This window comes from Gracilinanus agilis, chromosome 3, assembly GCF_016433145.1.
Source record: "Gracilinanus agilis isolate LMUSP501 chromosome 3, AgileGrace, whole genome shotgun sequence".
In the NCBI taxonomy this organism is placed as follows: domain Eukaryota; kingdom Metazoa; phylum Chordata; class Mammalia; order Didelphimorphia; family Didelphidae; genus Gracilinanus; species Gracilinanus agilis.
The window spans coordinates 327,152,510-327,224,598 of NC_058132.1; the positions used below are offsets into that span (position 1 = coordinate 327,152,510).

General features: G+C 36.7%; 1 protein-coding gene across 1 annotated transcript; it reads left to right on the plus strand.

Annotated features, from left to right (window-relative positions):
* The first annotated feature begins 18,814 nt into the window (after nt 1-18,814).
* On the plus strand, nt 18,815-46,179 carry RBP2 (retinol binding protein 2). The gene is made up of 4 exons (XM_044666673.1): nt 18,815-18,887; nt 36,256-36,434; nt 43,978-44,079; nt 46,129-46,179. Exons 1-4 carry the CDS (start codon nt 18,815-18,817, stop codon nt 46,177-46,179), a joined length of 405 nt encoding a protein of 134 aa, XP_044522608.1.
* The last annotated feature ends 25,910 nt before the right edge of the window (nt 46,180-72,089 follow it).

Consider the following 72,089-nt stretch of genomic DNA (forward strand, 5'->3'; position numbering starts at 1 on the left):
GGGGGGTGCTCTCCCCTTGTGGGAGCTGCTAAAACTGGTAGTATTAATTGCTTCAAGACCCTTGGATTTGTAAACCCTTTCAACTGTGTTGAATGCTGGAGTGTCATCATTATTAAAATATTTTCATAGGTGCCCATGACATGTACCTGAGTCTTTCCCGTGGCCACATAGCACTTGAGACCTTGTCCTTTGCATGTGACACTGTAGCTATAGGACCTAAAGAGATTATACAGTACCAGAAGACTCCATCCACTATAGATTAAAAATCAATATCCAACACTCAAAGTAATATATTTTATAAAATTTATTAAACATCACTTGAAAAGTAGAGGAAAAAAAAAACCTTCAGTAAAGAGAGGCTTTTCCAGACCACGCGAGAGGGAGAAGAAAGTTACAGGGAGGGAGTCACAGAACTATATAAACAATAATGTAAAGACACATGTAAATGAAAAGGGAAAAGGAATTTTGGGACGAGGAAAGAATTCTGGGAGATGGAGTCCAAGAGTTCCAGATTTTTTCTAATTACACACCACACAGTTATCAGAATAAAATTTTTTGTATATCTCTTGCCCTATCTATCCCTGTGGAAAAATAATAGCTCCAATACAGGTACTAGTCAGAGATATAGGTATTGTAGCCTTAGTTACCTGAGTGAGAGGAGTCAGGAGTGTGAGACAGTTATTGAATTCGATATATTTTAAGCTATTTGTTCCTTGCCTATTTACTTGTCAGCATAATGCTTTCTATTTTAAGTATATTTGTGGAGGTGTTCTTGTTCTTATATGAGGTCATCTGAAATATCTAGACCAATTTAAAAACAGGAGGGGGAGGGAGGAATTCAGTAAGAAGGGGCTCATCATTGTGAATAGCTTGAACCCACAGCTGGGAAAATGCTTGGTGAAGCAGTTGGATATTCTTTTTTGTGAAAAATATGTTTTAAACATTAAAGCACCATAAAATGTCAGCTATATTATGGTTGTTATCACCATTTTACACAAGAAGAAACAAAGAGATTAAATGACTTAACTATGATCATACAACCAGGGTCAAGATGGGCTCAAACCAAGGTCTTCTGATTCTAATTCCAGTTTTCTTTTTGTAAAACACAAAGAAAAGTGAATCTAAGGACACTTTTCATGACTTTCTAATGGTTAGTTTTTAACAGTCAACATAAATATTGCCAGATGGGCAGTTATCTATAAAGGAAATATTTAGTCTGTAGGATCACTGCACCTGCCACAAGGTTAGAATGATACATTCTTTAATTTTGCACTGCATCCAAGAGTGAGAAAGCAAAGCTTTGGAAAAGGTTCACAAATACAAGGGCCTTGAAGTAATTACTACTGCCAGTTTCAGCAACTCCCACAGTGGGAGGACACCCTTATAGGAGGATAAGGGAGGATGCCACCACAATGGAGGCTAGGAGTTTGATGTTTTCATTGTGGTTGTTTGAGTTACTAACGTGGAAATTAGTTTTCCCTGTAGATTTTAATATAGTTGATCCTAGGGACCAAAGAGGGGGCTGACAATGGCAGAAGCCCTGTCTGAATCCTGTTTTATGTGCATACATCATTTCATTCTGACCAACTTTAGTAAATCTCTGCCTTATCGTATACACCAAAGACAACCCTAACACTTGGGGCAAGTAGACTGGATTTTTAAAATGGGGGATATTTACTGGGAGAGAGGGGATTTAAAATACTAAAACTTTAGGGGAAAAGAACTCTTTGGTCTGGAGTTTCAGAACACTGGTTAGTTTTCTTCATCCCAGCCCTTAAGAGAATGGTAATTTGGAGCTAGTGAATGCAGGTTACTCAATGTAGTAGAGACATTACTGTATTTATGATCAGAAGATCTGGATTCAAATCCTCACTCAACCACCTACGATTATAGATTTAGTGGTAGAAGGGACTTTAGAGACTCCCTAATTTAACCCCCCATTTTGAGGAAGCAGATCCAGGCACCAAGGAAGTGATGAGACAGGATTCAAATGAAGGTATTCTTGACTTGAAGTTCAGTTCTCCTCTCATTAGTACTAGACTTTCTGGAGAAAGTTAAGCAACTTCCCCCAGGGAGTTTCCCTTCCTTCCTCTTTAAAATAAGACTTGAAAGATTCAAAAGAACATATAATCTTCCAATTATTTGTAACTGACTTAGTCCAGGGTATTTTTGTTCTTATATTTTAATTTTATAGAAATTGAGTTCTAACAAAATAATTAAGCCACACTGCAGAAGGGACTCTGGGACTTAAACCCAGGTCTTGTCACTTTAAATTCCATATTTTATCAGCCTTGTCCAAAAGTAAGCAGACATTAGGGAAACCTATCCTTTAATAACAGAGTATATTTGTGAGACTGTCAGATACGAAACAACAATGAGAAAGAAATCCAAAGAACTGGATTTTAATCTTACTACTGATTTGCCAGGTGACCTTGAACAAGTTACTTAAATCCTGTCTCATATTTTTCCCTCTGACACTGTTGGTAATCCTTGCCATTTCTACCTCACAAATTTGTTTTGATTTTGTTGTTGTTCCGTTGTTCAGTAGTGTCTAATTCTTCATCACTCCATGGACCATACCTATCCATGGGGTTTTCTTGGCAGAGATATTGGAGTGGTTTACTCTTTCTTTCTCCAGCAGATCCAGCCGATCCTTTTGTAAGGCAGAGGTAAAGTGACTTGCCCAGAAGAGTCTGATGTTGAATTGGAACTCAGCTGCTTCTTGTCTTTTATTAGAATTTCAAGCGAGGATAAGAAAAATCTTGACTGACTCCTCTACACAGAAATTCTCATGAAGGCTGAATAAAAGGGAAGAAGAAAAAGGTTAAGGATTTTGGATATCCTGGGCTCTAATCAAGAGTTTTGTTAGCCTAACCTGAAATTCTATGGACATCGAGGATGAACAATATTATTATTGTTAATAATAATGGCAATCTCTTATGCTCATATGATGCACTTTCACTCTTCTAAATGCTTTTGCAACTCATTTGACTTTATTTAAAACAGGAGGCTGCTAAGTTCAAATCCCAACATCAGTCACTTCATAGCCGTGATCAATGTGGCAAATGTTTGGGGTGGGGGATGAGGTGATTCTTAGGATTTCCTTGCAACCCAGGACTTTTACCTTATAGCATCATAAAGCCTTAGAATTTTGGAGCAGAAAAAGGAGCTCAGTAATCATCTAATCAGAAACAGAGATTCAGAGAATTAATTGCACAAAGTAAATTGCACAAAGCCTCATAGTTCCATAGAGGGGGGTCAAGTTTCTGGGATTTTAGAACATTTAATCACTCATGTAACCCTTAAGATGAATGATTGTCAAACTTTTGTTAACTAAATGAATTGAGAGACTAAAGAGGGGTGAAAAGGTAAAAAAAAAAGAATGCCTCTCCACAATCAAACCTAACTACTCTTACTCTTTCCCCTTTTTTCTACCTCGTCCAGGTGCTTTATTCTTCAAGGCCCCGTTCAAATATACCTTCATTCCCCTCCCCAAGACCTAGTGCTTCAACTATGTAAAATATGGTTCCTCTCAAGAACCACACAACATAGCATTTAATTATAGGGTTTGGAAATGTTTTTGAATTTTTTCCTAGAATAAACTTTCTCTTCCCTACTAGACTGTTGGGCAGACAGACAAGAGTAAACTGCTTTTTTTCTCTTGCATAGTGTAAGCATAAAACTAGGTGGAAGTAATTCTTTTCAGGGTCAGGGGATTGAAGATGATGACCAGAATACAGACTTAGAGGCATTCACCGGCCAAAGAGAGTGAATTTTCTGTTTGAGCACTTGATCTTTCACATCTGATTCTCTGTCCTTCTACCTGTCTTTTCCATAGTAATTTTTTGAAAGCGTTGGTTGGTTTAAACTTAATATTGGTGCATTAGAAATGGAGATTATCCCATTCCTTAAGTTCAAATTACTGGTATGTCTGCCGTCTTGAAACCAAATGATATCTGATAAATGCTTTTTTAAAACTTTATTTTTCCAGATTACATGCCAATTAATCACATTAACATTTTTAATATTCATTTTCTGGACACATCTATTCTATGTTTTCTAATGTATTTCAATAAAATTTGAGAGTCTAAACATTTAGTCATCTGAATATTAGTTTTTTTAAATTTTGAATTCCAAGTTCTCCCTCCCTCCCTTCTTTCTCCCATCCATGTGCAATTATGTAAAATATTTTCCCATATTACTCATTTTGCTGCATATATTTTTTTAAATTCATGCCTTCTGTCTTAGTATCAAGTCTAAGAAAGAATAGCGGCAAGAGTTAGACAATTGGGGCTAAATGATTTGCCCAGAGTCACGGTGTCTATGTGTCACAAGTGAGAGTTGAATGCAGATCTTCTTGACTCAGAGACTGAGTCTGTTATCCACTATGTTACTCTGTCTAGATAGGGTTTCTTTTTTATTCTTTTAGCTATTATTGCTATTACATTTTATGTGGTTTAGAAATAGTGTTTTGTTTTGTTTTTTAGTAAATAAAAAGATGAAAATTTAGTTTCCAGAAATAGTATTCTTAAATCAGTTTGGAAAAACTCTTCTTCAAAATGATTTTGTGGAATATAAGTGAAAAAATTTGTGAAAATATTAGAACCAAGAGTTGTTCTGTTTATGAAAAGGACATTTTGTGCAAAATTTAATGCTTATAGTATTTTTAAGGCGAGCTGTCATAGTGAAAAGGTTACTCATTTTAGAATCAGATGACTTGGATCCAAATATTTGCTCTATTTTGGATTAGTGGTGTGTCCCTGCACAGTTGTTGACACAGTGGATAGAGCTCTAGACTTAGAATCTGGAAAACTCATCTTCATTAATTCAAATCCTGCCTTAGATACTTACTAGCTGTGTGATTCTAGAGAGGTCACTTCACTCTGTTCAGTTCAGTTTCCTCATCTGTAAAATGAAACTGGAGAAGGAAATGGCAAACTTACTCCAGCCAAGAAAACCCCAAATGGGTCACAAAGAGTCAGACATGACTGAAGTAACTGAACTAAAGTGTGGCACGAGGCAAGTTATTTTGTTTCTTACAACCACAATTTCCATTATCCACAAAATGAAGGGAGTAGATGATCTCTATGGTCTCTCTTCCAATTCTAAATCCTATAACTTAGTCATAAATAAAAACAGTCCTTGCTTCACATAATTGGCCCACTCTGTAGACCTCAATGAAAAGCAATTTTTATGGCATGCAGATTTTTCCCTACCCACTCTTTTCATTTAGCCTATATTACAAAAGTATACACAAGACAATAACTTTACACAAGTCATAAATGTAGACCTATTAAATACCAAACTATGATAATAAACAGAATTATGAAATGAAAGATAAAGTTAATGATAAAGTATGCCTAATTCTGCGCAGTATACTGCCCTTTCCCCACCCCCTGCACCTAGCTTTATCACCAGCCATTGGCTGTACAACTTTCTTATGAAACTCGAGAGAGATTTAATTTGGGCAATGATTTTCTTTTTTCCCCCTCGTATATTTGATGGTACCAAACGATATAATTCTCAACTAGTCTTTCAGAATTCTTTCCATAAAGCCAAATCTATGTAATGCAAATTTACGTAAAGCAAGAACTGTCTCTAGTCTTAAAATATAATCTAAAACTAGTCTTAAAATAATGCACCGATAATTTTTTTCTTCTAAGTACATAAATTTTAGACTTTTCTATTTAAATGCGTTTGATTTCTAAACCACAGGGATCTCTTCATTTTTGAAGTTTCCATGATTATGCTCAATAGTTCAGAACATGACTAGTAGCTATTAGGGCTGTTTTCTCAGATTCTCAGTCCACAAGAGGGATCCACTCTTCTGAGCTCACAAAAGGAGAGCCTACAGTTATGGGTCTGAGTGCTCTTATCTTGTCTGGGAAATGTCAGGCTTTCAAAGTCTCTAGAAGAAGGCTCAGAAGAAGAAGGAATAGCAGTTCCCACTACTCCAGATTACAAATGGCAGTACTGGAACTGCTTGGAGCTGAGCCTCAAGGCTGCCAGACAGGTAAAACAAAGGCATTCTAACTGTTAGCTCCTGGGGAAACCAGGATTTAGAGCGAACTGATTCAGCATCTCAGTGACCCCAAGCTAGATAAATATAGCCTCTTGTTTCCTAAGCCTTGATACCAGCAAGCAAGTTTGTGAACATTTCAAGATGTCTCTTATTTTTCGATTCCCCCACACTGTATTTGGACTGTGCTTGCCATTGGCCTCTTGGGCTGGATTTTCCACCATTAGGAAGGTAAAGTTTAAGAGAAGAGATGGCTCTGAGAATATCATTTCCATTCTCCCACAAAAAAATCTCTGCTTGACCTTACATACAGGTACAGTATAACAACATTGGGGTAAGGTCTAGAGCCCTGAAAAAAATCTCTCTTGCCCCCAAATACCTCCCTTGTCTACCAACTGACATCTGCCAAGTCCATCTCCCAAGAGACAACGTGTTTTTTTTTTCCACAGGTAGAGAGAAGGCTATAAATGGAGCAGAGCCTCAAGACTTTCAGACAGACCAAAAAAAATTCCCCTCCACCTTCTACTAGAAGATATAGTGGCATACTGAAAATGATGTATTAGTGACTTATGGAAGATCCTGTCCTGAGGTCAGGTTTTAGTTAAACATAAAAATGCTAGACATTGGAAGAAGAGGGAAAAAGTCTTCCAAAGAAGAAATAACATGGCCATAAAGGGGAAGATAGAGAGAAGAAAAAAAAAAAACATGGATATATATATATACACCTACTAAGTTCCCGGCAAGATCTTACACAAATATTATCTCATTTAATACTCACAACAAGGTAAAGTCAGTACTTGTGAAGTCAGTACTGTTATTACCACCATTTTTCAAATGAGAAAACTGAGGCAGAGAGAAGTGAAGTGACTTATTTGGGATCACAAAGTTAGTAAGTATCTGAGTCAGACTTTGAAGGCAAATGTCCCTGCTCACAGACCCAGGCTTTCTCCCCTGTGCCCTAGAGCTGCCTAGGAGCAGAAAGACAAACTACCTTGACATTTCATCTGGTTAGCTAGAAAAAGAGTTTTAGAACTGGATCTTAGCATAGCTCCTGATTCTATAGGTTTGACCATGAATGGATAATTAATGTTGTTTCCTTGAGTTTATAGGATTTGTTTCCCTTTAAAATGAATAAAAGAGGGGGTGAGAATCAGATTGACCTACCCTTTTTTATTCCATCATTTGGCATCAAATCATTTTTCCAAATGAGTGATCCTCTAGTGAATCACTATCTTTAGGTTGGGTAAAAGAAAGAGCCCACCCATAAAATCGTACTTGTTACAAATGAAATTCATGAAACGGTCTTCATTATGGTCCACAGAGACCTCAAGAGAGCTTAAGAAGGGGAGACACTGCAAATCTCCAATGCAAAAGTTATATGTAATTGTGGGTGAATAGCAGTTCCCAATAGAACTTCTTAGATATCCTCCCTCCCTTCCTCTGTCTATCTGTCTGTCTGTCTGTCTGTCTCTCTCTCTCTCTCAATATCTCTCTCTGTTTCTCTCTCTCTCTCTCTCTCTCTCTCTCTCTCTCTCTCTCTCTCTCTCTCTCTGTGTGTGTCTTATGAAGGAAGTCTTATCTTTACATGTACTGGTTCTTTAATTACTTCTTGAAATCTTTAAGCTTTTTAATTCATTGAGGGGACTAAGTGGGGAGAAAAGAAAAGAGGGAGCTGACATTCTCATGGCTTACTTTTAATTTAGTTTTCAGAGAGAGAGGGATCTTGGTACTCATGATCTTGATAAAATTCTAGAAACATTTCAAGCCCATGTGTGTTGATGGGGCCCACTAAAAATTGATGTTATTTCATCTTAAATGAGCTCTCACTACAAGAAAGGCAATCCTTCTACTCTTCTCTGGTTGAGTTTCTATCATACTCATCATAACAACTGTTCTACATTTCTTCTGTCCTTAAGCCTCTCGTAGCAACTGTCTCTGCTGAGAATATTGCCTTATATGTTGCTTTAAAAATCAAAACTATTCTCTGAGAGCTCCCTCTTCTCCCTTTCTGCTCATATCTTATTCCTCTGACATAATCTCAACTATCTCCTATTTTACTCTAGTTTCTATTGAAGAAAGAGGTAGCCTTTTACTTGCCAAACAATTCTCTTTCTAGTACACTTTATCTCTTCAGTTCCTATTTTCACTAGAAGATTGTCCCCACTATCATCCTTACCGCTAGTCTCCAATCTCTATCTACTGGTTTCTTTTTTGCTGCCTAAAAAAAAAGCCCATTTCTTTCCAAACCTTAAGAAATTCTCACTAGATACTCTTAGCTATTGTCTTATATATTGTCCCTGCTAGTTGTGGTCCAATATCACTCCTCTCTTTCAGTTAAATATTCTTCATTTTTTTAACTAACAAGCATTCATTTTCTCTCCATATTACAAATCTCCCTCACCCTCCCTCCCTCCTTCCAAAAAGAGAAAAGAAAAATAAAACCCTGTCACAAATATGCATAGGCAAGCAAAACAAATTCCCATATGGTCTTACCTTTCTGTTAGGAAGTAGGTACCATTTTTTCATCAGTGATCCTCTGGAATCATGGTCAATTACTGAATTAATTAGAGTTCTGAAGTCTTTCAAAGTTTTTCATTTTCACAATGTTGTTCTTGTATAAATTGTTTTTCTGGGTTCTGGTCACCCCACTTGCATTAGTTTATACAAGTCTTTCTAGTTTTCTCTGAAACTATTTCATCACTTCTTACAGCACATTGGTATTATATTACATTTATGTATGATAATTTGGGTGATCATTGCCTAATTGATTGACACCTCCTTAGTTTCCAGGTTTCTTGTCATCACAAAAAGCTACTATAAACATTTTTTAACACATGGGTTGTTTCCCTCTTTTTTTTCTCTCTCTCTCTTTTGCACTATCTTTGAGTCAAAACAGTTTAATAATTCTGAAGCATAGCTACAAATTGCTTTCCAAAATGACTGTGTTAATTTACAATTCCACCAACACCATGCTTATTTTTCCAAATCCCCTCCATCACTTGTCATTCTTTTTTATTTGGATTTGAGGATATGAGATTTAGAATCTCATAGTTGTTTTAACTTACATTTTCCTAGTTTTTACAAGAATAAGAGGATTTTTTTTATATGGTTGTTGAAAGCTTGGATTTCTTCCTCTGAAAATGATTTATATCCTTTGTCCATTTAACAATTGAGAAAAGGTTCTTTTAAAATTTGAATCAATTCCTTATGTGTCTTGGAAATGAGATCTTCATCACAGATACTTAATGCAAAGATTTTTTCCCCCTGTTAAGTGTTTCCCTTCTAATTTTTAATATATTTGTTTGTGCACAGACTTCTCAATTTTGTGTAATTATAATTATCCATTTTTTCTTCTATGATTTTCTCTATCCCCTTTTTAGTCATAAATCCTTCACCCAACCATAGTTCTTTCTTTCCTCTAATTTGATTATAATGTGACTTTTCATATCTCATTTGTTTATTCATTTCAGACAAATCTTAAAATAGGTGTAGAGTGTTCAGAATCAACTTTCTGCCAAATTGCATTTCAGTTTTAAAAGAATTTTTTGTCTAGTATTGAGTCTTTGCCCCAATTCCGGAGATCTTTGGGTATGCTGATCATTAGGTTACTGGCTTAATTTGTTTCTTTTATGTTGTGGAGCAAATACATTTAGCTAATTGGCCTCTATTAATCAGTGACAAATCATTTTGTTGATTGCAGCTTTGTAGCTTTAGATGGTTCTACTAGGCTTCCTTTCTCCTCATCTTTTTAATAATCCCGCTTGAGATTCTTGACCATTTGTTCTTCCACATGCTTTCTCAGCTAAATTTCTTGAGAAAAATCATTGACATATGGTGCCTCCACTTCTCAAACCCTCTGCAACATGATTCCATAACCTCTCTGTTCGATTGAAACAGCTTTCTCCAAATTGCCAGTGATCTCTAAATTGCCAAATCTAATGGCCTCTTTTCCACTATTTTTCCTTCTTGATCTTTCTGTAACATTTAATGCTATTCACCACCTTTTCTTGGCGGATACCCTCTCCTTTCTAGATTTCATGAGAATGTGCTCTCTTATTGCTCTTCCTATCTTTCTGACTGCTCTTTCCCAGTCACTTTTTCCAGTTTTTCATCCATATCATGCACATTACCTGTGACTCTTCCCCAGGGCTCTACCTTGGGCCCTCTTTTCTCATTCTCTCTCTTGTTGAGTTCAACAACTCCCATGGATTTAACAACCATCTCTATGCAGATATATGATTTATAGACCTATAAGTGTATCCTAGAGATCCTGTCCCATGACACCAATTAACAGCTTATGAAACATTTCAAACTAGATGTGTCACAATCATCTCAAATTTAACATGTCTAAGATCAGAACTTATCTTTTCCTGTAAGCTCATCTTTCTTCCAGACTTTCCTTTTACTCTTAAGGGTTTCATTATTCTTCTAATGGTCCAATTTCACAATCTTGATCAGTCTCAACTTCTCACTTTTACTCATCCCCCAAATATCCAATGAGTTGCCAAATCTTATTCTTTCTACCTCCAAAATATATTTTGAATCCATTTCCTTTTCTCTACTCACACAACTATCCTAGTTATCACCTTATTACCTCCCATCTAGCCAATCCAAAAGCTTCCTTGCTTCAAATTCTCTCCCCTTTCGATTCCATCCTGCAAACAACTACAAAAGCAATTTCCCCAAAGTACATGGCTGACCATATCACCTCCCTTTTTCATTAAGCTTCAGTAGGTCCCTGTTGCCTCTAGAATAAAATATAAACTTTTCTTTTTGCATGTAGAATGCTTTACAGCCTTGTTCCTTCCTATCTTTCCAGACTTTTTAAAATATTAATTCTCTCTATGGATTCTTTGGTCCCAGTACAAAGTCCTACCTGTTGTAATCTATACTTGATGCTCCATCTTCAATCTTCAGGCATGGGAGAGAGTACAGAATATGCTCCATGCCTGAAATTCTCTCCTCATGTCCACCTTTTATATTCCGTGATCCTTCAATATACTTAGCTTAAGCTCTACTTTCTGCAGGAGACCTTTTCTTGTCCATTTCATCCTCCAGCTACTAATATTTTCTTCTCTAATGTTATTGGTTATTTATTTTAGGTGTATTTCATACATACCTATAAATGAATCTGTTATCTCCTTCCATTAGAATGTAAACTTCCTGCGAGCAGTTAGATGGCTCATTGGATTGAGAACTAGGACTAGGAGATGGGAGATCCCAGATCCAAATCTGGCCTCAGATACTTTGCCATCTCAGAGGTGTAAGACATCTTAATATATCAATTAATCAATAAATTAATCACTATTACTTAATTACCTACTATCTGCCAGGCATGGAGCTAAGCTCTGGATATACAAAAAAAGAAGCAAAACATAGTGCTTGTCTTCAAGGAGTTTTATAATCTAATGGGAGAAATCTGGCCTCAGATATTTCCTAGCTATGTGACCCTGGGCAAGTCACTTAATCCCAATTGCCTAGTCCTTATTGCTCTCCAGCCTTGCAACTAATGCACAGTATTGATTCCCATATTGAAAGTAATGTTGTTATTGTTGTTGTTTTTTAAGAAAATAAGCTCCTTCAGAGGAGGGACTATTTTCACTTTTTATTTGTATCCCCAGTGCTAACCCCAGGTGCAAATGATAATTGCTTAATAATTAATTTAATTGATTCTTGGAAGAGGTGATCATTAGATCATAATGGACTTCATGGCAAGACAAAGGACAATGGTACCATAATTTATTAAACAGTGTGAATTTCTGATATAATTCAACTCTCCAAAGCCTGTTACTAGATTCTAAAGGATATTGTAGGCATAATAAAAGGGCTACCATTTATTTAGGACCTTTTACCTGCTAATGGGTCTTCCTGCATCATGTTTTTTTCTGTTTCAATCAATCCATCTTCCATTCAGCCACTAAAGTAATTTTCCTAAAGTGTAGGTCTGCTCATGTCATTTCTCCTTTTATTCTCTAAATACCAGTTGCTCCCTATTGCCTCCCGAATCAAATATAAAATGCTCTGTTTGACATTCCAAGCCCTTGATAATTTAGCCTTGTCCTATCTTTGTAGTACCCTAATCCCCCACACATACTCTATCCCAGTGACGCTGGTTTCTTGGCTATTCCATGAACAAGACTCTCCATTTCTTTACTTCCTCCATTTTTTTTGGCTCTCTCCACAGTCTGGAATGCTTTCTCTCTTCTACTCTGATTGCTGACCTCCCTGGCTTCATTTACATCCCAATTAAAATTCCATCTTCTTCAGGAAACCTTCTCTAACCCCTCTTAATTTCAATGCCTTCTTTCTTAATTATCTACTATTTATTCTGTAGACTGTAGACAGCTTGCTTGGTACATATTTGCTTGCATGTTGTTTCTCCCGTTAGTTTGTTTTTGTTTTGTAAAGCCTTACCTTCTGTCTTAGAATCAATACTAAATATCAGTTCCAAGGCAGAAGAGTGATGAGGTGCTAAGCAACTGGTGTTAAGTGACTTGCCCAGAGTTACATAGCCAGAAAGTATCTGAGGACAGATTCTTCCCATTAGACTGTAATGCTCCTTGGGGCAGTGACTGTCTTTTGCCTCTTTTTGTATACTTGGGGCTTAGCAGGATGCCTGGCAGATAGTAGATGCTTAATAAATATTGATTGATTGATTACTTCATATACTGAGATATGCCTGTATACATATATGTACACACATTTTTGGGATGGATGGACGGGCTGTGTACTGTCCTTTGCTGATTCTATTCTGTACAAATTTTCTTGAAAGTCAGTAAAATGTTTTCCCCTCTCAGTTTTGTGGCCTTTTTCTTATTTTCTTTGATTTTTCAAAAAACATTCATAGATCTTAGGAAGATAAGTATTTCATGTAAACCTGACTACTTGAATTAATTAAGGGCAATTTGGGTGCTTCTACTTAACCTCCAACTGGCTTTTCATTTAGACTTCTTGGGACTCAGCTTATCTACAAAATACAAGAGGTAGAATTAGATGGACTTTAAAGTCCCAGGCAGTTCTTCTATTAGTCTATAACACAAGAATGACTTTTTTGGGGGGGACGTAAGGAACAAGATATTTGGACAGTGAGTAAATCTGGTTGAAGAATAAGGTTCATATTTGAAAACAACAGGTAATATTGAATAAATAGGCTAGGAACAGATGGGGAATGACTTTGAAATCTTCCTTTCTCTCTTTTCCCTTCCTATATCTTGGCTATCTAAACCAAATGAAGTTGAATTAGACTTCAGCAATAATTACACAGGGTTTGAAGGATGATATCATTAATTACTGTCCTTATTTGTTTCCCAAAAGTAATATTCAGTGGATATATATAGATATATCTTGGCTCCCTGAAAGTGAGATTTAAATATCATTATAGAGGGATTTAAATGAACCCCCCCCAGCCCCACTGTCGGTGTAGACTTAAGACCCTCTCTGCTGAGATCTAAAATAGAATGGGAATGTGCCTGGGCATCTTGATTTCAGAGAGTGTAATATCTTTCATCCCATGATATGCAGGTGACTCTTGCTTTAAGGAAAACCCATAAAGAATTGTCAATATTTTGAAAGTAAAATAGCATTTGTTTATTCATTTTATAGAAGTACTCATTATTTTACAAGATAATTTTTTGCAAGGTTCCTTTTCATAGTAAGTTTTAGACATATACAACAATTTTCAATGTATAAAGCTTCAATTTATACATAACTTTTCAGCAACATATCCATTGCATTAAATAGAATGCAAGAGCATCATTCTATAAGACTAGTATTAATAGGCTATTGGTGTTATGCTAATTTCATGTATAATTATTCTATTTCTAGGGATATGATTTGGCTTATGTATATATACACACATAACATATATGATTTATTATACGCATCATACGATTTGACAAAATATATGATATATAATTATTTATATCATGTACAATAAATATATCATTATAATACATTACATATAACATACAATATCATTGCTATATAGGCATATATCCATACGTCAAATCATATCCTTGAAAATAAAATCAATATAGAATACAGGTGTATATATGTATATGTATATATTTAATTATATACTACTCTCATAATTCCCATTCCTGCCCACATATATGTATTGCACCCATGTTATTTGACATGACCTATGTAAATACACATGCATATATCTATATACATGCATATTATATTATATTATATTATATGCATGTGTGTGGTTTTTTGGTTGGCTTCAGGGCATCTGTGCTCCCTTCTAGATTAAAGTCTCAGATCTTATACCTAAATGGAAAGTGGGTTCCCCTTAACAAGAGGTCTTCAAGTGAACTTTGGATGAATACTTGTTATGAATGTTTTTGAAGGGATTCATGTAAAGGAATTGGTTGCTCATGGTGATCCATTCCAACTCTAAGATTCTCTGATTGTGTAAACTTGCCCAGGGTTGCATAGCCATAAAGCAAAGGAGACCCAGGCTGAATTCAGGTTATCTGACTCCCTTTTTCACTCCAAAGAATGGTGATTTAGGCTCTTCTCCCTTACAACATGCCATTCTGTCTACCTAGAATTTCTTCTCTCCTCTTCTCACCTTTTGCCTATGTTAACTATCTTTCAAAGCATATCTCTAATCCTATTTTTTCCCCGTGAAGGTGTGGAGAAAGGTAAAAAAGCATTTATTGAGTACCTACTATGTGATAGGATCTTCTCTTGATTTCTTCTTTTTTAAACTAATTTTGCACTGCTTAGGCACGTTATTCAATGAACAGGATTGTAGAGTATAAGATATAGAAAGAAATAAAGAATACTGCGTTACATACTAATCTATTATCTAGTTTCCTGTCCTGAATCATTAAGCCATTCATTATATCAGTATATAATGTGATATATATTTCAGTTTTATTTGTTTCATGGATGTTAGTTTTCTTTTCTGAACGAAATTTTAAGGTCCTATGAGAAGGACAGGGTCTTGGACTTTTCCTGTATGTCCCATAGGAAGTAATACTATGTTAGGCACATTGCAGGTACCCAATTAATATTGTTAGATGGTTAATTAATTAATTGAAGGAAATAAGTGAAATAATTACCACCTTGACATTCTAAAATCAAGGTAGTTCTTCAGCTGGATAAAAAAAAAATTAGGCGGGACCCTAATTGGAGGTAGGGGGATGAACCAAAGGAACTTCCAAAATGTTTCCTCCACAGGATCCTAGAATTTAAAGTTTTAGTGAAGGATGAGTCAGCTTAAGCCTCAGGATTGACTGACAAGTGAACCAGTTTTGCCTGTTCATTAAATCTTAGAGAAATTACCGACATTAGGGTTGTGGTATTTACCATCTTCATAAGTCTTACGGCATGTCCTCCAGAGAATTGCCCTCTGTAAAAAAGGGAGGGAGAGGGGCAGGGGTAGGGTGACAATGTGGGTGTGTACACTTGGGAAAGAGAATGCCACATTGAAGACAACAGCAGAATGCGGTGAATCTGGCACCTGGAAAGCTACTCTCCTTGAGACTGAAGGTAAAATGGTTGAGTATTTTTCTTAGACTTTTTATTTCATCAGTGCCAAATAGCTAATAGATCTTCTTGCCATTCTGGACATTATCTGTCGGGTATGTTCTATTAAGTGAGTCCAAATTTCAATCAACAGATAAGAAATATCCCAAGGAAAGTCTGTTGGTAACTTAAATACATTAGAACTTGTGGGCTGTCCCAGAAATGCTATCCACCTTAGAAACTGACGTAAATTAATGGATGACTAAGCTAAATAAACTACCAAGGGGACTAAAGCATTTGGATCTATTCCCAAACTTTGAAGCTAAAATTAAGGAGGAAAATGTTAGAGCTCAAAAATGTCTATTGACTGTTGTTAATCTAACTCTTCCAGATATTATCTTCTGTACATTATGGCTCTCATCAGAGACAGAATCCTAGACTATAAGGTATGCAAGGTTAATCCTTTTGTGGAGTGTCTGATGTAAATAGATTATTATAGGGAAGATGGAATATTACTAGATCTAGTTTATTCATTATTAGTGGTGGCTTTAAGATACCACAATTTCACAGGATCTGTTTTTCTTGCGGACCCCATGAGGTTGATGTGCTGACCTTTTAATAATTTTGTGTATTACATTGCAGTGATAACCAAATTAGCCTCTTAATGAGGAATCTCTAACATTCTTAGATCTAGGTAACTCCTCATCCTGGTTCATCTTAACAACATAGGAAAATTTTGATCTTTACTGAGCCTAAATTCAGTCAATCAATAAACAAGGATTCATTGAAGGTATGAATTATCCTAGTCCATATGGGATACATTGAAAAATGAAAACAGATAAAAATTAGGATCCACAATGACACATGTAAAACCTAGTGGAATTACTCATTGACTTTGGGAAGGGGTGGGAGGAGGGGAGGGAAAGAATATTAATTGTGGAACCTTGGAAAAATATTCTAAATTAATTAATCAAATAAATAAACTTAATTAAAAAAGAAGGAAAAAATTAGGATCCATCTGGAAAAACATGACCAAAGAATGAAAGAATAAATGAACAATGTAAGATAGAAATACAACAAATGCTAAGTAAAATGTTACATGAATTCAGAGAAGAAGGAGATCACTGAGAACTCAAGTAATGAGGATTTTTCATGAGAGAAGTCATATTTGAGCTAAGCCTTGAAGAGTACAGATTAGGGAGAGGTAGAGGTTAGAAGAGACCATTATTCACTTTTTCTCCTTAATCTATATTTTCCCTTCTTTTTCATTAGTAAGCCAATTTATGGTTTTGGAGATTTGCTTTCACTGAACCATGAAGGAAATCCTAGAACTTGATTATGTTGATTCTTATTTTTGTTTACCTCCTAATTCCATTTTTTCCTTCTCAGAAACTCTTAGGTGTACCTTGTCACCTCTTGATGACTGGGAGGGAAAAATGGAATCAAAAGGTAAATAAAAATAAGAATAGGAGACTAGGGTATCTGTATCACCCTAGAGGATTAAACTGGTGATATCCAGAGATGACACTACCAAAGGTTGTCTATCCCTACTTGCCTCTATGAAGGGGTATAGATATATGTTTAGACCTTTCTTTACAGGCATTTCCTTCCTGGGACCCAATAACTTTTGTTCACATGCATCTGGGATGCCTTAAAAATCTATCTTAGAAATCCACTGACTATTTCTGATACTGGTAACAACCAGTCTTGAGTCTTTTTATTATATATTTTATATACAATTTAATACATCATATTATATATCACATATAACAAAATGTATTAAGTATAATTTCATATAACATTTTATTATATCTTCATTGTTATATATAATTTTGTATAATTTATTATATAATTTTTATTATATATCTATCAATATCTCTTGTTTTTCCACAATCATTTTTTGTTCTCTTTCCCCTCCTACTTGTCCACCATTTACATTTTTTCTACCAAAAAAAACATTATTATGAATAGTTTGATATATATGCAACCTCTTTTTTTCCCTATAATTTAGTGACTTTTCTTGAACAATTCTAAGTTTTATTCCAGAATGTTTGGACCAATAGTACATTTTTTAAAATGTTTCTATTTTTTGGTATTATATCATCTTTATTTCTAAAAATGTCTTGACTTTCCCTCACCCATCAAGCCATACCTCATAAGAAACAATTTTTAAAAGAAGGAGGAAAATCAGATCAGTGAAGCTAACCAATAACTCAACCAAGTCCTACAATGTAGTATTATACACCCATAGTTCCCTATTTATGTAGAAAAGGGAAGCATGTATATTCTCAGATCTCTTCTTCTACTTGCAATGTGAATAGCTGAAATTCTATCTCCTATGTAAAGCTTTTCTTGATTACCTAGCCTGTAGTATCTTCTCTTTTCTCTGGCTCTTAAAGAATGTATAGAGGCAGCTAGGTGGCTTAGTGGATAGAGAGTCAAGCCTGGAAATAGGAGATCATGGATTCAAATCCAATCTCAGATTCTTCCTAGCTGTGTGACCTGGGCAAGTCACTTAATCCCAATTGCCAGGCCCTTACTGCTCTTCTGCCTTGGAACTGATTCTTAATATCAATTCTAAATCAGAAGGGAAAGGTTCTTTTTTATTATTATTTTAAAGCATTTATTGACTGATTTATTTGACACTCTTACTATGAATTATTGGGGGAGAGGGTAGGGGAAAGTCTGTGTTCTTGTATATGTCTTATTTCCTTAGATTAAATTCTACTTGAGGGAGTAGACTATGTCTTAAACTCCATGTCCCCAATACACACAGTATATGCCCTATAAATGTTCATCCAATTGGATGTTGATTCACTAAGGTGCTTCAGCATTTGATGTATGACTTTATTTCCCTAGGGGTCATCTTTGCCACTTAGTCAAAGACAAGTAAGAGGCAAAGGCAAACATTTGCCCACATGACCACATGGTCTCTAAACATTTTTTTCCCCTCAAGTGCCAGACAAAATGTTCCAAATTGTGCCTTGAAAGAGGCCCCTGTGAGAATACAGCCACAAAATGATAGTCAAAGGAGTTGTGGCAACAAGGGTCATTGTATGAGCCAAGTCCTTTTCCCTGGTGACTCTGTCTCCCAAACTTTGTTCTTCATTCACCTGCAGTCCCACTGAACTTTGCTAACGAAAGTAAAGTTCTTTGGAGATTGTCCTTCTGACCCTCGAACTCTCTTATCTATCTCCAAAGCCATAAACCATATTCTAGTGGGATATAAAATAGCACATTCTAACTCATTCTCCCTACAACTTTTGTTTCTACAGCTTGACATCGGTTCCTCTCCAAGTCTCTGACCCAGCCACGATGCCTAGTGACCAGAATGGAACCTGGGAGATGGAGAGCAATGACAACTTTGAAGGCTACATGAAGGCATTAGGTAAATGTGAATACCCCAAAGAGTAAGGGGCAGTCAGAAAGGGAAATGTCTTATCTGAATTTCAAAGGAAAATAGAGGCATTGGGATAATGGAAAGCTCACTGGACTAGGGGATTAGGAGACTTGAATTCCAGCATTCAATGTGTCTTTTATTTGCTGTGTGACCTTCAACAAGTCACTTTCCTTCTCTTGGACACAGTTTCCTCATCTGAAAAATGAGGCTTTCAGAATAGGTTTTCACAGTCTATTCCAACTCTAACATTCTACAAATATGTGCTAAGATAATAATTCCTCTGGTAAGAAGATCCTTTTCGTTACATTTAAGTTACTGTAAAATCCCTCTTCTGAGTCTAGAACAATTGATTAATTCAGTTAACCTTATAAAGGATATTATAATAAGCCTGATATATGTTGCAGCAATTGTTCAATTTATAGAGGGGAAAGGTCAGTCAAAATGTATTCTTTCAGTAGGCTAATGATGGGCAAACTATTCCCCGCTGGCCAGATCCAGGTCATAGTTTGCCCATCACTGCCTTCAGCAATTCCCTAATCACTGCCTCTGGATGTGGGGGCGTAGTGATTAGGGAATTGCTTAAGACAGTGATGGGCAAACTATGGCCTGGATCTGGCCAGCGGAGAATAGTTTGCCCATCACTGAATGGAGTTGTTGCTTGTCAGGATGTCAAGCTTGCCTAGAGTGCTAAAAGTCAGATTACTCTCTGGAGCCAAGTTAGAGCAGTCAACAAATAGAGATAACTTCCTAAGCTGCTGGATGGTTTTGTGTAAAGCCAAGCCATCATCTCTTTAAACATTAACACCTTTAAATGCAAAGATATTATAATAGATTGGGGTTAGGGGGAGGAGGCTGTGTCTAGATCTGTGACTTCATTGTCATCAGGATCTCCAACTGAAGAAACTCCCTCTACCAATATAAACTCATAATAGGGGATCCTAAAAAGTAGCATAAGGGAATAGGTAGGAGCCAGGCAGACCTGCTCAAATCTGACCTCAGATCCTTCCTTTCTGTGTGTGACCCTAGACAGATTACTTAACCCTATTTGCATACCCATTACCCTTCTCTCAAAATAACTGATTCTAAGACAGATAGTAAGGGTTAAAAAAAAATAGTCTAAGGCAGTGATGGGCAAACTACGGTCGTGGACCAGATGTGGCCCCCTGAAATGTTCTATCCAGCCTGGTGATATTATTCCTAATATGATGAATACAATGAGTAGGATACAATACAATGAAACTTCCGAAGAGTTACCAGACTGACAGATGAGTATTTCCTTTCCTTTGGCCCCCTCTTTAAAAAGTTTGTCCATCACTGGCTAAGGCACCAAAAGATTCAGTGATTTGCCAAGAGTCTCACATGTCTGAATGTCAGGGACAGGACTTGAATTCAGCTTTTCTTGAGTCCAAGGTCTACTATTTGTCAGCGATACTATATTGCCCTTAGCATAAGGGCTTTGGAACTCTTAACATTCTATGAATATGTGCTCTTATAACAATTCCTCTGATAACTAATCTTTTTGTTATATTCGAGGTACTTTAAATCCTTCTTCTGAGCCTAGAACGACAGATTAACTCAGTTAACCTTATTACTACCTTGTAAAGTTTTGAATGATTAAAAAAATGAAACTCTAAGGATGTCTGAATTGAAATAAAAGAATTCCACCTCTGATATTTATTATCTATAGGACCATGAGCAATTTACTTTATTTCCAAGGGCCTCAATTTCTTCACTGTAAAATGATATTGGACTTGTAGGATTTTGAGGGTCCTTCCAAATCTAGATTTGGCCAGTAACATAGCTAGCAGAACAGGGATCCAAGTTCTTTAAATTAAAAATCCAAGAGTTTTTCTTCTATACTTTTCTGCCTCCCCTATTCTAGAGGGGATTCCTGTTCAGATAGGGATTAGATTAGAAAGATAACTGATGCCCCTTCTAACTTTTAGATTCTGTACCTACCCTCAGAGACTGTTAAACGAGAAAGCCGTTGGCAATTCTCTGTATTGCAAAACAATGACAAGTCAACTTATTCTATACCACCAGTGGCCATCATTTTTGGCTGAGTAATACTAAAATAAGTTACATTTTACAATGTACAGAAGCTGAATATTTATTGAAATTGTAACTTGTCAAAGGCAAAGTAATGCATAGTGCTAAAGTTTTCATATTGCATTTAGAGTAAGGGAGAACTTATGGCATAAAATTGAGAATTAGGAGTCCTATATAACAGATCTATTTTCCCTTTGATTATTCTCTTTCTGCTAGTCCATTGACTCAGAGCAAGAATTAAATTATGGGGCAGTGGAGTAAAAATTAGACTGAAAACTTGGGTTCAGGGTTCTTTCAGCAAATCACCATAATCTTGGGCATTTAACATCTCTCAGACTCCATTTCCTTATATTTCAAATAGGAATAATAATTGCCCTGTCTAAATCATCAGCAACTAGGGGCCGCTAAGTGGTGTGGAGGATAGAGTGGCAGGCCTGGAGTTAAGTTTAAATCCAGTCTTAGACACTTACTAGTGATGTGACTCTGGGCATGTCACTTAACCCTGATTGCCTCAGTTTCCTCATCTGCAAAATGAACTGGAGAAGGAAAAAGACAAACCACTCCAATATCTTTCTCAAGAAAATTCCAAATGGGGGTGATGAAGAGTTGAATGCAATTAAAACAACAATAACAAAATGTCAAGAATAGTAAGTCAGTAAGCACAGAGGTAATATCAGGGAAAATGTATATATACTTTAATACCAAATCTTATAAAATGGAAATTACTTTTATTGTGGATTTTCCATTTTTCTATAATTAACAAATATCTAACTTTCATGCACCTAAGCCTCTACAAAATAAATTGGTAACTTGTCCATTGCCTGGAGAATTTGGCTACTGTAGTTAGTTTCTGTGGGTAATTTATGAATGCAAATTCATTTTGATGTCTTGCTTTGCTCCACTCCATTATCTGTACTGTTTAGGAAATTTTTTCTCTTCTCCTTTCCTTATAGAGTGGAGACTTAGCCTCCATCAAAGTTGCTTTTATCTTGAAATAAGGGCCTTAGCATGATAAAAATGACATATTCATTAAATGAATATATATTATGAAAATGAATTCATCAATATCTGTGGGGGGTGAGGATTAGATCCTTTAAGGCCTTCTAAGTCCAACCCCTTCATTTGACAGATGAAGAAACCAAGGCCCAGTAAATTTAAGTGACTTGCTCAAGGTTACAACAGGAAAGAAGTAGCAGAGTTAGCATTTAAACTCAGGATCTATGATGTCAAGTTTTGCTATCTTTCTCTTCCACCTTCATCTGGTTACCCTTCAGGTCTGACATGGTTCTGGTCCTGCAATTCAGAAGATCTATATTCAAGTCCTACCTCAGACATTTTTTGGAAGCATGGGTCAGGACAAGTCCCTATATCTCTCTGGGTTTTAGTTTCCGCATCTGTAAAATAGGGATAATACTTTATTACTTACCATAGGCATATATTTTCTTATTTCATGAACAAGGAATTAGGAAAGAAAGAAACACAAACCTGTTCTTTACTTTCTGAATACAATTTCCCCACTGTAAATAAAAATAATTTGGACTGTAGAACTCCACAAGGTTGTTGTAATAATCAGATAAGAGAATGTATGTAAAGCAGTGATTCCCAAAGTGGGCACCACCGCCCCCTGGTGGGTGCTTCAGTGATCCAGGGAGGTGGTGATGGCCACAGGTGCATTTATCTTTCCTATTAATTGCTATTAAAAATTTTTTTTTAATTTTAAACTCTTAACTTCTGTGTATTGACTTATAGGTGGAAGATTGGCAAGGGTAGGCAATGGGGGTCAAGTGACTTGCCCAGGGTCACACAGCTGGGAAGTGTCTGAGGCCGGATTCGAACCTAGGACCTCCTATCTCTAGGCCTGGCTCTCAATCCACTGAGCTACCCAGCTGCCCCTAATTGCTATTAAAATTTTAAAAAAATTAATTTCCAGGGGCACTAAGTAATATTTTTTCTGGAAAGGGCCAAAAAAGTTTGGGAACCACTGATGTAAAGCTTTTCACAGATTTTTACACATGCTAAGTATTTGTTATTTTCTAGCCCTTTTTCTTCTTTTCATGCAACTGACCTAAAAACCCTAAATAAATCCCAAATACACAAGGTCACACTAATCTAAGCCCTTAGGCTGTCCTGGCTGTCCAAAGAAGAGAGAAGTCTATAAAGTTTGTTTTTGTTGCACAGTCTCCTCCTTTGGGCCCCTTTCTTTCTCTCTTAGGTCTCCCTCAGGACACCAGGACCTTCATACTAAACTCAGACACAAGGGTGGGTAGATCTGAACCTCTTGTCCCTATGAGACATTTGGAGCTTGACCAGAACCCCTTGGAATTTACATTTTAAAGAGGAATTTCATTCCTTGTAGTAGTCTGGTGAGGAACAGATTATTAGATGTTTGTGCATGTTGGGAGGTGTAGGATTGTGAAGGTAAGGCAGGATTCCAAATTACCCTGTGTGAGCCCAGGCTTTCTTATAGGAAGATAATTATCTTTAAAATGTGAATCATCAGGTGCATCCCAAGAAGTAATAATACACACATAGGCTGGATGTTGCATGTATGTCCTAGAGCAACTCATAAACAACAGGAGTGTGAGCTAAATTTAGATGCTTTTTTGGTGCAGTGTTTAGCCCACAAATGTTAATGCTTCTGTAAAGCCAAATCCTTTCCCTAATTCAAAAAAGAGTAAAACTGACAGTATACTGTAGCCTAGGAAAATCTTATCTCCTTTTTACTATTACAAAGCATATAGTTAAACAGACTGGTTAGAGTAATCCAATGAATCCAATAAATATTTATTAAGTACCTACTATGTGCCAGGCATTTGCTAAACTATGGGGAAACAATAATAAAAAGAGAAAAGTCTCTGCCTTTAAGGAATTTATAATCTAATGGGGAGGGGACACAATGCACAAAAGAAGGCAGGAAGGGTGGGCAGACCAGAGAATACCATGCACAGAGGCCATCTTGTTCCATGGAGTTGAAACCAGAGGGCACAGCTGATGCAAAGTGGAACCCAGCTGAGACCAATTTCTGCCCTCTACAAGGGAAAGAAATGGGAAGAGTTTGAGATTCCATCCTCCAGCCCTCCAATCAGAGGGGAGAAGAGAGGGAGGTGACTTCAGTTCAAGACTTGAGTTAGTAACATAGTAATGAGATTATAGGTAATGAGTTTAACTTGGGAGGGGCATCTTGAAACTAGAGAGACACGGAGACAAATCGTACAGAGTATACTGTATACTCTGTATAAGCAGAGAGATACTGTACCTCAGTTGGGGGATCACAGCTAGTTCAGTGATTTGAGAGCCACAACTAAAAACAAGGGGTCTTGGGTTCAAGTGTGGTCTTAGAAACTTCCAAGCCTTGTGATACTGTGCAAGTCACTTAACCCCCATTGCCTAGTCTTTACCATTCTTCTGTTTTGGAATCAATACATAGTATAGATTTTAAGATGAAAGGTAAGGGTTAAAAAGAAAAGTACCTGTACTAGACACCCCAAATGCTTTTCCAGATTTTCCTGGTGATAATAGTAGAAACCTTGGTCAAGTGTTAGTTATTCACTTTTTTTGGCATTAAAAAATTATAGGCGAAACCACAAACTTCACATTGTTTACAATTTGTTTAAAAAGATGTAAACTATGTGTAGGCTAATATAAACATCTGCTTTTGAATTTCCTTTGGATTTGTTTTACTTAGATACTTTTTTCTCTTGATTTTCTGGCTGTTATTTTTTTAATGTAGAATATATATTACTCTTATTCTCTTTTCATCTCTTCAATATATTTCCTTTATTTTCTTTATATTTCCAATATATGTCATTTCTAATAATGTAATATAATCCATTACATTCAAATACCATAATCTAATCAGCCATTTTTCTCCAATCATTGTATTTGTGTTATTTCCAGTTATTTTATCATTACAAACAAAGCTTCCATTAATATTTTCATACATACACAGCTTTTTACCCCCTCAATAATGCTCTTGGAACCTAATCCTATCAACACAATCCCTAAGTCAGTGAGCATGAACAGTTTTATTGTTCTTAATGTATATTTCCAGCTTGATTTCTAAATGCCAATTAGCAGCTGTTCTAGCACTGTAATAATAGACTTTTTTTCTCCATGTTCCTATCTGCATTTAATTTGACCAATTTAATCTGTCTGGTTCTCAGTTAACATACATCACCAGGGCCATATTTAACTATATTGGTCCTTAGGCAGCAGACACAATTTGTTGCCAGGACCATACTATTTCCCAAACCAAGTCTTTCCAGCATGGTCATCCACAGTGGAACTTTTGTTCCACAACCCCTCAGGAATCCAGGATTTTTGCCTTAGTACAATCAGTGTTAAGACTTTTGAAGAATAATTATGTTCTCTAAACCAGTCATCCCACCAGAAACTATGTTTTGGATTGTGTATGCTCAGGCTTAGAGCTAATACTAGGCGTGCGTGCGTGCGTGCGTGCGTGTGTGTGTGTGTGTGTGTGTGTGTGTGTGTGTGTGTATAATGGGGGGAGAAGGGGTGGGAAGAGGGGAGCTCTTCAGATATATCTCATGTTTAACTTGGCTAAGATTCTACTCAACTCCATTCCCTCCCTTATCCCATCCCATTTCTCTCCTATTTCTCTGTATATTAATATCCGTACATTTCTAATTATTTATGTTGTTCTATCTTTATCTCAAGTCTGATAAGAGCAAAGTTCTAATACTATTAGCCTTCCACCCCTCCCCCATCTCAATTACAGTTCCTTCACTTATTCTTCCTTCATATGGGATAACCATTCCACTTTGCCTCTTCCTATTCTATTCCACTACCATTTCAGCTCACTCCACTATATTCACCTCAACCTAGAATTTTCCACTGATACACATCCTTTCAAAATACCTAGACAATGATGCCATTCCCAGAGGTCATAGATGACATTTTCCTTTATAAGAATCAAACACTTTGACATTTTGGGTTGCTTATGATTAGTCTTTTATTCCCTTTGTATATTTCTTATAGGTCAAATTTTCCAGGTTTTGGATTTTTTCCCACAAATAGTTGAAACTCCTTTAGTTCATTAAATATACTTCTTTTGTAATTGTGTTCATCTTTGCTGGATATATTATTCTTGGTTGCAAGCCTAGTTCTTTTGCTTTACAAAATGATAAGTTCCATGTCCCATGTTCTTTTAATGTTGCATTTGTAAAGTCGTGTGTTCTTCTAACTATAGCTCCACATTATTTAAATTATTTTTTTTCTTGTTACTTGTAGTATTTCCTCCTTAACCTAGGGACTATGAAACTTAACAGTGATGTTCCTTGTGCATTTTTATCTTTGGGTCTCTTTGAGGTGGTGATTAGTGGATTCTTTCCATTTCTATTTTACTCTCTGATTCTAGGATTTCTGGGCAGTTTACCATGAAGATTTCTTGGAGTAAACTATTTTTTGATCATAGCTTTCAGGGAGCCAACTATTCTTATATTGACTTGATCTATTTTCTATGTTAGTTGTTTTTATGATAAGATATTTCATATTGTCTTCTATCATTTCATTCTTTCGATTTTGCTTCATTATTTCTTGTAAGGAAATTGTTAGCTTCCCCTTGCCTAAATCTCATTCTTAATACATTATTTTCTTCTCTGAGTTTCTTGATATCTTTTCCATTTGAGTGATCTTTCTTTTATAATTTTCTTGTTTTTCTTACATTGCTCTTGTTTTTCCCTAATTTTTCCTTATTCTCTCTCATTTGATTTTTAATATCTTCTTTAAGGTCTCCCAAAAGCTTTTTTTAAATGTGTGATCATTTATTGTATTTCTTTGCTATTTCTGAAGTAGGTATTTTTACTTCACTATCCTCTGAGTTTGAGCTGACATCTTCTCTGTCTCCATAATAGCTATATTCTTTTTTTTTAACCCTTAACTTCTGTGCATTGGCTCCTATATGGAAGAGTGGTAAGGGTGGGCAATGGGGGTCAAGTGACTTGCCCAAGGTCACACAGCTGGGAAGTGTCTGAGGCCAGATTTGAACCTAGGACCTCCCATCTCTAGGCCTGACTCTCAATCCACTGAGCTACCCAGCTGTCCCCTACATAATAGTTATAAATAGTGGGGTCCTTTCTCCTTTGCTCACTCATTTTTATTTATTTATTTTTTAAAATTTTAGTGGCCAGGTTCAGAAATGTTCAATCATTGGACCTAGGTCATAGAGTGGTGAACAATTGCATTGGGATTTAATCTTCCCTGATCTTCCAAATGTATATTTTATGTTGCTTTAACTATTGCAGTATGATTTAAATCAACTAAGTAAATGTTTGTTGGATTGAGCTGCACTATGTTATAGTGAAACACAATTTAATAAGCTTATTTCATTTTTTCAAATATTTTAATTTTTTCTAATTACATGTAAAATTTTTTAACATTCACTTTTTTTTTTAAACCCTTGTACTTCGGTGTATTGTCTCATAGGTGGAAGATTGGTAAGGGTGGGCAATGGGGGTCAAGTGACTTGCCCAGGGTCACACAGCTGGGAAGTGGTTGAGGCCGGGTTTGAACCTAGGACCTCCTGTCTCTAGGCCTGACTCTCACTCCACTGAGCTACCCAGCTGCCCCCTAACATTCACTTTTTAAAAAATTTTGAGTTCCAAATTCTTTCCCTCCCTCCTCACTGAGAAGGCAAGCAATTTGATATAGATTATACATTTGTGGTCATGCAAAACATATTTCCATATTAGTTACCTTATAAAAGAAAACATACAACATAAAAACCCCCAAGACAAATAAAGTTTAAAAAAGTATGAACAGTCTTATTTTATAATGAAGAAAACTGAAACTCAGAAAAGTGACTCGCCTAGCCACAGAGTCAGTTATGGGCATAATCTGGGTCAGGGAGCTAAATAGATCAATCATAAGCATATATTTCAAAGCCACTAACAACCAGCATATATAGGAACAATGTATTTCTCCAAAGACTTGATTATGAATGTTTCTCTTAAAACAGAAAATATAAATTTGGATTGAAGGAAAAGGATCTGACATATGGTCTGTGAAAGCCCAGTTCAACTCCAAATATTTATAAATGTCCCAAAATTCTTACTGCAGTTTTAAGTTATTTAACAGTTTGTCCCCCTCTTTCCCTGGCTCCTGACTCTAATCGTTCTTTCACTAGAATCAGCCATAATTAACAATTCTAGTCCCTGGGACAACCACAACATAATGTACTGGAGGCAAATAGCATAAACAATGTCCTCAAATCTGCTTTCTAACATAAATTCAATTGAGAGAGAGTAAATTTTCAGGTGAGAGTAAAATCTTTTTCTTTTTCCATGACTTTCAATCCACTAAACCACACTGCTTCTCTCTTAGCAAGAATTGTTAGTTAAACCAGGAAGTTACCAGATAGTGTTCTCTCACTGTCTAGTGGTTTCACTCCATGGGTACCTTCCTAACTCTCTGTCACCCTGCACTATCCCTCAATAATAGTTTCTCCAGCATTGTTCCAGAGCTCTTCTTTAAGGGGTCAAGGATCTCTGTATTACAGGGAACCTTATAACTTTAGTATCTTTGCCAGAAAAACCCCAAATGGAGTCCCAAAGAGTCAAACGTAACTGAAATGCTTCTGAACAATAACTAAATACCAATGAAATCATAGGCTCAAAATTTAAAAAAATTAAAAAAAAAAACAATTCTTGATAACTGCATTTGTTCTTACCTCCTAAAGAAATACAAGTACTGCTGTTGCTCTCTATATCCTGGGCCAAACTCCTCACCACCTTGCCCTCATTAAGGCTTTGATTAGTAATTCTCCCTTTAGCCCTCCAAACTCAAGAGAAATCCCCTAGAATTCCTCCCCAGTAGGAAAATGGTGTCTTTTAGTGATGGGGTAAAGAGAAAGTAGCCTGCTGCTATTGGCTAGGCAAAGTTCCTAAACTGCCCTAGAAGATGCAATGGTGTATGAGTGTACGAGTGTGTGTGTGTGTGTGTGTGTGTGTGTGTGTGTGTGTGTGTGTGTGNAAAAAATCGTGTGTGTGTGTGTGTGTGTGTGTGTGTGTGTGTGTGTGTGTGTGTGTGTGTGAGAATATGTGTATTGTGAATGTGTATGCTGTATGTATGTGTGTGTGAATTGTGTGTATGTGAATATGTAGGTTCATATATGTGTGCTGCAATTGTGCAATTTCCATTTTTGTGTGAACGTGTGTGTGATGGTAGAGTAGGAACATGTTCAGTCTAAGATTCTGGGCATATAACCCCTCTCTAAATGTGTTAGCAACAAAAAGAAATGGCACGGAAATAAGGAGAAAATTGTTCTTCCACTCTGTTTCTCATGGTTTTAAAGATGGTTGATGTTTTGAGTATTAAGGAGTTCAGGTTCAAAGCTCATTCAAGCTGAGTTTCTGGATGTTCACTCACTCATCTCTTAAGATGACTGCACAAGGGTCTGGGCTCTTTAATTTACAAAGAGGGCTGCCCTTTAAAAGAGGAGCCTTGGCTTTTTCCACGAGCACATTACAAAGCATTTTCATATTAGATGGCCAACCAATATATCAGCTTTATGACTTGTATTGTTCAAAATGCAGCTATGAAAAGTAACGCTTCAATCAAGTCTCTCTTGGTTGGGTTTTTGGAGGGTGCCTATGTGTGGCAGCTACAAGTATTATATATTACTCAGAAATAGCTTGCCTTTAGACCCTTTCCTCTGAGATCTAAATTTACTTTACCTGGCCATAAATCAGGCTCAGAGATATCTTTAATCCATAAAAGCAGATAAAATATGTTTGATAACCATTGGGCTAAAATACTGGATAAGAGAACCATTCCCTCTGGTAAGTGAAAAACAAAATTATCTTGTTCAAGTGTGTGGAGGCTGAGGAAGAGGGGGGAGCAATCAGTTGTTGCAGCTAAACCTCCCTTTCCTTTTGATTAGCAACACCATGTATCCTCCAATGGAAAATTTGGTGCCATTTTCCTGAGTAAGTGGGAGGTGACATGATTAATTCACATATGAAAAAGCTAAAGGGTGGCTATTAGGCCAAGTCATTTTTCATTTCCTAGGAAAAGGGGTGGGGGGGGGAACCCTGTACTAGGCTTTCATTTGCATAGAGCTTCATTTTCAGAGTCCCTAGGAGCTGGTCAGAAATATTGATTGTAGCTAGAAGTGGATATTGGCACTATCAAGGCAGCCCTATTCATGGGAGAGAGGTATATAATTTTGGTTCCTTCCTGGGTACCTACAGGCAAGGACTAATTTTTATTATGTGCCTCTTTTTTTTTTTGAGATGCCTACTAAGCAGAATGTATAAAAAGGCCAGCATAAAGTCTGAATCTGAATTTTGACAAGGCCATCAGCGGCCTTTGCCTCTTGAGTATTTTGGTCTCTGTTATATCCAGTTTTTAGTGTTTAATCTTTTCATAAATTTTAGTAGATTTCTAAGAGTAATAATGATCTCAATACAGCTTTTCTCCCAGACGCCACTCTCCTCTACAAGAGGAGAATGATTTTTTGTCATTATCCTCAAAATAATGGTGTTGTGGGGAAAATCACTTTTAAAACTTTAAAGAACTATATAACAATATTGTTGTGAGGATAATGATGAAAAATCATTCTCATCTTGTTCTACAAGTAGGGGCCTCTAGATGATCTAGACAAGGCAGGTATTTTACAGATGGAGAAACTGAGATTCACAAACAATAAGTGACTTGTCTATGATCTCACAGTTAAACAATATGAATAGATCTCCTCTATCTAAATCTCATCCCTTTTCTACTACATCCCACTCACTACCTCTCATTTTTGACCAGACCTCTTCCTTTTCTTCTCTCTGGTTCCTTTTCAACTCTTTTTCAGCTTCTCAACTTGTTTCTGAATAGCACAGCTCACTGGAGCTCAGGTCTTGGGCCTCAGTTCATAGGGCTTGCTAGGTAATTGAGGCTGTGTTTGTATGATGGCAAAATTATTCAGTCACTTTTGAAATGTTCAGTCAAAATGGTTACCCGATTCATGTGGACAAAATATCCTGGAGATTGACAGCAACTGTGGATAGAGGCAGGAGAGTGTATCAACTTTTCTTTGACTGTCTGAAGTGACTGGTCATTTTGGTCAAGCAATCATTTTTAACTGCTCCTCCACTGTAAAATGAGGGGGTTGGACTAAATCACCTCTAAAGTCACTCCCAGCATTAAATATCTGATCATTTTCTGGCTGGTATCAATTGCTGTACAATGCCAGTAGACGAAGAGGTCCAAGTATACCAGAATAGTTGTGGAAGGCTTCATAGAGGAGTTGGAAATGGGACTGGGTCTTGTAGAATAAGAGTAAAGGAGACAATTCAAGGCAAGGGGAATAGTGTGAACAAAGTGGGATTGGCAAGAATTGTCTGACATAAAGTAGTGAATAAGGAGGATCTGGCCCATCCAAAAAAGAATGTTTATATTGGGCAGTAAAAGGAAATAAGGGAGGGTAGAGAGAGACCTCCTCATTCTTTATTCTTTGGCTTAGGGACAGGAGCTGGAGAATATTATGGGTGAGGATATAAATAGTCCTTTTAATATACTTCCTGTCTCCTTCAAAGGTAGATTTTTAAATACTTAGAATCTTCTTTGCATTATTCTTCATTGCATTTTTCAAGGAAAAATCAGTTTAGAGTCCAAAATACTTGATTATTTTATCCAATAAAGGTCTTTTTTCCTCCAAAGAACAATAGTATCTTAGAAGATATATGTTCGTGTGTGTGTGTGTGTGTGTGTGTGTGTGTGTGTGTGTGTGTGTGTGTGTGTGTGTGTTTGGGGGGAAGGATAGAGATGAAAAGGGAAACATTTATATAATTCCAGTATTAAAGCAACCCGGATGAACTATTTAGAATCTGCTACATAAATGTTAACTGTTGAGGACAGAAATATTAAAGGTGCAAAGAAGTCACAGAGACTGTTTGTATCCCTATTTCTCTTTTGACCCTGCAGGCTGTGATACTTCAAAGTGTTACTGGATGATTTCTCAAAGCAGGAAGTTGTCTAAATGAGCTGTCAGAGAATTTAAAGGGTTTAAAGTGTGTTTTCTCTAGCTGGGGCTTATTTTAGAAAGAGCCATGGGCATGGGAAGCAAATGGTGTTGAGCAGGGATAGTATGTAATGGCAAGAATAAGATAACTTTCATCCATCTGTGTAAGGAAACCTCCAAATAAGTAGAATTGTAATTCAGCTAGATCCCAGAAGTTCCTGTGGCAATGGGAGGAGGGACAGATAATAAAGACACTCGTATCTCAACAAGTCAGAGGAGGTACATAAACCTAGACAGTGTCTCTTTAAGTTTCAAGACATTTAAGAGTAGAGCAAATCTAGTAGTGTTCAAAAATAATTCTAAAACTTCTCAGAACCTTGGTCCAGTCATCCCAGGGTATAGTTTCTTATGGGGCCATCTATATATTGTGTAGTGAAAGTGTTGTAGGTCAGGCCTGATGTTTCTGGATAAAAATTGGAATGAAACAAAACACTTGTAGATCATCTAATGTTAACAAAAGGATGTTTACTTTGCCACAGCAGAGAAAGGATATTCAACAAGGTTGCTCCATCGATTCACTAGTCTGCTGGTCAGGAGCTTGAGGAATGAGCTACTGATGCCTCTTGTTCTGGCTTTTTGTATTTAAGCCACCAGGAAACTACATCAATGGCCCAAGCTTTTGTCCCCTAAGTCTCTTCTTTCTTTTCTTTTTCAAAATTTTATCTTGTCTTAGAATCAATACTAATCAATAAGTATCTTAGAAGGTGTATGTTCATGTGTGTGTATGTGTGTGTGTGTGTTGAAGATGAAAAGGGAAATATTTATATAATTCTAGTGTTAGGCTGCCCAGATAAACTATCTTGTATCTGCTACATAAATGCTATCTGTTGAGGACAGAAATATTAGGTGTGAAAAGAAGTCAGAGAAACTGGCTGTGTCCTATTTCAATTTTGACCCCACAGGCTGTGATACTGAGTGATACAAAGCATTAATTCTAAGGCAGAAGAGTGGTAAGGGCTTATTGGGATTAAATGACTTGACTAGGATCACATAGCTAGGAAGTGTTTGAGGGCAGTTTTGAACCTAGGACCTCCCAACTCCAGGCCTATCTCTCTATCCATAGAGCCACCCCACTGCCTCACAGAAGTCTTGGTGACAGTTTCAAGCCCTCTTATAGAAAAACTAGCCTAAGACTAATGATGCATATTGCTCCCATCATCAAGCATGAAGTGATTCTCTCTAACATTAATCTCAAAATTCAAAGAGCGTTCTCTAAACACTTCTAGAGTTCTTTAATAAATATCATCAAATATTTATGAGTTCTACTGGTTTGGTTCTCACCAGTTCCATCTCTCAGTTCTGGTCATTCTCTGAGCTCTAGTTCCACTTCTTTGAGAGGTATTTTGAAGTAGATGTTTCTTCATCACCAAAAACTTAGTATGTCTAATACCATGCTCACCATCTTTCTAATACTCTCCCTTATTTCCCCTGACTCCCCAATATAAGCTTTCCTTTTCAGATGGACCAAATCTTCCTTATTGTTTCCTTTTTTTACTTTTTCACTTCTGTTGATTGTACCATCTTTTTCCTGATGAATTGGAGAATCCAAGCACAAAGCCCAAGTTAACTTTTGCCCTCATCTTCCTTATTCAACCATTTACCAAGTCCTGTCAACTCTACCTGAGTGACCTTCAACAAGTTGCTTAGCATACCTAATCTTTAGTTTCTATAGCCATAAAATGAGGACTGTAGGGTTAGATGGTCTCCAAAGCCCCTTCCAACTCTTGATATTCAATAATGTCATATCTCTTCAATCTGTCATTCCCTTTCCATTCTTGTTTCTACACCCCTTTTCATTTCACCTCTGAACTATTATGTTAACTGCTCTCCCTACTTTCAGTTTCTTGATCCACCAGTCAATCCTGTATCACAGCCAGATAATTCATCCTAAAATGGCATTATCATCATGTCACACCTTTGTTTTAGAATTTTCACTAGCTCAATATTCAGGGTTCTTTACAATTTTTATACAGTCTACCTTTTATACTCTTTGCTTTTATTACCTATCAACATGAGGAACTGAGGTACAATGGAATGAACCCTAGACATGGTGAGGACAAACTGGGTTCTAATCCTAGTTACCATTTACTACCTCGTCTTCCATGTTAGGGAAGTAATAACTTCTCTGAGTCTCAGTTTTCTTATCTGTAAAATGAAGAGATTGCCTAGCTGATGTCTGAGATCTCTTCCAGCTTTCCTGAAGTATCTAAGAAAGCATGGTGGGAGTAGTTAGAGGACATAACATTAAATTAATTTCTTTTACTTATGGCTAGTGTGAACTTAGCCCAGTTTATTCAACCTAATTTCCTCATCTTAAAAAAAACATTTTTATTAATTGGTTAGACTAGATGATCTCTCAGTTTCCTTACAACTCTACATCCTATAATCTTCAGAAATAGGAACAAAGAGCAAATAATTTGATATAAAGAGATAATGGAAGATGGAACAAAGAAAGATGATGAGGAATATTTTGTTATCAGAACTGCATGGAGTTGTAAGAAATGCCAGATGTAGAATTATTTCCTGAGTTTCTCAAAGTGAATATGATAATATTTTATCTATTATCAAATGAAACACAATGATGCTTACTTAATAAGAGGGTGTTGATATAGTACTCTAGTTTCTTAGAGAAAAATAACAATAAAAATTCAAATTTTTCTCATTGTTATCATAATCATTATTGTCCATACTATATAGTCAATGTTTAAAAAAATGACAGGGGCAGCTAGGTGTGCCAGTAGATAGGGAACCAGGCTTAGAGGTGAAAGGTCCTGGGTTCAAATATGATTTCAGACACATCTTCACTGTGTGACCTTGGCCAAGTCATTTAACCCCAATTGCCTAGCCCTTGCTGCTCTTCTGTCTTGGAATCAATATTTGATTCCAAGACAAAATATGAGTTTTTTGTTTTGTTTTGTTTTTAATGACAGATATTTTGAAGAAAGCTTAGAGTTTTAATGTGTTAAAGATCCTTGAACAATACACTCATGTCATCTATAGCTATATAGATTATGTACTCTAGCATTTGCTATAGCAAATATTGCTAAATAGCTGTATTTGACTAGAGACCAAATTCTGAATAAATTTACCCCAAAGGAAGGACAATATTCGACTTACAAACTACCCTCTACTCCTAATGGGAATACTGGCTTCCTTGCTATTCCTCAAATGAGACACTATCTCTCAGCTTCCAGCATTTTCACTAGCTGCCCCTGTGACTGGAATGATCTCCTTCCTTGTTTCTGTCTCCTCGTTTTCCTGACTTCCTTCAAATCCCAGCTTAAAAAAAATCCTACCTTCTAGAGAAAGCTTTTCCTAACCCCTCTTAATTCTAGTCCCTCTGTTGGATTATTTCCTACTTATACTGTGTATAGTTTGTTTATATAGTTATTTGCATGCTCCATTAAATGGTGAGCTCATGAAGACAGGGACTGTCTTTTGCCTTTCTTTGTATTACTAATACCTTTCACAATGCCAAGCATATAGAAGGTGCTTAGTAAATGTTTATTTACTGATTGATTGACTAATGGCAGCTCTAGAGGTTTGGAGGTCTGGGTATGGGTAAAGCCTTATGCATGACCAGAAACAGAGTATTAGCATAAGTTCTAGGTTATATTAGAACAGTTCTAGGTTCTAGATTAAATTGAGAGAGAGAGAAGAGAAGAGAAGAGAAGAGAAGAGAAGAGAAGAGAAGAGAAGAGAAGAGAAGAGAAGAGAAGAGAGAAGAGAGGGGAGAGGATAATGAAGATGATAATGATGATAAAGCATTTAAGTGCTTTCTGTGTATAAGACACTGAGCTAAGTACTTTAAGGGCCTGGACCTTTGATTTCATTTGGTACAGGAAATTTCCTCTACCAATTCAGGCTGGCTCCTTCTCTAAATCTTAAACTTGCCTATAGCAGTGAGAGGTTTGAGTACTTGTTTAGGGTCACATACAGCCAGTCTATGTCAGAAGCTAGGTCTTCCTGGCTCTGAGCCCACTCTATTCACTATTTCATGGAAAATATTCAATTTGTTTTCAGAATTGATGAATTAAGACAAACCTAATATGTGAACCTGTCCTCTGCTGCAGGAAGTTCATTCCACTTTTAAGATGCAGGGTTTCTCTCCCCCACTCAACCCCCTTCATGTAATGGACTGCTCCTAGTTAGTATATAAATAATGGAGTGTTGTCTGACTATGATCTTGATCATAGATGCTGAATGTCTGGTCTTGTTAAAGAAATGAATTAGTCTGGCTTAGAGCATCATGAACTTAACAACTCTCTTTGCCAACAGATATTGATTTTGCCACCCGCAAGATTGCCAAGCACCTATCTCAGACAAAGATAATTAATCAAGATGGTGATAACTTCAAGACAAAAACAAACAGCACATTCCGGAACTACGATTTGGATTTCACTGTTGGAGTTGAATTTGATGAGCACACTAAAGGGCTGGATGATAGGCACGTTAAGGTACTAGCCTGGGCTTTTATTTTCCATTTCACACAGCAGTTAATGCAAGGGCCAGCTATTCTGATACATGATGGAAAAATAACATGAGCAATTAGGAGAGATGGGGCAGGGGGAGTAGAGCTTTATGATGCAAGCAATGAACAGCAGAATTTGTAGCTTTGCCTTTTTTTGCTACGAATGAACTGTATCATCCATGCAAGAAAGTGTCATATTTTAAGAAGAAGCTCTAATCTGGATTCTTCTTGGGCTATAGAAATATGTATATATGCATGTATGTATACATGTGCTGGTATATGTGTGTGTGCATGTGTGTCTGTATGTGTGTGTGTAATCATATACATATAATACATAGTAACTAGATGATGTGGTAGGTATACATGAGTATATATGTATGTGGGTGTATGCTTATATATATGCACATATATACTAATATATGTTATTTACCTATACATATATATGGCCAAATTAGGAGTGACATCCACCATCAGACCTGGGATCTTTGAAATAATTCAAGTTAATCAAAGAAAGTGTCAGAATGCCATATAATGATAACAAAGCCCTTACTCTTTACACCATAGGTGAGGCAGAGTCTCCCCTAGGAATTCACCCTTGTGTAAAATATGGCCATACCTTGAAAGTAGCAGCAGTATGGCACTGCATGGAGAAGAAACAGAAATGATATACAGGTATCCTTTCCACATACTGGGGTTTGATGTGTGTCACCCCTGTGATAAGGAAAATCCATGTAAAATTTTTTGACCTTTCCTTCATACCAGAAAAGAAGTCTGAATTTTTTATTTTTCTTTCATGGAATGTTTACATATATTTTATGCATTTCTGAATTTCCAAAATTTTTTGTGTCATCTGCCCACCTTTGTGCGCCATCCGTGGCTTTCACGAAACTCCCCCCAAATTCCTTTTTAAGTAATTTCTTATGTTGACCCATGATCTATTGAAACCATCATGGGGAAAGTTGTGATATGGAAGGGATTCTTGTATAAAAATCCAGCAATATTGAGGAATAAATATCTTGAGGAATAAAAATCCCCAGAGGCATAAATGTCTCTGTGCATCTTAATAGTCCCAGAAGGCATCATGTAATATCATGTATAGCATGGAGAAATCCCTGAGATTCCTAGTGATTCAGCAAATGTGTCAATTCAACAAAGCTTTCTTAAGTTCCTACTTTATGTGAAGCTCAAGAAATACAAAGAAAAAAATGAAATTGTTCTTGCCTTTAAGGTGTTTGTAAGAGGATATAATATTAACATTGTATAATTAAAATATTAATATAATATTATAATGTGTTATACTCATAATATTATATCCTATTATTATATAAATATAATGTTAGATTATTAGGAGTATACATGTATACAAGTTCAAAGAAGGTAAAAGCACCACAAAGTAATTCCAAAAGAGAATGCACTCAAGGAGGAAGGAGTGAGCACCTAAGCTAAACTTTGAAGGAACCTAGTGATTCTACCAGCGTAGGTGAGCAGAAATTATATACCAGCTATGGAAGACTACTTTTGCAAAAGGACAAGTGATATCCTGACTCATCAAGAATATGCTTTATTTTGTTTGGTGGATTCCCTTTAAGAAGGTTAAAACAAACAAACTTTAGCATTAAAGGCATAAGCTCCATTTTTTTCTCCAAGGAAAATTCGCTTCTATAGGAAGCATCATTTTCCAATGATTTTGGATAGGTGAGGAGTTACTGTATTATGAAGACTAAAAGCTAATTCATCAGAACTCAGAACTAATGCCAAAATTTGTCTCAGTATTTGCACTATTCTTCTGTTCTAATGTCAGCTCCAAATGAATATTGTATATCATTTAATTTTCAGATCTCGTTGTCTGTTCATTAGAAACCAGGTCAGTCCTCAAGCTTTATTCTTTTATCACCTCTCATGGAACATAGACTTTTCATTTCTTTCAGAATGGTTGATTTTCCCACATTTTTTGCCGATGGTGATAGTATCACATCTGTTCATAGCAATCCTGCCTCTTTCTCAGCCCTTCATGGACTCACTTTCCTTTAAATCTTGTCAACCATCAAAGCAGCTGCTGTTCCTGTTGAAAATATGAAATCCCCTTTGCAGTATCTCCTCTATCATGGCTATAACAACCAGAGAAGAGAGGAGAAAACTTGGTTAGAGACAAGGTGGGATGAGAAGGATTTTCCAAGGGCCCTTGGGCAAAGGTCTGGATGCCACTTAACCATTCTTCACCATCTACTTTTTTTTTTTTTTTTAAACCCTTACCTTCTGTCTTGGAGTCAATACTGTGTATTGGCTCCAAGGTAGAAGAGTGGTAAGGGTAGGCAATGAGGGTCAAGTGACTTGCCCAGGGTCACACAGCTGGGAAGTGTCTGAGGACAGATTTGAACCTAGGACCTCCCGTCTCTGAGTCTGACTCTCAATCCACTGAGCTACCCAGCTGCCCCCTCCCCATCTACTTTTATCCATTTTATTAGAGTGCTTTGCCTTCAAGATCTCTCAGGTATGTCCCAAGCCTCCTTATTTCAAAAGCAGATTCTCAGGGGGTGGCTCAGTGGATTGAGAGCCAGGCCTAGAGACAGGATGTCTTGGGTTCAAATCTGGCCTCAGACACTTTCCAGCTGTGTGACCCTGGGCAAGTCACTTAACCCCCATTGCCTAGCCCTTACCATTCTTCTGCCTACAGTATTGACTCCAAGACAGAAGGTAAGAGTTTAAAAAATTAATTTTTTTTAAAGCAGATTCACAAACTTAGGAGTACAATGGCATACTTAGGCATAGGTGTACATATGTGTGTATGTGTACATGTATATATGTATACATATACATTTAAGAATATGCATCTGTTGTTCGGTCATTCAATCATGTTCAATTCTTCATGATCCCATGGACTAGTCATTATCCATGGAATTTTCTTGGCAAACATACCAGAGTGGCTTGCCATTTCAATCTCCAATATACATATATATGTGTATGTCTAAGTAAATAAAGCATATAAAAGTATATATGTTTACATAATGCAAAAATATTATATATTATTATTTTTAATTGAACTGATGATTTTATTGTTGTAATTGCCAGTGAGGAAACTCTTTCTACCAATTGTTTTGTCAGTTGTCTTAGGGATTTGCCTGGGGGCACTGAGTGGTCAGACTTAGATTTTCCTGATTCTGAGCTCAGCTCTTCTTCCACTGAAGTATGCTTCTCCTGAGACATCAACTGAACATGATTCAGTAGATAAATATTAGGGATTGCCTGAGGCATATAAAGGTTAAGTGACTTGCTCATTATCATCATACTGAGTTGGTTGGGATAATGGAAAAAGTATGAGACATGAAGATAAGAGGATCTGGGTTCAAATCTGACCCAACGTACCTATTTGTTGTGTGACCATGGGCAAGTCATGTGACTGCTCTAAACCTCAGTATCCTAATCTGTAAAATGAGGAACTTGGACTAAATTCCCTCAGAGGCCCATTCCAGCTCTAAAGTTATGATTTAAGATTTAAGTCAGAAGTGGAATTTGAACCAAGGTCTTCATGTTTATGAGCCCAGCACTCTATCCACTATGGCAGATAGCATACATACATGCATATGGGCATAAAGAAGATTGAAGGCAGAGGATGAAGAAACAGAGTTCCAAATGATGTCAACAGGACTGACCTTACACACACACAGTCCGAGTACCTGACTGCCTACATGGTGTGTATATCGATGGTATATGCATTGTATAATAGACAGCATAAGAGAATGAAAGAGGTTTGGAGTCAGGAGACTCAGCAGTGAATGTTAGTTTCAATAGTTACTAGTTATGTGACCCTGGGCAAATCACTATAGCTATTATCTGAGCCTCAGTTTCCTCATCTGTACAACATGGCTAATTATACTGACTTACAGAGTTTATGTGAAGAAGGTGCTTTGTCAGCCTTGAAGTGTTTTATAAATATGAATTTGTGTGTGTGTGTGTGTGTGTGTGTGTGTGTGTGTGTGTGTGTGTGTGTTTTGGGAATAGGGAGATACATAGAAAGACAAGAAGGAGGAGGAAGAGGAGGAAAAGGAGAGGAGAGAGAGGGAGAAGGGAGAGAGGGAGAAGGGAGAGAGGGAGAAGAAGAAGAAAAAGAAAAAGAAGAAGGAGGAGGAGGAGGAGGAGGAGGAAGAAGAGGAAGCAGCAGCAGCAGCAGCCTAGGGAATATATCATAGGATCCTTTTGGGAGGGAAGATTAGTCATAAAATGAAAATCTTTGAAAAGTATCAGGGTATGGCATTGTACACAGATAGTATGTTCTCTCTCCCTGTTTCTGTCTCTGTCCATCTGTCTGTCTGTCTCTCTTTCTATCTGTCTCTGTCTCTCAAAGAAAATTTCAGCATCTTCCTTGTAGGAAGAGTATATAATGTTTTGGAAAGAGTATTAGGTTTGTACTCAGGGGACCTGGGCTTGAATTCTGTTTCTAATGCTTATTATTAGCTATGTGACAAGAAGACTACTCTTCATGGATTCAAATTCTGCCTCAGAAACTTTCTACTTGTGTAACCCTGGGAAAGTCATTTAACCCTGTTTGCCTCAGTTTCCCCATCTGTAAAATGAGCTGAAGAAGGAAATGGCAAACCTTATCAGGATCTTTTGCCAAGACAACTCCAAATGGAGTCATGAAGAGTTAAACATAACCAAAACAAAGTATCTTTAATCTAAATCTCTTCTACTGATGCATTCTAAATTCATAGGATCATAGAGAGTTAACAGAAGATTTAGAGATCTTCCAAACCAGCCACTTTATTTTTTATATGAAGAAACTGAGACCCAGGGACTATAAGTGACTTTGCCTAGGTTTCCATAGACAATGAAGAGCAAATGTGGGATTCAAACCCAGGTTTGCTAAGTCTGATTCTGGGGAGCTTTCTTTCACAGTATACTCCCTAATGTTTTCCTTCTTGGGTCCTTCTCCATCTCTTTTTGTTTCATTTTCAAACTCTTCACTCACAATTGCAGCAATAGCAGCATCCCTCAATCTCTTTTTGGCTGACTTTAGCTTTACCCATTCTTCTGCATCCCTGTCTTCTAATAATGATTTTCTCCAAATTCTCCTCCTTCCTTTCATTATTCAGCATATCTTGAAGACACAAGGTAAACAGGAGACATTGTATTTGCCATTGATTTTAGTATCCACATTTGCATTTTTAAAAGCAAGGACAAATTAGTCAAATATTTCTATCCTGCTCTCTAGAGTACCATGTTTTTTAAAGTACTCTAAAACCAGTCCCCAGACCAATTAAAAAGGAAAACCATTAGGATATAGTATCCTTCTTTCCCTTCCTTTTCAGTATCAATCTTCTTTCTTTTGTACAGAGACCCAGTGCCTTCACTCTGTCCAGGGCCCCTAAAGGTAGTTCCCTACTCAGGCTTGTCTTCTGAACAATTTTCTGTGTTCCAGACCTTTCCTTCATTCTATTCCTATCCTAACAGAGTCATTTGCCTTTATTTCTTTCCCTCAGGGCCCTGCTAAGTGACTTGATAATCTTGTGACCTAATTTTCCCTAAGGTGTTAATGTCTAATAACAGCTAAGTATCGGTTCACTTGGCAGGTAGGGTGTGCATTTTATTCATTGCCTTAATACAAAGGCAGGAATTTAGTGGTGGAGATTTCAGGAGCTCTGGCATGACAGTAAGGAGAGATTTGGGGGAAGGATGCCTTTCCTGGTACCCCTCAAATTGCACATGTAGTCACCTACTCTGTGTGACTCCGGCTTTCTGAGTACTGTCTATTTGGAACAATTTTCCTTTATCTTCCTTCTGCAAGTTTCTGACTTCCATCTCTGTTTATAACCTCCTTTCCCATCTGCTCTTTTGAAGATAATTGAGTCTCTTTCAAGTATTCTGTGATATAGAAGATGAAGGATGCCATATAAAAATGAATTGAATGGTGGTATATTGAATGTTATTAAAAGAGTTTCTTACCATCCCTCCTACTGTCTGTTTCACACCAGAGTAAAGGTATTAAGGTTGCAGTTTCCCCTGTAATGCATTGATACCCAGTTACTTTCTAGCTGGAATAACTTTGAATTTGATCAATCTAGTTTAGATTCTTGAAATAATAAGTGATGGCAGCCTCCTTATTGAAAATGACTATCATTATTGAATATAGTTATTATTAGAGGCATTCAAATAGTGCCATTATCTGTGCAGGGTTGGTTTTTTTCCATGCAAAATACCATTTCAATAAAATCAGCAGAATCCCCAGTGCATATAGAGCTCCTGTTATTTATTTGTGAGGCACCCTGTTAGATGGTGTGGGTGGTAACCAGAGGATGGGTTGAGGATGAAAAAAAAATAGATTATGCACTCTTTTCCCTGATGGAGCTTGCAATGCAGCTGAGGAGATGAGAAGATAACATAGTACACAATATGTTATATAAGTCATAATACTAATAAAACCTCATAGATTGGTAGTCATAGTACCTCATGACTCTGGAATCTGAGATCTTGGATGAAAATCCTGTCATTGACACCTATTGCCTTTCCTGCCTCAGGCAATCCTCTGAGACTCTCTGGGACTCAGTTTCCTTTTACTGTAAAAGGAAAGTGTGGGATTACAAATCTTCTGAGGTTGCTTCCAGCCTTAGATCTGTTATTGTGTGCCACTATGTGTTCTATACTTATTATCTTATTTGAGCCTCACAATAGCCCTGTGAGGTAGGTGCTCCCATTATGCATATTCTATAGGTAAGGAAAATAAGGTTTGAAAATATAAATGACTTACCCAGATTCCTTCAGCTAATAAGTATGTGAGGCAGGATTTGAACCAGACTCCAGGTAAAGTCATCTATACACTATGCTCCACTGCCCTTCACAGATAATAAGGGATAAACAATAAGAGTAGTAGCAAAGCAGTGAAAGGAGGCATCATTGTGGGATGGATTGATTTAGGGTGTTTTACAGGGGGAAGGTAAAGCTTAAGTGGGCCATGAAGGTCAAGTGAAATGTAAATGGACAAACTAGTAAAAAGAGTTCGGACCTTGGAGTGCTGAAATCAGAGTCACCTGGCTTGGGTTCAAATCTTGTTCTGCTACTTATTATCTTTGTGATCTTGTTTAAGTCATTTAACCTTAGTTTGCTCATATGTAAAATAAAGTTGGGCAAGAATTACAGTCCCTCCTAGGTTTAGATCTATGACCCCCATGCTCTGAGATAGATAGAGAGGAAAGGTAAGAGGATTAAATATGGGGAAAAATTAAACAGAAAGGCAAAGACTAGATAGAATTGGTAAACCACTTCATATGTGGGAGGAGGGGAATGGGAGAGACTGTATTTAGTCCAACTTGAGTGTGGTGTGTAATGGATGGAATAGTAGGAAAGAAGCTTTAAAATGACACTTTGGACCAGGGTGTTGCATGCCTGGAATCTGGCCTTTATCTGGTCAGTAAGGAAGATAAAATAATAAGAAAATGACTGAAATATCTTGGAGGAATATTAGCAGTCATCTTGAATTAGTTAGTCCTTCTAGGCCTTTTCATTTGGATTGCCCTGACTCTTTGTCCTTCTTACAGACTCTAGTGATCTGGGAAGGAGATAAGCTGGTGTGTGTGCAGAAAGGAGAGAAGAAGAACCGAGGGTGGAAACAGTGGGTGGAAGGAGATAGACTGCACTTGGTAAGAGTTCATCTTCATTCACTCTCCCCTTATTTGACCAAAACTTAAACCATACTGTTAACCCAGTAAGGCTGAAGGAAAAGAAAAGAAACTGCAAGAAAAAACTACCCCACTCTACTCTCTGGAGTTTCAGGCAAAGGCACATCATCACACAGACCAAAAAGCCATTTCTATCCTGCTCAGGGGAATCTAGGAAATAATCTAGCTAGCAGCTTCTGTGAACTGTTGCATTTTTTTTTCAAAGCTCTAAATGCTGAGTTAGGAAACTAAGATCCAAGAAGAAAAGCAAGGAACCTGCAAAAGACCATCTGGATCTTTGGAGAGAAATGAATATGGAGTTAAGGCAAGTCTGAGCAGGACCTACATAAAATCCTGCTGGAGATCAGGAGCAGGAACAGAAAGGATAATTGGGATTATAGAATTTTAGACATGCAGAGAGTCTTAAAGATGCAATCTCCTCATTTTATAAATAAGGGAAACTGAGGCTCAGAAAAGCAAAGTGACTTATGTAAAGTCATGCAACAAATTAGAAACAGAGAAGATATTTTAGGATATGTAGATATAGCTTTTGTCTGGTCAAGAGAATTTCAAAATGCTTACTTGTAGAGGATTCCTCCTTCTATATCAGATGATGATTTCTCATCTCCCCACTTCTTTCTGTTTCTGTGCTGGCTCTGCTCATCCTTCCAGGTTCTCTTTGATGCCTATTCAAATTTCCCAAATTTTATAGTTTCAGAATGTCAAAAACTTGAAATGTAGCATGCCAATAGGCCATTTCTACCATCAGTAAGAGGAGGTTTATTTCTTCAATATGTTTTAATATTACAAGTATATATTTATTAAACCCCATACTATGAGAAAAGTACTTTTTTAAGCACGGCTCTGCCTCTAATGATTCATATTCCAACCTATATATGTGGATCTAACCAGCAAGATGGCAGAGTAGATAAAGTGTATCTGGAGTCAGAAAGGTTTAAGTTTCAAATCGAGCCTCAGACATTGGCTGTGATTCATTGAATTATGTTAACATTTTATAACAAGGGTTTGGGATTAGAATATATATATATACACACATATATATGTTTATAGTAAGAAAATATATATGTATGAATTTGCATATGTATATATAATGGAGTTGGACCCTTTCCAATGATACATGTGTTCTGACTTCTTACCAAATGATTTGTATGCTTAGAAGGGACTAGGGGCCATCGGAAGTTCTCCAGTCTAACACCATGTTACAATTGCATGGATACCTTGATAAGCTGATTTAGGAATAAATCTAAAGCATATCCCCCCCCCTCTTTTTGAGATGTTGCATATTAAAAAACTTTGCAAAAATATCTCTGCCCCAAGAGGACGTATTTTTTCCTTCTACTCCAATGCTTATGGGGTTTCTATGGTTCCATGTCCCTCATTCTTTCCAAGGTTCAATGAGAGTAACATAAAGCCTGTTTTCCTCTATCTAAACTAGAACCAATGTCCTAGTCAGCTGACAGGCAGGGCTTTAATACCTTTCTGCAACATAAATCCAAAATTTGCCAATAGTTCCTCCAGGCAAAGTTCTAATTATCTGCCTCCCACACTGGGCTGAACATCCTTATAAACAAACACTGGACCTAATGGAGTGAGGGAACATCACTCTATTGAGCAGCTTCTCTCTTTCTCTTCACTTTTAAAAAGCTTTTCTTGCTCTATTTTCTACCTTCTTGGTTGCTTCATTACTTCTAATAAATTACACCATGTTGTTTTAATCATAGAGTACCAGCAATCCCACCATTAGAGGTTGATTTCAATGCATTTTTCATTTTTAGAGTTGTAAAAGCTCAATTCGCAAGTCAGAACCTAATCACCACAGCCTCGCAGTGTGTGCTGGTTCACTGGATTCATGAAATACACTTTAACAAAAGCTTCTAAAAGCCTTTCTTTTTCATGTGGTCACTCACTTCATCTCTCCCTGTGAAATCAAGGGTCACAGTACAAGCCAAGATGCCAAAAGGGAATAAAATCTGCTCGTTCCCCATTAACTGGTCATTTTTCTCATTGCAGGAGCTGACATGTGAAGACCAAGTATGCCATCAAGTATTTAAGAAGAAGTAACTGTTGATCGGGAAACTTGTTGAGTTACCAGTTAGGAATCATTTCACATATTTTATTAAAAAAAAAAAAAAGCTTCAGAACTTCCTCCTACTCTTGAAAGAGCCTCAGCGATGTATCTGTGTGAAGTTTTAAACAGAGGCAAATGTGTGAGAGTGACAAACAAATATTTCCTCTTTTGTGAGCTGGTATTAAATTAAAAATGACTTTTTTTAAAGACTCAGCAATTTGTCTTGAAAATCCTACCACTTCATGTGTAGAGCTAAATGGCTAGATCAGAGGTTCTTAAACTATATATATATATGTGTGTGTGTGTGTGTGTGTGTGTGTGTGTGTGTGTGTGTGTTTCTTGGACTCTTTTTACCATCTGGTGAAGCTAATGAACCCTTCTTAGAATAATGTGTGTGTGTGTGTGTGTGTGTGTGTATACGCATGCATGTTTGTGTGTATTTCCTAGCCTCTTTTATCAGCTGGTGAAGTTAATGAACCACCTCTTAGAATAATGTTTTTTAAATGAATAAAATAAAATACAGAAGATTACAAGGGAAACCAATTATGTGGAAATAAAATAGATTTTTCCCTGATCCGAGCTCATGGACCCCATGAAATTTCATGAACTGAGATAAAGAATCCCTGGTTTTAGAGCATCATTTTTCTAGAGTAAGGTAGATGTTTTGGTAGAGTAGGCAAATGCCTAGGTAGTATAATCTGAAGGCTACTAAATAGTGCCTTTCTCCAACTATCTCATGGAATCAAAGAGCCAGCATAGACCGTATAGAGATCATCTAGTCTGACTTTTTCACTTTACACATGAAACTAAATCCCAAAGAGGTTCTAGATCATACTGTAACTCAACGGCAATAGTAAGCTAGAATTCAAGTCCCTAAAATGATGAGGTTCATCTAGACCACTAAGGTCTCTTCCCACTCTAGATTCGTTGATCTTTTTTCTTTCCCCTTATATTCAGTTCAATGTTCTTTCTGATACATGAACCTTACCATTTTATGCTATAATCATATCCTTGCCATTGTTCAGTCATTTTTCAGTCATGTCTGCCTCTTCATCATTTGGAGTTTTCTTGGCAGGTGTTAGAGTGGTTTACCATTTCCTGCTCCAGTTCATTTTACAGATGAGGAAAAAAGCAAACAAGGTTAAATGACTTGCCCAGGGTCACATAGTTAGTAAGTTTCTAAGGGCAGATTTGAACTCAGGAAAATGAGTCTTCCTGATTCTAGGCCCAGCACTCTATCTACTACACATCTAATTGTAGGATATAATCATAGCCTAATTATTCTTAATATTCTACCTTTAGACTGTCATTCTTTTGAGGTGAGCATTACCTCTAGTCAATTGTGTTTTTATGTGACTCCACATAAGAGGGGAAACCCATTTAAACTTTAGATCCTTAATGTTCATAAATAATTCCTAGAATTCTTTCTTCCCTTAAGAGTAAGGGAAGGGGGGCAGCTGGGTAGCTCAGTGGATTGAGAGCCAGGCCTAGAGACGGGAGGTCCTAGGTTCAAATCCGGCCTCAGACACTTCCCAGCTGTGTGACCCTGGGCAAGTCACTTGACCCCCATTGTCTGCCCTTACCACTCTTCCATCTATAAGTCAATACACAGAAGTTAAGGGTTTAAAAAAAAAGGAGTACGGGAAGGATGGGTAAAAAGAGGAATGTGAAAACATTAGTAATTAATCAGAAGAAAGAAAAAGAATCAAGAAAGCTTGACCAACTTAATTTTGCCATGAGACCAAAGGCAAATCCCATATCTTTTCTGGGCCTCGATTTTTCTCATCTGTAAAATGAAGGAGCTGAACTCAATTAAGCTGAAAGTCTATAATCCAAAGATGTTAAATATTCTCTGATGTCCCTTTCAATTCTATATCAACACTACTATGATAGTCAATTCCAGAAGTCCTAGAAACTAACACAAAATCCTTCACAAAATTTCTTTTGGTCTCCAGCAAAGAGAAGAAGTAGGAATTGGCTTGAATGCCAGGGGAAAAAAGGTGATGACTGCAGACGCTGCATATGTGGGCAGAGTGGGAAAGGAGGAAGGAACCTTACTGGATGAAAATGAATTTTCAGAACCTCCTGATTCCTACCCTGAGGGTGTGCTCAGTGTGGAGCTCCTGGGGGATTAACTACACAGACCACTTTGGAATGGCCTGAGGGATGGTCTAAAGATGTTTCCTTCACATCTGTAACTCCTCAGCCCAGGCTCTAGCCACAGAGTTGTCAACAGGAGACTGAAATGCTCCCAGTGTGAAGCATCCCTTGGCTCTTCTGGAGCCCCTTCACCCCCAGGGGAATAATTGAGCCCTTGCCCAAATTGCTTGTACTTTCTAATTAATTTAGTTCTAGGCCACTAAGTCTACAGTTCCAGGGGTCCGGATGAGTGGACACTAAGTAATAATGCCTTAATACTTGCTAGGCTGCCTGCTGCTTTTAAAGCATTCAGTTAATTAATCCTAGCAGTTTTCCATTTCAGCTGCTGGGTAAGGAAAATGGGCCAAAGAAAGCTCCACGTGCTGGAGTATGGGGTTGGCAGAAGCCCTTGGGCACAGAGCTCCTGGCAAGGCTGGCTCCCTGTACCTCAAGTAATATGGGGAAGTAACATGATCTCTAAAATCAGAAAACCTGTGTTTGAAACCTATCTCTGCCACCTGTTGACTGTATGGCATCCCACAAGTCACAAATACCTCCAGAAGCCTCAATTTCCTATCTGTAAAATGGAGTTAAGGGGAGGATTTGGAATAAACAAAATCTGAATTCTCTTAGAATTCTAAAGTCTGTGTCTATGTCAAGTCCCTGCTTTCAGCCTGACAGTACATTTATAGATTTGAAGCAGCCTTGCAAAGCTGATGAGGGTCAGCCTTGGAGTCACGATGACCTAGATTCATGTCCAGGCTGGGACATCCTGTCTTTGTGACCCCAGACAAATCACTTTAACTTAGTGCCTCCAAATGGTTCTTTAAAACTAAAAGTTACCAAACAGTTGTTGATCTGCCTTGGTAGATGTCTCCTTACCAGGGGCTCCGTAAACCAATAAAATAATAGTTTAAGTTGAGACAAAAACAACTCAAAAAGTACAACATTTTGCATATAGTAATAATATAGAATATAATAATAAATGTTCATGGAATTTAATTAAACTACAAGTTCAGATCAGATTATTCCTAAAGGATTGAGGAATGAGGGAGGGAATGACTAGGAAGATATATAGAGATAAACTTTACTTATTTCACAATTTGCAGGAAATGAACCTTGGCTTCTGCCCTTTCTTGATTATTTGGAAGGAGAATTTAATTGCCTTCCTCCAATGATTCTAAGACAGAAGATAAGGTTTTAAAAAAATAACTTAATCTATAGAACTGGATATACATATATAAATAAAACATATGTTGGAATTTAGCTTTCTACATCCAACAGACTTTCCAATTTCTTTAGGTTCTTGCATTCAGTTGATTCCTCCTTTAGAATCATAGGATTTAGGGCTGGAAAGGACTTTAAGAGCTTCTATTCCAACTCCACTATTCCATAGAAGAGGAAGTTGAAGGTCCCAGAGAGGGTGACTGCCCTTGGGAGAGTCAGAATTCAGACTCAGGTCTTGGAGCTCCACAGTAAACCTCAAAGAATAAAACCTTAATGATGAAATTTCAGAAACAGATCTAGACAGGGGAGGGGAAATTTTATTAGGCTAAGGAACTTTTCTAAAATCCATGTGATCATATCACACTGATGATGACATATTCATTTTAAATAAAAAGATGATAATACCCTCATTCATCATCTCTGTCTCTCTCTCTCTCTCTCTCTCCCTCCTCCCAAACTCAACTCTCAGCTACATAATTCAAAGGTTAATGGACCTATATCCTCTAGAACTTACTTGATAGAAGAGAAAATATGGCAAAAGATAGGATAGTTTCAAAACATATTCAGTTTTCAACATATGTAGTAGGTTGTCTCTAGGAAAGTGTTGGTAAATCTTTAACAACCAGCTCTCTGCAACAACAACAACAATAACAAAAAGTGTGCAGTAGACACTTTTAAATTTAATCTGAATTACTAACATTTTTTCTGTTGCTTTCCTAAGTCAACAAATCAACAAAAACAATAAAATCAAGCCCTGAATTTGTAGCATTTGTAAATTTCTGAGGTGCAAATGCTCAAACTGAAAACCTACGCAAGGTATGAGCTTACTTCAACATAATCCTCCTTTACCTGTTTTTCGAAGTCCTGAGAAGAGCAGATTGCCCAAGTGATAGCCTTTTCTACAGCCTCTTTCATGTTCATCTCAGTTCTTTCTCTAAATTCCTCATGTCTGCTGAAACTTTGTCACTTCGTGTTTTAGGAACTATGTGAGCAAGGCCTGAGCACACTAGTCATTCAACAATCATTTATTAAACTGATGTCTATGTAAATGACAATTAATTTTCTAAAATTCATTTATGAAGCACTTGTTTATGTGGCAGACACTATACTAAGAGCTGAGGATCTAAAGAAAGGCTAAAATACAGTCCCTGCCCTCAAGGAGTTCTCATTCTAACTGAGGAGACGATACGAAAAATAATTATATGCATACATATGTGGGAGGCAATCTCAGGGAAATAGTGAATGCTAGCCATCGGGGGAGTGGAAGACAAAGTAGGACCTGAAAGGCTACCTGCAGAATGTGGGATTTGAGCTGGATTTTGAAAAAAGTTAAGAGACTTAGGTGAGGAAGGAAAGCATTACAGATATGGGGTTAGGGAAAAGGCATGAAGTCTAGTCTCATGGTTAATGAGTTGAGTTGATGAATTTTAGAAAAATGGAAGCACATACTTACTATTATTCTTGCTATTAAGAAAACAAGAGGGGCAGCTAGGTGGCTTAGTTGATAGAGAGCCAGGCCTGAAGTTGGGAGTTCCTGGGTTCAAATCTGGCCTTGGACACTTCCTAGCTGTATGATCCTGGGCAAGTCATTTGACTGTAACTTCCTAGCCCTTACTGCTCCTCTATCTTGGAACTGATATTTAGTATGAATTCTAAGAAAGAAGGTAAGGTTTTTTTTTTTTTTAAAGAAAAAACTAGAATATATAAGGAAATTGAAACTAAATAAATGGCCAGCTTCTAAGTTCTCTCAGAGACCTAAATAAAGGAGCTGGCAAAATTGGTTTCATCATGTGGCCATCAATCCCATCATGTCATGGGACACTTTATCTTAAGATTTTTCACAATGAGGTTAGGCAAAGGGACTACATGGAAGATAATTTCCCCATCATTAGCTGAAAAAATGAAGTAGAGCAATTCAACAAAGAGCTTGACAAGATTTCTCCAGGGAAATCAAAATATACTTTGAAAATAGGTGATTTCTATATGAGTGTGGGAATAGGGGAGGATATTGTAAAATATGGTTTGCAATTATATATATACACACACACACATACACATATATATCAAAGTACAGTAGTTTATAGGTGACTCAGAAGCCTTTTGCCTAGATATCAAGAAAGCTTTTTTTAAAAAAATAGAGTCCGAAGGCCCTGGATGTGACAGCACCAAACAAAAAAGCTAAAAGTGATATGGACTGAATCTTAATAGCCAAGAAATGACTTGTTCCTGAATGGGAAATCATTTCATAATCAGCTTTCTGTATAATCAGATTGGTTTGTTAGAACAAACGAACCGATTAGAACAAAGTTCAAATTTGATATCAAATTAGAGTAAAGGCTCAAGATGAAGAAAATACATTATTTCCAAATATATTAACTCTGGCTTGACCTATTTAAATACGTTATTAATTCTTAAAAATGAAAAATAGATAAAAGAAAAGGCCCTGACTCTTATTATCAACATTTTGTAGAGAAGTATAACCAATGCACCATGAGGATACAGTCAAAAGAATAATCAACCAGCAATACACAGAGAAAAATGACAACCAAAGACAATTGTTTTAGGGTAATGGTATCAAACTCAAATAGAAATTTGCCCCTGCCCATCACCATATATTGACTTAGAAAACCATATATTAACTTTTTTTATGTTAGCCACACTTGGGAGTTTTTAACTTGCTAGTGGGTAGCAAATTTTAACCTGTGCTTTAGAGTACAAAATCACTTGCAAAATATAATAGAGAAACAAGATAGAAAATTATAATCAATATTATCTAATAAAATAGCAAAAAAACAGTAGGGGAGAAAATGAGTATATTAAAAGAATAATTTCAGGTTTTCCCAACAATATTTCTATATGAAGCCAGATGGACAACAAATAGACACAAAAATGTGCTCATAAGTATTTAATATTAAATTAATGTCACTATTAATGATAGAAAAACATATTTGTAATCAATCAATAAATACTTATTAAGCACCTACTATGTGCCAGGTATTGGGGATATTTTTTTAAAAAGTAAAAGACATTCTCTGCTCTCAATGGGGTTTATATTCTATTGCAGGAGAAACATATGAGTTGTATATGGGATAAATATGAAATAATTAGTAATTCACTGAAGGAAAGCACTAGAATTAAGAATTGGGAAATGTTTCCTGTAAAAGATGAGATTTCAATGAAATTTAAAGTATGCCAGGGAAGTCAGTAAGCAGAGTTAGCAAGGGAAAAAATCTAGTTATGAGTGGACAGCCAGAGAAAATATTCACAGTTGAGGGATGAAGTATCTCATTCATGGAATAGCACAGTGGCCGGTATCATGGAATCAAGGAATCCATTTCATGGAATAAGGTGTAAGAAGACTGGAAAGGTAGGAGGGAGCTAAATTATGAAAGGCTTTGAATGCCAAATAGAAAATATTGCATTTGATCCTGAAAGCAATAGGGAGTCACTATAATTTATTGAGTAGTGGGGTGACATGATCAGACCTATGCTTTAGGAAAATCATTTTGGTGGCTGAATGGAAGATGGATTGGAATGAGGAGAAAATTGAGGCACACAGACACAGCAAGCTATTGCAAAAATCCATGATGAGCTGATGAGGACTTACACTAGACTGGTGGTAATGTTGAGAAGAGAAGGGAGAGTTTTGGAGAGATATTGCAAGGATACTATCAACAGGCCTTCACAATAGACTGTATATAAGGGATGAGATACGGGAGGAGCAGAGGATGATTCCTAGGAAGAAAACCTTTAGGACTGGGATGATGTTTTGCCTTCTATAATAATAGAGAAAATAGGGGTGATGGAGTACTGTAGAGGGAAAGAAAATTGTTTTGGACATATTTAAAGATGTCATTTTGACATTCATTTTGAGATGCCTAAAAGACAGCTGGAGATGCAAGATTAGAAGTCAACAGAAAGATTGGGGCAGGATTGGTAGATCTAAGAATTGTCAGCATAGAAATGGTAATTAAATCCATGGGAACTAATGAGATCTCCAAGTGAATTAGAAGGAGAAAAGGAGAGAGTCCAGGACAGAATCCTGAAAGATATCTATGGTTAGAGGGCATGATCTGAAAGAGGAATCAGCAAAAGAAACAGAGAAGGAACAGCCAGATAAGTAGGAAAAGAACCAGGAGAGAATGGTATCCTGAAGCCTAGTGAGAAGAGAGTTAAGAAGGAGAGGATTGCTCAATAGTGATAAAGACTGCAGAGAGGTCAAGGACATTGAAGGTTGAGAAAAGACCAATGGATTGGGGAGAGCAGTTTCAATGGGTTGAAAAGGTCAGAAGCCTGTAAGGGGTTAAGAAGAGAGTGAGAAGAGAGAAAGTGGCACTTATTGTAGATGGCCTTTTCAAGGAGTTTCACAGAAGAGAGTTTGTCTTTTCAAAATGAGGGGAGACATGGGAATGTTTGTAGATAGTAGGGAAGGAGCTAGTAGACATGAAGAGATTGAAAATAAGTAATAGAGTGGCAATGATGGAAGGAGCAATGGAAGAAATGGGACGAAATAAAATTGCTTACACAGGTAGAAGAGTTAGCTTTAGTAATGTTACAATTAAAATTCTCTGGAGACTATAAAATTTATAATTATTTGCTAAATTGTGAAAGCAGGTTGGAGAGAGAAAAGGCATATAATCATATGGCCAGTCGCTTAACTAATTTGAGCTCCACACTCACTGTACATTCAGTTGATTCCCACTGCTTCCTAGCCCAGAGCTTGCAAATTTCCTGGATCCATAATTTATAACCTTGATGTCCCCACCCCTTCTGAGTCTCCCTAGTTGGACAGACTTGATCTCAGGCTAGGTCAGAGATTAATCTTCTGAATACAGGGAGTCATGTGGGACAAGACACAAGCTTCTTCTAGAATACCAGGGAGCCAAAGGTTTCTCCTTATACAGAAAAGCCCCAGGTCTCAAATCCCAACTCAATCAAAGGGTGAGGATGAGACCAAAATGGATTTTCAAAAAGGAAAAGGGGTACAAATTTATGTTAATTTCACACAATTGGGTATATTATTGCCTGTTTTTCCTTGGATTTGTTTTTGTTTTCATTTTTATTCTTAACTTTTTGTGATTAAGGATTTCATAGGTAAACCTAATTTAGCTTACTGTGTGTGGTTTTTTTTTAAATGCTACTCTTTTTTGCTATTTTGTTCTCAGCTTTAAGTCATATTGAATTTTCCTCTTTTGTTCCCTCTTCTGACGTCTGGACTAAGGATAATGCCATTTTTAAGGTTCATAGCCAAATAGGATATACCCCTCACCAAGGCAAGGTCATTGGACCTTATGGATGGATACTAGGTCTCTCTACAGTTCCATCGGAACTCTGTTTTATCATGGGCAGCAATTCCAATCCATATGAATGAGACTTTGTCACAACTTGCATCTTATGAGGGTCATAAATTGCCAAACAAGCCTTTTGCCCCTTTTGCTTTTTGTTATATGTCAGATTAATAATGACAGGTGGAGCCCATTTACCTGGTCATAACCGCTGTCATAGGTCTCTGAGAGATTCACAGCTTTTCAAATCTCAGTTGATTTTAATGCATCTTCTAAGGTAATTTTCATATATATGAGAGCCCCTCTCCCACTGACTGACCACTTACCCACATTTGACTTGAGTGTTAAAAGGAGTAAAGGACCACTGAGCAGTAGATATATGGATGGCAATGTGAAATGCAATCTCACTATTACATTCTCTACCACAGCATTTATCTGTGCTAAGACAAAGCTCAATAGCCTAAAGGATAGGTCACAAAAACACATATCTTTTGCAACTATTACTGCCCCATTACAGTTGAAAACAGACTTCTCATGGGGTTTGCTGACCCCTTGGCAATTCTATATCTGTCATTCTTCAGCTTATTCTTCCCTTCTCCAAGAATGGTATGGGGTGTGTGGTTGATCTATTGATCCCCACTGGTATTGGTGCATAATCATTTTATTGGCTGAGAAGACAAGTCCATGGCTAGGTGTCTGGATGCTTGGTGGCATACATGGAACAAGAGATCAAGGCCAAAGTCAGTAGCCACTTTTTCTGCAGCAAGGAGATTTTTCTGGGGTGCATTACCCACTTTGGGGATGATGGCAGTAATAGATTCTATTAGTATTGTCTCTTCTAAGGTTGAGAAATTGGCTCAGGATACAGGTCAAGCCATCTTCTGAACTTCTAAAGCTATCTCCTTCCTCCAGGAAGAGACTGATTCCCTAGGGAAGGCAGTCATACAAAATTGCCTAGCCCTCGATATTCTTACAGAGGCTTCTGGGGTACCTATATTCTTATAATCAATTTTGTTCTTACATAAACAGATCATGTAAAATTGTTACAAATGTCTATGAGGTTCAAAGAATTTTGAATGACACAGCAAATTGTTTTAGAGATTCATGTGATATCTCATGGTACATGGTAGAACCTCTCATCTGTGGTCAAATGGGCCTTTTTAATTCTAGAAATCTTTGTCCTTTTCAGACTTTGCCTTAATTGTTTTATTAAAGTCTACACCAAGCTTTTACCAGGGGCAAAACTTATCTATACATGTATCAAAAATCAGGACCATGTTAGAGATACAAAATAGACTTAACTTTTAAGTAAGCAATCTGTATTTTTTTTCATTCTCATGTTTAACTATTACATTGTTTGATGAGGTTTGAGAAACGATCTTTTTTCTTTTATTTGCTTTTCTTTGTTAGTTTTAAGTATGATTTTTTAAACATCATTTATTAAATTTTTTATGGAATTTATGTAATTATACCTGATATTTGGTCTTGAATAACCAGTTTACAATGTCACAGCCCTGATAACACTGCATACTTCAAAACCTGAACTATTGAAACCTGACATTAGTTATTAAATCTTATGGGACTATAACTGGTATATGAGCCTGATTCCAGGAAAACTACAAAGGGACTGCTAACAAACCACTGATCAGTGCTAGTACGCATGTCAACAACCCCAGTAGGAGTGATAAATGTCAGTGCCAAAGTGAGGGAGCTGTCTCAGGGGATAGTTGAAAGAGTGACTGTTCAGCAAAGTTCTGAGGTAGGCCTTTTCTGACAGTCTGTAAGACTTGAGAATATCCTTATTTGGCTCTGATTCACTATACCTATGAGTCTTGTATAGAGTAGAAATTGGACTAAGGGATCATTTTTCCCTTTTTTGAGAGATTTCTGTCCCTCTTTTTTCTTTGGCATGGCAACTTTTTTAAGCATGGCAGATGGTAAATAACTGAATTCTTTTTATACCTGATGTACATGCTTGTAGGAGATAAGCTATCTCCACTAGACCTTGAATATGTCTCAGAGAGTTGTTATAATTAATATACATTTCTACAATGTTTTTTCCTCTTAATTTTGGAAAAGACAATTCATATATTATTTGAGGGACTTATGTAATGCATTCTTAAATTCATAACCTAGTCATACATCCTGTCAAGTGATGATGACAAATTATTCATAGGTTGTCAAACTAGGAAACCAGGATGAGAAAGATGATTTTGGGATTACAGGAAGATCGAACTGACAGACTGACAGACAGACACACAATGTTCTTGCTGGGCAGTGGCAAAGTTTATTGAATTTGGGTGTACAATTTATAAGGAAAATGACATAGGTTAAGGGATTAGGTAAACCTTTTGAGGAACAATAGTTGGTAATGATTAACAAGATGGAAACAATGGATGTAGATTGCCTTAATGGCTCTAAGCAGTGATTTCTATGGGATAATAAATCAACATGTCAGCATATCAATGTTTGACCCAATACTATATGTTCTTCTCACAGAATTCCTGCATGAGTAGTTTTCTTGGCAGGAAGTGTAGTATTTGGGTGGGGGGGGGAGGTTTGCTTTTCTCTTGCTGGGGAGTAGACTGTGTACTTGCAATTTCTAAGCTATGGTTTCCCAGAGACTTTGTAAACTAGGGTGTATTGGGTATTCCACAGCCTTGCTGGAATGGAAGCCCCTAATCTTCTTATGGTGTTCCCACATCTGCTCCTTTTTTATATAAATTTAACAAATGAAGGCAAGGTGAGTGTAAGGTTTGTATGGAATGTGTAAGGCTAGGAAACTGAATTCTAATTCTGTTTGTTTGGAAATGGAACTTTTGCAATTTACTAGGACCTTTTTTTTTCAGTGTTTAGGCCTGATTCTGTTAGCATCCAATTCTTGGTTCCATAAGCCAGACAAATATTGACTTCTCCTTTACTTATAAGTCAAATTTATTTAATTTCTAAGTGTCTAGGCTGTTGTGCTGCTAAGAATTATGTTCTGTTATGGGATAATATACTAGGTTTTGGTATGTAACTTTTCTTCCTAATCAAATCTATAATGAGTGTTTGGTATAAGATGTTTGTGCTAAGTCTTACTAAGTGTGGATCGATTATGCTATGCTATCTTCTGATGAAATCAGTGTGAGGTTAGGTTGGGCTAATATAAGGGGAAATACATTTTGAAAATTTACATTTGATTCAGAAATAGTTATAGCTGATATCAGAATACAAGGGTGTACATCATTATGTTACATTTTTAAATAGCTAAACCACAACAATAGTAATAATTGGGCTGGGGTTAATAGTTAAAATTGATCAGTCTTAAGAGTGCTTGCCACCTCCCTGGATTGTTCTGCCATGAGAAGTGTTCTTTTCGCTTGTCTCCAAATTATGGGCTTTGGTGACTGGTCTTTGGAGCATTCATCTTCGTTTTTCATATTCAGCTATTCCTGAAAGGTTCTCTGCTGTAGTTGTTCATTTCCTGTGTAAATAAAATTCTGGGTTTTTTTTTTGTTGTTGTTGTTGTTTGTCTTTGTAAATTCATGTTTAGTGATTATACAAATGAATTAACTTACGAGAAATTCGTTGTAACTCCAATTGAAACAAAAACTTAGGGTGGAGTACAGTCTCTTAAGTAAATAGTGGAACATATTTGATTGCTATACACATTCAAATTTCTGGGGCTTCAAATATTATTTCACTTTGCTTTGATTATAACAATTTGTTTTGAAAGGAAAAGGCAGGGAAAGTATTATAACACTGTTTGACTTCAGGTAAGAGTCAGGGTTATTCTTTCCATTTGAGTGGTGTTCAGTTCAGTGATCTATCAGACAACTATACCTGAATTCGAAACTTAAAAATAATATTAGTTGTAATCCCAAAAGCTTTTACCTTAAACAGCAAATCTCACCAATTGCATCTTAAAGCTGAGAAATTTCCAAGATTTACATATACAATAAAAAGTTTTGATTTTACAAGTCATGATCACCAATTTTTCTTTCCAATAATTTTCCAGTTTTTTCTAATTTTCAGTACTCACTAACAATGCTTAGGTTTTCTGGCAATTCTTCCCAATTCATAGAGAAAAAGAGTTAATGATTTTGTTGGGAGTTAAATCTTCATTAATATTACCTTGATAAATGATGGCTAGTGCAGGGGCTGGTCAGAAACTTGGAAAAGAATCAACATTATCTTAATATATAACATAATATTTTTTGTACATTGTCATAACCAATTTACCTTAAACTTCTGGTTTACAATACAAATCATATATCATTGCAAGCATACGTGATCAATTTGCTTCTACATATAATTTACATTTAAACACATATTTTCAGTTTTTATAGACTAAGGTATATGTTTTGGTAAAACTCAATATATAACATTTTGTCAAAAATCCAATACTTGTGACTGATTAGGTTGCAGTATTATTTTCCATACCAGATCAAAGTTCAATGAGATTGCTAATTAATACGTTAGATTTTTAAATCTACTGTGGGGAAGGGGTTAATAGGTTTGTAGGAAGTTTTAAATCTTTCGCTATATAGATTATTGTAAAATTTGCATGTTTTAACCTTGATATTAAATTACTCTCAATGGATATTGATTTAAAACCAGAATTTTCAAATGGATACTTCAAAATATTTTTACATAATTGATTAAATTTCATCAATTATATGCTGATATAACATTTGTTGTATATGTTTTGCACTAGATTTTTTCACTCCCTTGTCTCCACTTTACCCTTTTAACAAACAGAGTAGAGATAAATACACTTATTTGTCTGTAATAGATAGTCTTATTTCAAGACCTATGTGATTTATGGACTGGTCAAATTTTTCTAGTCAAATGCATTATTCATTTACATTGTTTCCATATCACATCTATCCTTATCCGATTCAGGTAAAAAATAAATTTTCTTTGCAATGTAGCTGCATACATACTTCATTTTTACACATAACTACTCATTAACAAATTGTATTTTAATGCATGTTAACCTTTGATGGCATTTCAAAATGTAGGATTTAAATTAGCATCCAATACTCCAGGTATCATATTTTATAAAGTTTATCAATAACCACTTGAAGTAAAGGAATAAAAAGGTAATTATCTAACAAAATATAAGGCCACGTGAGTAGATTCTCCTGCCATTCACCTCATATCACCTCCACTGTAAAGATTAAATTTAGTGGTTGGACTTAAATTATATGAAATAATGTGGTCACCAAAGTTATTATATCTCAAGTCAGAAGTTTATTTACCAAATTAGAGGTGTTAACTCTCCTCCAAGAATTCATACATTTCTGAGTTATCACCCAGTTTAGCACATGGGTTGCAGATTTCCACCTACTTAAGGTTAAGTTGGGGTGTCTTCCTTTTGGAAGTATAAACTCTTGTAGTAAGAGTTTCCCTTACTTTAGGGTTAAGTATGGGTGTATTGCTTTTGTTGATTAATTCAAAAGTAGATAAAGGAGAGTTAATCCTGTCCTCACAATCTAGTGAGGTACTAAGTAGGGGTATTTAAGTTATTATTAACCAAAGTTTTAATTCCAACTAGGCAAAAGAGAATAAAGGATTCTCTTTTCACAAGTGTAAATTCAGAATAGACAAAGAGAACCAAGAATTTCCTTTCATACCACCAAGCAGGATCACAGGAAGAGAGAGCAAGAGGTGGGGCTATCCAAAATTTATAATCTCCCTACATCAGTTGGGAATCATAGTTTTTAGGGTAACATTCTAATTACACAACAATAACAGATTACCAATTTTTAAATTTAAACTAATTCTTTTTGATGTTTTACATTTTTTACCATTTACTAATAATATTTGCAGTTTCTTCCTTTTTTATTGTAAATTTGCATTCCAATTGTGGTGAATTATGGAAACCTGCATTTTTTAACAATATTATGGATATTATAAAGTTGATATTAACTTCTTATTCATTTTTTTCACTTTGCAGAGCTTGAGTTGGCACAAGTTTCTTAAGCAACTGTATGCCTGAGTGGTCATTGTGTACTTCTCTGAGTCATTGTTTTATAGGTGGCTGTTATACATGCTTTGTTCTTACACATAATTACATTTTTAAAAATTGCATGTTGGTCCTTAGATCATGAATTTCTTCTTAATCATTGTACATACTTTTAATTTTTGCATCCTAATCAAGTACAATGCTATTTAAATTTCCAATTTGTAATATACCAAATTCTTAATGCACAATTTTTGAAACTCTAATGTTAATTATATTTTTACCTGTTGCTTAATGTAATAGTACATATTTTAAAGTGATAATTTTATATGTTCATGTCTATCCAAATTTTAGATCATACAAATCTTCATATTACATCATATCTTTTAATAAGTTGATATTAAATTTTTATATACCTTATACTCATTTTTTGTAATTCTTAAATTCAGTTAGACAGGGGCAGCTGGGTAGCTCAGTGGATTGAGAGCCAGGCCTAGAGATGGGAGGTCCTAGGTTCAAATATGGCCTCAGACACTTCCCAGCTGTGTGACCCTGGACAAGTCACTTGACCCCCATTGCCTACCCTTACCACTCTTCCACCTATAAGCCAATACACAATATTGACTCCAAGATGGAAGGTAAGGGTTTAAAAAAAATATTCAGTTTGACAAGCATTTTTGGTAAGTCTAATCATTCAAATCTGCAATCATTATACATTGCAAATCCTAATAGATACTTTTTTCACTATAAGTTTTGTACATTCTTAAATTTTGCTCAAATTATATTTTTTAACAAGTGACCAATTATCACAATGAATGATTTTCCACTGTATCATCATTACCTATTCAAATCCTTAGCAAATCTTTAAAGTTTATATATATATATATATATATGTATATATATATATATATTTAAAGTTATATAAAGTTCTGGTATCCTCTCCTTCCCTTTCTGAGGAAAAAGGGGGGGGGGAATGCTGAACATATATTTTTGCCTTTGTTCTCTGTTGGCATCTTGTAATTGGGGGATCAAATTATCCCTTTTTTGTCTTTATCATCTCTCCCCTCTCCCCCTCATGGCCAGGGAGAAGGAGAGAGAAGAGATGTCTACAGTTTTATTTGTTTGTCCTTTATGTGTAACCAATTAAATTATCTTAGAGTTTCGGAGATTCAAAAATCCATAAAAAATTACTGTATCTGGAATTTTCCAAATGGTCTCTATCTCCTCCATTTTCCCTTCAAACTGAAGAAGGCAGAGAGGGGTTTATTTTTCCCTAAAGGTAACCCTCCCATTACATTCCCATCGTGATCACAGACAGATAACATATAGACAACACAGACATATCACGGAACATAGAATATAGACTGATAACACAGACAAAACATACATATCCCAGGTATTTCAAACCTACTCTGACAACATAGAACATAAAATTATGGACTAGACTCTTCTTTTTATCTTGGCATAAAGAACAATTGTTACAAATCATATCTGCCTGACTAAAGAAATCTGTGGAAAAAAAGGAGGCTCATTAATAATGAAGGAAGAGAAAGTAAAAGAATGCTGGGGGGAAAGTCATCTCAGGGGGAGCTTCCTCTATCATTTGATGAGGCCATGGTCAGTCCTTATGAGAAAAGACCCATTCCATTTTTGTCAGTCTTTGATTTACACTGATTTAGCCAGTAATATCCAAGAAAGTGTGGGCAAACAGACCTGGGGAGAGCCTTGAAACAAGTCCAGAAGTCCAAGAGCTTTTTGGAAGTAGTCCAATTTTTTGCACTGCTTCAGCAAACGCCACACCTTGAATATGAGAGGATCCTATGTTTATGAAGAGCATCAAGTACCCATCTAGGAAAATTTTATTTTGATATGGTTTGATGGCTATCTTACAAAATGAATTAACATGTTCAAAGGCAAGTTGTCTGACTAAAAGGTTTTCTGCTTTTGGTATCTGAATAATTCTAGAGACTGTGACAGTCTGGGAAATAAATTCTTGGAAAGGTTCCTCTGGTCCTTATCTGATTTTGCTTAGCTCCTGGGTCTTACTGGCAATGGGAAGTCTATGCCAGGCCTGCAATACTATGACTTCAATTTGCTGGTATGCTAGTGTTATGAGGAAGATTACTTAAATTATCATTTAGGAGACTTAACAGGAAGGGCTGGAGAATTCCACATGGAATAGGGAAACAGGAAGTGGCTTGCTTTTTCTCTGAGAAGGACTCCATGGTGGTTGATACAAGTTGCAACTGACCCTAGGAGACTTCAGATTTCCAGAGATCCTGAAGGAAAACTGTCAACTACTTGTGGAAGATTTTGGGAGAGACTATTAATCCCAACCTGAGTTGCAGGTTAACTTGGGCTGGGATAGCTCCCAGAATCTACCCACCTGAAGGAGTGCAGCTGGTGGTTCTGGAGGAGTTGGCTCCTGGCATCCTGTAACATCTCTGGACTCTGCTGTGAGGATTCCCACTTCAGTCCTGCTATCTGCTGGGCCCTGACTGGCTAAGGTCTTAGATAAGTGTAGTTAAGTCTCTCCCCTAATCCTGTGGTTTGCCCTTAGTCTGAAAAGTGTAGAAACCACTATTCCCATTCTTTATTATTGTTTCCTTAATTAAAATTGTTATAAACTCTTGCCATTTGCCTGCTGGCTCTATAGGCCCCTTGCCTAGAAGGTGCAGAGTGACAGTTAGGGCCTAACTGCCATTTCTGTTAAAAGATAACTCCTTAATAGTTAAACCCAGTCTCCCTACCTTGTTTGGTCCTGCCTTCTGTCATTCCTTGAAATGTAACCCTTGGGTATAAAGTACCAGCATGTTTTGGACTCGTTATTTGACTAGTTCAGTGATAGATTTAATCAATTTAGAAGCCTAGAACAGACCATGAAAATAATTAAGAATCCTGATGTAACTTGTACGAAAATATTTATAGCTGCGCTTTTTGTGGTGGCAACAAATTGGAAAAGGAGGGGATGTCCTTCAATTGGGGAATGGCTGAACAAACTGTGGTATATGCGGGTGATGGAATACTATTGTGCTAAAAGGAATAATAAACTGTAGGAGTTCCAGGCGAACTGGAGAGACCTCCGGGAACTGATGCAGAGCGAAAGGAGCAGAGCCAGAAGAACATTGTACACAGAGACTGATATACTGTGGTAAAATTGAATGTAATGGACCTCTGTACCAGCAGCAATACAATGACCCAGGACAATTCTGAAGGATTTATGGTAAAGATGCTACCCACATTCAGAGGAAGGACTGCAGGAGAGGAAACATATAAGAAAAACAACTGCTTGAACGCATGGGTCGGGGTGGACATGATTGAGGGTGTGGACTCGAAACTACCACACCAATGCAACTACCAACAATTTGGAATTTGGTCTTGATCAATGACACATGACAAAACTAGTGGAAATGCGCATCAGCCATGGGTGGGTGAGTGTGGGGGGTGAAGGGGAAAGGAGGAGCATGAATCATGTAACCATGTTAAAAATGAATATTAATAAATGTTAAAAAAAAAAAAGAATCCTGATGTAGTAGTCTAAAGTAGTTTGGAATTAAATGGTTTCCAATGAATGCAAATTGATGACTTGGAGATGTAACTTGCAGAATTTCAAGACAGCATCTGGGCTCAGGTATTTGTAGACTTGAGGTCAAAACTTGAGAATCTAGAAAGGTGCCACTTGGAGAATCAAGGGAGTGCCACTACAAACAGGAAATTTGGAGTGCCTGGAACTCATTACCAGACACTTTTAGTTCCCTGAAAAATATAGCAATGGCTTTATTCACAATTTTTCCCTCTACGTGCTTTTGTGAGATCTTATTCTTAGCATTAAATAATATCAAAACCAATGAAAGAAACAGATTGACAGATGAAGTCAGTAGTGCTTGCTTGGTCTTGAAGTATACAAAACACCAACCTTCAATTGAAGATTTAGTGGCTAAGTGAATTTTCATTAGCCAATGAAATTCAGCAACAAAAAAGTCACTAATAGGCAGATTAGTTCCCCCTCCCCCTCACTTATTTTAGTTCACATTCATGGCACCCCACACAAGTTAAATAATATCAAGACCAACAAAAGAAACTACTTGACAGATGAACAAAGAAGTCATTAAGCAGGTAAGTTAAATAATTAGCTTTTGGTTTATTAAATACAGTTATATATTACAATTATATATTTTTTTAATTTAAACTACAAATATGTAACATCCATGATCCTGAGAGGGGTTAAAGCTGCATCACAGAATTCCATAGTGCCCCCCAGAACTCCAAGGGAGGGGGCAGTTAAGGGCAGTTAGAGACCTGGTATAAAAGTCAGGTCACCCCTCTTGCAGGGGCTCTTGGTACACACTCTGTGTAGGTTCAGGGTCTGAGGCATTCAGTCTTGGACAGCCAGGGGCTGCTTTACTTTGATAGCTAACCTCAAGATAGAACTCCAAGCAAGATCCACTATCTATCTTCAGTTTTGCTGTATAGGATTTAAAGAAGATTATTTAGGGGTTTAGATAGGAGTCCAGCCATTCAATACATACTCCTCCCGCTGCCCCACCCCCCACCCCTGGAATGTGCTGCTAGCCTGTATTTAGCAGTTTTAGCCAGTTTACCTTCCCTCATCCTTCCTTAAACCAGTTCCCTTCTCCTTGTTCCTTGAAATCATTAAATCTTTTGTTCTTTGGATATTGAGACTGTATCCAGTTAACTTGGGTCATACTCACCATCTCACACTTCACTAAGCCAAGTTTTTCATCCAAGCTGGAGCTGATGTTGTCTCTGTCCTAAGAGCCTGTGGTCTGATCAGAAGACCAAACCCCAATTATTCCTATCCTATGGGGGAATAGTTTATACGAAGAAAGTTATTCTCTCAAGGGGTTTAGTCCCTATCCATTTACCATCTTGGCCCAGAATTTACTAAACTTGAATAACCTCCATAGCCAGCTCTGAGGGTATTTTATTAACTGTTTCAACTGCTTCCAGTGTGGGGGAGGAGGAGAAAAATCCTACTCGCTCCTGCTGCTTGCCTGCTTCTCCTCTGATCTGGGACCCGAAGTAACCATTGCTATTCTGAGCCAAATCCTACAATATCGCAAAGTTATGGTATTTTTTCTCAAAGGGAAATACCACCTGAGTTATGCTCGGTTTTTTGGTGAATTTTGACACAAAAAAGCTCAAAAGGTTGCCCATCACTGGTATAGAGAAAAGACTGATAGATCCCATAGTTTTACTCCTGGTTGTAAATTTCTCTTCTTTACCCCTAAAATTCTTTCTGCCAAACAGAAAGAAATGGGTTTTTCTCATCTGAATTTCTGCATTTAGTTTTATTGAGATTCTAATTCGAGATCTTACCATGTCCAGGCACCATTCTGTCAGGTAATGATGACAAATTATTTGTGCATTGTTGAACTGGAATGAGAAAAATGATTTTGGGATTACAGGAGGACTGAATTGCCAGACTCACAGAAAGACACACAGATAATCTTCTTGCTAAAGTTTATTGAATTTGGGTGCATAATTTATAGGGAAAATGATGTAGGCGAAGGGATTAGATAAGCCTTTTGTAGGAATCATGGTTGGTAATGATTTACAAAATGATTTACAAAAACAATGGATGTAGATTGCCTTAATGACTCTAAGTAGTGTTTTCTATAGGATAATAAATCAATATGTCAGCATATCAGTGTATGACCCAATAGTGTATGATCTCACCAAACTCTTGCATCAGTAGTTTTCTTGGCAGGAAATGCAGTTTTGGGGAGGGAGGAAAGTTTGCTTTTTTCATGCTAGGGAACAGATTGCGTGCTTGGCAATTTCTAAGCTATCATTTCTAAGAGACCTTGCAAACTGGGGTGCATTGGGCATTCTACAGTCTTGCAGGAATGGAAGCCCCTAATCTTCTTATGCTGTCCCCACAATATCCTTTACCAAGTCTATTGTTGTTATAAAATAATATTAACCATGATAGAGCATTATTTTGTGTTACCATTAGGTTATATACATGCTTGAATTTAAGATTAGATCCTGGGCAGTATCTCATTCTTCTAAGGGGGGGATTGTGAAGTTTTTCTAAAGGTTCATAAACTAAGATTTCTTAAAAGCAATTTTATGGAAATATATAGCCAATAACCTAAGCCAGGAAAGCAGATCTCCAGGGGATGATGCTGTGAAGAACATCATGATACCAGATGGACTAAAAAGATGATAGCAGTAGAGGATGTCCCTAGAAATCAAACATTACATCTTAAAAGTCAGAGTGAAATTGTATATAATGAACTAAATTCTCCTTCCCGTGCACTGTTATTTTATTAATTGTAAGATCTTTGTGCCAAAAAAGAGGATGGCCCCCAATGGTTTCTTGTCAATATGTCTATCAGTCATTTTTGATATATTAAGAAACACCCAAATATAGTTAGATCTTCCATGAAATGTATAATCTTTGGAACCTTATGCACCCTGGAAAAACAATAATGAAATGTATAGGCACTATTTATGAGATGATTCACTGGGGATAATAACATGTTGTCCAAGTAATCAGAGGGGGAATTGTCTGAAATTAACATAAATTTGTATCCCTCTTTCCTTTCTAAAAGGAAAGTTTTGAAAATCCATTTTGATCTCAACCCCACCATTTGACTGGGTTGGGAATTTGAACTCTAACATTTATCTGTATGAGGAGAAGCCTCTGCTTCCTTGGCATTCTGGAAGAAACTTGCCTCTTGTCTCACATGGCTCCCGATATTCAGAAGACTGGCCTCTAACCTGAACTGAGGTTAAATCTATCCAATTTGGAAGATCCAGAAGAAGTGATGTCACCTCAATTATAAGTTATAGAGCAAGAAAGTTTGCAAGTCCTGAGCTAGTGAGCAGCAGGAATGAATGGGACATGCAGTGAGTGGTGAGTTCAGGTAAGCTAGGTGACTGGCCATGTGATTATATGTCTTTTCTCTCTCTAACCCTCTTTCACAATCTAATAAATAATTATAAGTTGATATACAGTCTCCAGAGAATTTTAATCCTAAAAATAATCTCTCTTACCATATGAAACAGGGGTAAATGGGAAAACAGTGGGAGAAAGCATTTGAGTGACAGGAGATGAGGAAGGAGAGAGAAGAGAGTGTGCATGGTGAATTACCTCAATTTTTTTTTTATAAATTGTGAATCAAGGCTCTCAGCTGAAGAGGTGGGGGAAGAATGAGCCATGGAAAGTTTGAAAAAGATTGAAAGAGCCCCTGTAGAGAGTGGTATAGTGAGTTAGTAAGGGATGTGCGATGTGATAAAATAGAAAAGACATTTAAGAAGAAAATGAAGTCAGAATAAATAATAAAAAATGGTTAAATATACACAGAAGAAATCTATGTGGTAATACTTATTTTTATTTCATTTATTTATTTATTTGTTTATTTATTCATTTGTTTGTTTGTTTATTTGCTTTAAAGTATTTTCCTATGGTTACATGATTCATGTTCTCTCCCTCACCTCTTCCCTCCCCCCTTCCCAGAACTGACAAGCAATTTCACTGGGTTATACATGTATTTTCTATGTGGTAATTTTTTAAAATCATGAAAGGGTTAGTTTTCAAGGCAGAGGAATGAGGAAAACATTCCTCACCCACCAGAATGTAAAAAAAATGTTCATAGATGGTTTGATTATCTTTTTTTTTTTATGTGACCAAGAAGAGATCATCAAATATTATTCCCTATACTTACTTCTCACAGCTCTATAGAGAATTTTAGTCTGTATGAGAATTACCATCACTCATACTAAGGACAACCTTGATGAAAATATGAGGTGAAATCAATCAAGATCTCATAAATGCCTACATTTTCAGTCACACAATTGAATGTAGTCCTTCTTTCTTGGGAGAGGAAATAGATCTTGAGGATTGCAATTTTCTGCTACTTGTTCTTGGGAATGGTCTTGGCTCTCACCTGGCCTCCCTTTCCTCACAGTCCCAGAGATCATGTCTCTAGGGGAAATTATCCCTGTCTCCTCCTAGGAGTCCCTCATTCCCAAGAAATTTATAATTTCCCACATGATCTACCCATACATGCACATGCAAGTACCCATACAAACACACACACACATACATGCCCACATCATTTGGCATTGATGATATCTTTCAATAAGTTATGTCTCATACAAATGTAAAAATCTTTCTCATTTTTTAAAAGGAAATTAAGCTATATTTGAATATAATTTAGAAAATTAATAGATTGCAACCTGTCTACTCTACCCTTCATGTCTTTGATCAGGTTCAGCTTTATTACCCTGGAGAGAAAATGTCAAGGAGGTTCAAGTTAACAAGTGTTTGTTAAATTGTCTCCTATATGCAGAACCTTGAAAAATCTGGATGGGATACAGAGTTTCTGTAAGGCAAACACTCTCTCCCAATAGCCTTTGAATTCTTAGCTTAGTATGAAATATCTCTGACTCTGGGTCTCCTTCAGTCCTTTAAATCAGGTTTCATTTTCTAAGTTGATATTTGCACCTGTAAAACTAATATCACTTCATGCAAAAAGCCATTTAAAGTCATTTTGTTGTCCATACATTTAGCTTCTACATGGAAAGTCTGATATAATGGATGGAGATATTTGGGCTCCTAATGCAAATTTCTCCACTTGAACTGGCTCTTTCCCCTTTTAATTTGTGATTGATTAGAAAGGCAGAGGTTGAGAATAGTTTAATTTTGGTTTGCTGATTATACTTGATAAGTAGATGGATACAATTAGAAGATTAGATTCGTGAAAATGAGATATTAAAGGGAAAAACAGAATCAGGCAAATTTTTAAAGGGGAAAAGATTTTATATTTTCTGAGCCATGCAACTCACTTTAATTAAAATGTGTGCTTTGGTATTGCTGTGATTAAGTAATGTGAGAGTGTAATAAATGGCAGTCAGGTGTAAGATAGATAAGCAGGCAGAGGTAGAGAAGATCGCACAATTAGAATTAGAAAAGAGATATAGGTCCATATTATAGCCCAAGTGAGAATATCTACCCAACTATATGATCCTATCAGTCTATCTGTGTTTTGACAAATGTGACCTTTCCCAGATACAGAAAGGATCTTAATTCAATGCTTAAAATACAATGAAGTTAATAAAAGAAAACAGTATAGAGTAAGAAAAAGCAAACTACTTTATTGACTTGTTGTAACACTATTTTCAAAGAACTCAATAAAAGTGTTTTATTTTTATTAACCTCATTGTTTTAAGATTAAGAAGCAATGAAGCAATGAGGATCTCCACTTAATTTTCTTTAAGATTTTCTCTGGAGTTTTGGCAAGTCCCCTTGATGAATGAGAGCTGGCCAGAAGTATCTGGGCAGATATTCTCATTTGGACCATATTGTATGGTTATTCTTTACACTAAAGATAATGATTTCATCCCAGATGAATGATTATAAGATTTGTGGTTAAACTCTCTTTAGAATCAGAATTCAAAATCCTCTATAATCTGACCACAACTACTTACCTTTCTGTCCTCATCTCCCAGTATCTTTCTATATAAACCATCTGTTCCAGCCACACTAGTTTAATTTCTGTCTCTCAAGTACAGATCTGTAACTTGGAAGTTTATAGTTACAGCAAGTACCACAAACTATGTCTAGGGTAATTTGGGGAGTGAAAGGAAGAGATATAGGGTTTGACAGAAACACCAGTTGGACCATAACTGGTTTGAAGAGAAGATGTTGTGGGGGTTGGTAGGGAGAATTCTTCCTAACCCACAATCTGGCAGCTTCTTATTTTAATTATTCTTACTAATGCATAAACTTTATATTTATACCACTGAAAAATGGCAAGTGTTGTCAGCATCCTTTAAATTTGCTGCCCTGGGGCATTCCTCCAGTCACCCCATCTTAGTTAAAGTCTTGTAAAAATGTCCTATATTTCCGTCTATCTTCCCATTTCTATATCCTTGTGTACACTGGCTCTCCAATCTGAAACTCACTACTGATTTCTAAACTTTCCTTGACCATTGCACCTCATTCCAGTGTCTTCCTCTTATAAGTTTCTAGAATATTTACTATGTTATCTATTCATTTAATCAAATAAAATATTTGTAAAGAGAGAGCTGAAAGGGATCTCAGAAATATGTAACAAAGCACTCCTCTAACATTCATTTAAAGACTTCTATTGACTTCAAATACTCTTCAAAAAGAAATAGTCCATTTCATTGTTTTTAATGGTTCCAATTGGTAGGAAGTTTTTTTCTCACATTGAACTTCTCTGCATCTTCCACTCATTGTTTTTAGGTCTGACATATTGGGTATGGTTTCTTACTAGTAAAAAGGAGTTAGATGAGCCCAGTTTACTCACAAATACCTCAGTAAAGTTCCAAAAGTACAACAAAGAAAAACAAAGATAAAGAAAACCAAAAAGAATCAGCTATAAATTTTAACATCCACAAGACTTTCAAAATCCTGTGGAAGAATGGGGTAGGAATAAGCTAGATAGGTAAATGAATTAGTTAATTTAAAAACATTTATTAAATGCTTACTATGTGCTAAGCATTACACTAAACAGAAAAGTCAGACAGTCCCCACTGTCAAGAAACTCATTTTCTAATGAAAAAGACAACACTTATGGAAAATTTCAGCTGCAGATTAGATGAAACAATCTCATAATCCTTAGTGTCCATAGGTAAAATAGATGACAACACTGCTTCCTTTATGTCATTTCTATGGATAACAATATATATGTTTCTTATATTAAAGCATCTGACATATCATGGACTATGGTGGCAAGAACTTTCTTTTCTGGGAAAAAGTGGAGTGTCAAGTATGAAGCTACCCAATCTCATATCAAAAAAGGGATCAGATTGGTGGCAAGCAAAGCAAGAGGAAACTCATGGCTTCATCCCCATTCATAACAAGACACATGACTAGATCAGTTCACAGTGCTGTGAGTATACCCAGAGACTTCATTTCCAACATTGGTCCATGGCAACAGGCCAAACTAGCATCGAGGAAGCCTGGATATAAATCACAGTAGGAGTCAAACTAAACAATTCTTGCAGAGGTTGAGTCTAATCTTAACCTTCAAACCCAATATCAAGCAGAGGCTATCTACATTAACCAGAAAATTAGAGCAGATTTTCCCCCAAGTATAAGACACCCAATCAGAAACTAGACCAGTGACATATGTTAATAGGGGAAACACACACACACACACACACACACACACACACACACACACACACACACACACATACACACACACACCAGAAAGAAAGAAAAAAATACCTTGGGCTGAGAAAACTACAATGGATAAGAGAAAGGAAATCCAAATAAAATCCAAATACAGTCTCAGAG

Excerpts from the sequence above, each read along its gene's own strand:
- RBP2 (XM_044666673.1), top strand. The coding sequence starts at position 18,815 with ATGCCTAGTGACCAGAATGGAACCTGGGAGATGGAGAGCAATGACAAC. Across the intron at positions 18,888-36,255 it reads AGGCTACATGAAGGCATTAG|ATATTGATTTTGCCACCCGC; the intron begins GTAAATGTGAAT and ends CTTTGCCAACAG. Across the intron at positions 36,435-43,977 it reads TGGATGATAGGCACGTTAAG|ACTCTAGTGATCTGGGAAGG; the intron begins GTACTAGCCTGG and ends TCCTTCTTACAG.